The 70,711-nt window shown below is 42.2% G+C and overlaps 5 protein-coding genes across 9 annotated transcripts in view; 2 read left to right on the top strand and 3 right to left on the bottom strand.

The window, feature by feature from the left end:
• The window catches only part of LOC115176010 (negative elongation factor E), a 3,181-nt gene extending 187 nt beyond the window's left edge, over nt 1-2,994 (top strand). The window contains exons 2-11 of the mRNA XM_029735726.1: nt 294-379; nt 638-710; nt 818-963; nt 1,178-1,255; nt 1,451-1,488; nt 1,592-1,869; nt 1,999-2,143; nt 2,298-2,352; nt 2,431-2,533; nt 2,622-2,994. Coding sequence (XP_029591586.1) covers nt 305-379; nt 638-710; nt 818-963; nt 1,178-1,255; nt 1,451-1,488; nt 1,592-1,869; nt 1,999-2,143; nt 2,298-2,352; nt 2,431-2,533; nt 2,622-2,695 — 1,065 coding nt within the window. The 5' untranslated portion in view covers nt 294-304 and the 3' untranslated portion in view covers nt 2,696-2,994. The remainder of the gene's footprint in view (nt 1-293; nt 380-637; nt 711-817; nt 964-1,177; nt 1,256-1,450; nt 1,489-1,591; nt 1,870-1,998; nt 2,144-2,297; nt 2,353-2,430; nt 2,534-2,621) is intronic.
• A 478-nt stretch (nt 2,995-3,472) lies between these two features.
• On the bottom strand, nt 3,473-8,233 carry LOC115176008 (zinc finger and BTB domain-containing protein 12). The gene is made up of 5 exons (XM_029735724.1): nt 7,820-8,233; nt 6,452-6,672; nt 5,926-6,120; nt 5,506-5,703; nt 3,473-5,020 (listed from the first exon to the last, which is right to left on the bottom strand). The coding sequence occupies exons 2-5, from the start codon at nt 6,653-6,655 to the stop codon at nt 3,926-3,928; spliced, it is 1,692 nt and encodes a 563-aa protein (XP_029591584.1). The 5' UTR covers nt 6,656-6,672; nt 7,820-8,233; the 3' UTR covers nt 3,473-3,925.
• Nucleotides 8,234-23,420: 15,187 nt separating this feature from the next.
• On the top strand, nt 23,421-30,181 carry LOC115176007 (E3 ubiquitin-protein ligase RNF5). Its single transcript, XM_029735722.1, has 6 exons — nt 23,421-23,735; nt 28,231-28,249; nt 28,906-29,018; nt 29,108-29,162; nt 29,287-29,398; nt 29,503-30,181. Exons 1-6 carry the CDS (start codon nt 23,527-23,529, stop codon nt 29,610-29,612), a joined length of 618 nt encoding a protein of 205 aa, XP_029591582.1. The 5' UTR covers nt 23,421-23,526; the 3' UTR covers nt 29,613-30,181.
• Nucleotides 30,182-34,967: 4,786 nt separating this feature from the next.
• LOC115176006 (choline transporter-like protein 4) lies at nt 34,968-59,513 on the bottom strand. 2 transcript variants are annotated; one of them, XM_029735720.1, is made up of 22 exons: nt 59,037-59,513; nt 49,564-49,612; nt 49,290-49,363; nt 46,721-46,799; nt 46,337-46,436; nt 45,745-45,876; nt 45,488-45,548; nt 45,266-45,386; nt 44,148-44,231; nt 43,693-43,805; nt 41,845-41,967; nt 41,618-41,717; nt 41,357-41,449; nt 41,099-41,201; nt 40,636-40,898; nt 39,616-39,710; nt 38,952-39,055; nt 38,744-38,817; nt 38,509-38,579; nt 38,256-38,350; nt 36,535-36,619; nt 34,968-36,398 (listed from the first exon to the last, which is right to left on the bottom strand). In XM_029735720.1, the coding sequence occupies exons 1-22, from the start codon at nt 59,215-59,217 to the stop codon at nt 36,280-36,282; spliced, it is 2,319 nt and encodes a 772-aa protein (XP_029591580.1). In that variant the 5' UTR covers nt 59,218-59,513; the 3' UTR covers nt 34,968-36,279. The 2 variants fall into 2 exon arrangements, with proteins under 2 accessions (XP_029591580.1, XP_029591581.1); XM_029735721.1 differs by lacking the exon at nt 59,037-59,513 and adding an exon at nt 58,174-58,463.
• Nucleotides 59,514-63,551: 4,038 nt separating this feature from the next.
• Nucleotides 63,552-70,711, bottom strand: part of LOC115176004 (histone-lysine N-methyltransferase EHMT2) — a 20,813-nt gene continuing 13,653 nt past the window's right edge. For all 4 annotated transcript variants that reach the window (XM_029735716.1, XM_029735719.1, XM_029735718.1 and 1 more), the window contains exons 23-27: nt 68,946-69,061; nt 65,507-65,593; nt 64,772-64,850; nt 64,410-64,585; nt 63,552-64,137 (exon numbers count right to left, since the gene is read on the bottom strand). In XM_029735716.1, the coding sequence (XP_029591576.1) occupies nt 63,957-64,137; nt 64,410-64,585; nt 64,772-64,850; nt 65,507-65,593; nt 68,946-69,061 (639 nt within the window). In that variant the 3' untranslated portion in view covers nt 63,552-63,956. The remainder of the gene's footprint in view (nt 64,138-64,409; nt 64,586-64,771; nt 64,851-65,506; nt 65,594-68,945; nt 69,062-70,711) is intronic.

The raw sequence follows: 70,711 nt of genomic DNA, 5'->3' as shown, positions 1-70,711 counted from the left end.
ATTACCGTATTGTTGATAAGCAATGTAATACTTTCCACTGCCCTGTGTAACACATAATGTAACTAGCTAGAAGTAGCTAACTAGCCTTAGCTAACAATCTAACGTAACGCTTAAAATGTGGTCAGATGCATGCGGAATGTAGAAAGAGAAACCCCTGTGGTCGTGAACAACGTGTATATGGTCGTTTTTGAGTTCATACTATAGAGTTGAATTCAACCACACTTGTGTATTTACGTGCATTTTGTTGTGCAAATGTGTCCACTATTCTGGTCCTTTTTCACAATGCTTTCCAGCTGGGTTCAACATGGTGGTGTTCCCAAGCTCCTTGACAGAGGAAGAGGAGTCTCTGCAGAAGAAATATGCCAAACTCAAGAAAAAGGTGAGAAACTCAAATAATCTCCTCACTCCACTTGATTAGAGAGAACTCTATCCATGTAACTGTATCCTGCTGCTGACAATGAGATGTGCCACTGCACCCACATTTGCAGATGTGATTAGGGGTAGGCCTTTATTAAATCAGTATTCACCTGTCAGCCATCATCATCACACTCATAATGTTGAAAGTTAGATATCATCATTATTATGTTATCAAACTCTGATTGTTCACCTCTTACTCTCGCTCTCTCCTCACCTATAGAAAAAGGCCCTGCTGGCTTTGAAGAAGCAGCAGAGTTCAACCAGCCAGACCAATCAGAGTGGATTGAAGCGCAGTATGGGCTTTGTCTTCACTTTAAGAAGTTAACTCTTTAAAACTGTATTACTAAGCAGATATTTGGTCTAAGTTGATTAAGTTGCATCTACTTTCTCTGTCCTCTAGCTTTGTCAGACCAGCCTGTGCTAGATACAGCGACAGCTACAGAGCAGGCGAAGATGCTGATCAAGTCTGGGGCCATCAGCGCTATCAAGTCAGAGAACAAGAACTCTGGCTTCAAGCGCTCTAGAACGCTAGAGATCAAGCTCAAGGTAAGATACAACATGCAATATGTAAGGATGTGTAATGTAGTAGTAGGAATTGATCATAGAATAAATTATTTATATAATGAATATACATTAATATGTATAAAGCTGAAAGGTGCAAATGCCTCTTAAATATGACACATACACTAGTCTGATGGAACTCAAACTTATAAATGTATGGTCTAGTAATGATTTGTTATATTTTCTTTCTGTTTACCAGGATCCAGAGAAAGTCCCAGGCCCTGTGGCTTTCCAACCATTCCAAAGGAGCATGTCCACAGATGATGAGCTTTCTGAGGTAAAGTGAGAATGACATGACATCCCATTTTAAAATCATCCAATGAATTGATGTACTTTACCTACAAAATGGCATGATTTTACAGTATTTTACCAATGCTGTCTGCCTGTATTGTGGCCACAGAACCAGTGACTTTGAAAAAAGATGTTCTTGAGAACTGATGCTGCTACTTTACATTTGACATTTCTACTTCAGGCTGGCAAAAGAGCCCACAGAAAATCTCTGTACGAGAGGTAAGCCTAAAAGCTCTGATGAATAATAGAGTAGGTCATGTTTTCTACACTGGTTCTCTGTATAAGGCGGTTTAAAATCTTTTCCTCTGTGGCTCTCCAACAGCTTCATCACTCCAGGCGACCGGGCAGCTCGTGATGAGGAGGAGGGAGGTGGCCTGTCCACTAGCAAAGACATAGAGCGAGAGAGAGACAGAGGAGACCGAGAGATGGACAGAGAGAGAGAGCGTGACAGGGAGAGAGACAGAGGCAGCGGCGACCGGGGCAGGGACAGAGAGCTGCGAGACCGCGAGAGGAGCGAGAGAGACAGGAGCCGGGACGGAGAGCGTGACCGGGAAAGGGGAGGAGACAGAGAGTCACGTGAGCGAGACGGACCATTCAGACGTGAATATTCTTTTACTGAACTTCTGTCTTTCATGTCTTTAATCACTGGCATTCTTAAAAGGATGTTCCAATCAAAATACAAGTTCAAAGTTTTTCTTCCCCCTTATCTTCTCTCTCTCTCCCTCTCAGGATCAGACTCATACCCGGAGCGGAGGGGGGTGAGGAAGGGGAACACGGTGTATGTGTATGGAACTGGCCTTGTGGAGGACAGCCTGCGCTTAGCCTTCTCCCAACATGGCACCATCATTGACCTGTCCATGGACTCCCAACGCAAGTAGGGCTACATAACTACAATGTTGAGATTGTACATCCATGTGGCAGTGTGATTGTGTTTTTAAATGTTTTGTAATTGAAAACTAGTCCAGTAAGACCCTTACTGTTTTGTTGTTTGATGGCTAATGAACACAACCCTGTTTTTCTCTTTCTAGCTGTGCATTCATCACCTTTGAAAAGATGGAGTCTGCAGACCAGGCTGTAGCAGAGGTAAGTATAGCTCTAGCTCCCTCTCCCAACTTAATTCATTATAGTGTAAAACCTATAATCTATCCACTCTTCTCCCAGTTGAATGGAAGCACAGTGGGAGATGTCCCCATAAAAGTCAGCATCGCTAGGAAGCAGCCCATGCTGGAGGCAGCCACCGGCAAATCTGTCTGGGCCACTCTGGGTAAATATCAGAGTCAAACACAGATCGGAATAACAAGCAGTGTGACAGTGTCAACTCTGGATTCATGTATTCTTTCTTTCTCTCCCAGCTGTGCAGAACAGTGCCAAAGGCTCCTACCGAGACAAGAGGAACCAAGTTGTGTACAGTGAGGATTTCCTATGAGCTGGGGGGCGTGCTGCATTGGAGATCTGTAAGGAGTAGTAATCAATGATTTAGTGTTAGCTTTGTTTGTATGCTTTTTTCTATATTGCATTTTGAGTTTGTTGTTGATTGCCTGTTAGCCCGATACGGCACCACGTGTCAGTTGTTCTGAGTAGGTGCTACATTTCTATTCATGGCCAGGATGTGTAATGGCAATGACCACGTGAAAAGAGATGTGGTGGTTGGCATGGTGGCCTGGTCTTGCTCTTGTAACCAGGGGATTCATTGTTTTGGGGAGCTCAATAAATCACTTCAATACATTTGTTCATCTGGTTGTCTTGCTTTGAATCAAAGGGGCCAATTAGATTTGGCACTGTATCAATGTAATAGTGTAGACACAGTATTATTGTGTTATCAGTCTCATAGTTGTAGGCCTCACATGTATCCATTATATGGTTCCTTTGGAATAGCACATGATACAGTGCAGAGATATACTTACATTAGCATGTCTGCTGAGCACACCAAGTCACATGTAATTTCATGCACAACAGTACACAAGTGTCTCACGAGTCATGTGTAAGCGTGCATTGCACAAAGTGTATGGCAAATTACTATTTGTCCTTTGTGATGAACATGACTATGGAATAACTGAGCCTACTGTATTTTGGATCCCTCTTTAAATGAAGTGTCTTAGTAGTAAGTACACGTTGTTACAAATAAATGTGTGTAGCTGTAATTACACATTACGAATCAAATTGTATGTACCAACATCCAGTGTTTAATAAGAAGCTCACCCTCTCAAATACACAAAAATATTTTATTGTTCAGCCAGTGAGTTACAAATGAGACAGATCTAAAACTGAGGTTTACACAACTCCAGTCCTCCAGAACCACGGTCGTGTAGGTCATCGTTCCCCCCTTCAATTAAATAAGATAAAAGATAAATAATCAATCCATGTCATTGACTGGCCAGATAAAACCAGCATACACTTCGGCCCATTAGGAGGACCAGAGTTGTGCACCCCAGGTCTAAAAGGAGGGGTTTTCCCTTTCAAGTTCTTAGTTGGTCCCTCCAGCACACACTTACCTCTTTTCCAACCCTCAAATCTGAAGGCACACTCCAAACCACTCTTGGCCATTAGGGCAAAAGGCACACAGGCACATATCTGCTTGCTTGAATAACCCCTCTTTACCTCCAACCGCAACCTGTAATGCTTAGTCAATGAGAGTACACGTTGGCCAGTGTTCTTGTCAAAAGTCAAATCTGTCCTGAGTGTCTCCCTCTCCTTCCCCTGGCCCTGCCACTCTCTCCATCTCGACCTGTGCCTCCAGGCTGTTCTGAGCGGTTGTCTTCCCGTGCTGCTCTTTGAGGTGGCGCCGCAACGCCGGCTTGTGGGCAAAGCGTGAGTGGCAGTAGGCACAGCAGTGGGGCCGCTCGCCGCTGTGCAAGTTCATGTGATCGCACAGCGTGGACTTCTGCGTGAATGTCTTGTCGCAGAGCTGGCAGCGGTGGACTTTGGCACCGCGGTGCACGGTCATGTGGCGGTTGAGGTTGCTGGAGTGGTTGAAGTGCTTGCCACAGCAGGGGCACACGTACAGCAAGTGGGTGGCGCGCGAGTGGACGGCCAGGGAGTGGGCAGAGGGGAAGGTCAGGCTGCATTGCTCGCAAGCCACCGGCCCCGCTGTGCTGGAGGTGGAGCCTACCTCTGCGACAGACTCATCCCCCACCTCGTCACCACCTGTTGGCACAGCCGACATCCCCATATTATCCTCCCCTCCATCACCAGTGGGGTCGTCCAGGCTGTAGTGGATCGGCCCATTCCCATCCCGGGGCACCAGCTCCTCTCCCTGAGAGTCCCCCATCCCGTAGTCTAGTCGTGGGAGCTCGCTCCCCGAGAGGAACGCTGACCTCGTGGCTTCCTGGCTGAAGTCCAGGCCGAAGCTCTGCATCATCTCTGCCCCGGTGGGCAGACGCCATGCCTCCTGGTACTGCATACCTAGAGGCCTCCTCTCCCTCTCACGGTACGAGCCACGCTTCCTCTTGAAGCCCCTCCCCCGGCCTACTTTCGGTGAGTCGGCGGTGAGTCGCCGCCTCCAGGCGCGGAGCCCTTCCCTCTCGAAGCTGCTGATGCGGATAGCCATTTCGGCTGGGGTCACGTCGTCCCCCTCGCCCCCTCCCACTATGACACTGTCTGTATCTGGGTACTGGCCCCCCTGATGGCCCTCTGTGGCTTCCTCACCGCCCTCCTCTACCTCTCGCCTCTCTTCCGGCTCCTGCTCATCCTCGATGCAGACCCGGAACACGTCATAATCGTCCCTGCCCTCGTCCTCCTCTGTTACCCTCACCTGGAACACAATTGAGACCGATTTGAGTGTGCTAGTAATTAATGTCCTTGGTAGCTACCAGACCTGGGTTCAAAAACTATTTAAAATATCTCAATTACTTTCACATACATTCTAAGTATTTATTTGTATTTGAAAGGACAGTTGAATATTTTAATGCATTTGGAAATACTAAAATACACCGACTCAAATACACTCCCATGCATTTAACCCAGGGATTTAAAAATAGTATTTCAAAATACTCTCAAATACAATTTGAAAGACTATTTGGTTTTTACAAATAACCATTAAAATACTAAACCATGTATCTTTTTTTGGGCAGTGTATTTGAAAATACAATATTTTAAATACCAAATACTCAAATACATATACTACTATTATGTTGATACAATACAGTAACTCTGCTGTTGTAGAGAGTACATGATTCTCACCCATTTATAGATCCAGAGATGGATGCACTGGTAAGTTTTGTTCCTGACTCTACTTACCTTGATCTCATCCAGAGTGTTATGTTCGTCATCGTGTCGTATATCTGTCTTAGTGTTTGAGTCTGTATGGTCATCAGCCTGAGACTGTATAGGGCTGTGAGGCTGCAGTGAGGGGGAATGATCAGTAGAGGTCGACATAAGGGATTGACTGCTGCCACTGACTGTCACTGGCATTGAGTGACTCTCTTCTGACTTGATCTGAAAATGAGCGGTGGAGAGAAAAAGAATGACGACGAGCCGATTGAATGTCGTCACAGGTAGAACAATCTGACAGTCAACACTGCAAATCCAGCCTTTGTTGAATCACATAGTAGACTAGTATTTGCTTTCTACAACAAATGTATGTTAACGTTTTATGTTGTGATTTCCAACCAATGCTTCAAACACCAATAAACACACTAACCAAAATAAGTAACTAACCTTTGGTGAGCTGGGGTTCCTTGGCTGCATGTACTTGCCCAGGGCTCCCCGGCACTTCTCCACAACATGCTCCATCTGCAGGTAGCTAGCGGCCGTCAGGTAATTCACTATCTCCTTGGGGCTGAACTGCAGCACACCGGTGTAACAGGACTGGAGCAGCTCACATACCACCGAGGAGCTGTGAAGGACTGACACCTAGAGGGCAAAATAGGACAAAAACATACCAGTTATTTTGCTGTTACGTCTCAAGAGATGTTTCCGATGATCAATCGTGTAAGCCATAAGTGTCATATCCTGCAAGACTTGTGATAGTATCTACTCGACTGAACCATAATGAGGACTGGAACCACAGCTGGCGCGATACATCTGCGAGCTTCCCAGGACAAACATATGCCTATTAAAACAGATCATTGAAAGGGCATGTGACAAGAAGTGTCAGGGGCTAGTATATCAGCTGAAGCTGACACAACATTTATCAGACATAACCCAAATAGTGTGTATCAAGGTGGCTTTCACTGGCATCCACCTGCAGTTCAGAGGAAGGGTTAAGCAGGAACTGGTCCCTGAGGAAGGGGGAGCAGGCAGCCAGGACCACTTTGTGTCCCCGGAACGTCTGCCTGCCGCTGGCCACGATGGTGATGTCACAGAACTGCTGCCTGGACCTCAGAGAGTTCATGCTCTTTAGGGTGGCGTCACCGTGACTTGGCAACCGGAAACACAGCACCTCCATCTTAGCTACTGTGGTGCCTATATGAGACACGAAGAGGACATTCTTGACATTATGCAATTATCATGTAAAATATGTAGTACCAGTCAGGTTTGGACACACCTACTCATTCAAGGGTTTTTCATAATTTTTTTTATATTTTCTACATTGTAGAATAATAGTGAAGACATCAATACTATAAAATAACACATATGGAATCATGTAATAACCAAAAAAGTGTTAAACAAATCAAAATGTATTTTATATTTGAGATTCTTCAAAGTAGCCACCCTTTGCTCTTTTACACTCTTGGCATTCTCTCAACCAACTTTATGAGGTAGTCACCTGGAATGCATTTCAATTAACAAGCGTGCCTTGTTAATTCATCATGAAGCTGGTTGAGAGAATGCCAAGAGTGTGCAAAGCTGTCATCAAGGACCACTTTTTGTCCCCTTTGAAGAATCTGTTTAACACTTTTTTTGGTTACAACATATGTGTTATTTCATAGTTTCACTATTATTATACAATGTAGAAAATAGTAAAAAATGTATAAAAACCCTTGTATGAGTAGGTGTGCCGTCTGGACATTTCTCCAGCTTGTCATACTGGCCAAATTCAGACCAGAAAGAGAGCGAGAGAGACGCAAAGTTGTACAAGAGGCATGGTGTTGTCTACTATTCTTTAAAGAGTACAAGCACAACAGCTTCCATATCTCGGGTTGACAATCAACATTCCCTGTGATTCTGAGCTGATGGTCATGTTAGACAGAGAAGGTCAAGTCATTGTTCACTTGTTTTGTTTTCAAGTCAAGCAGGTCACAACGAGTAACTGAAATCAGGCATATGATATGGCTCTCTATAACAAAGTAAACAATCAAGCTACTACTAGCCTAGGTTGAAGATAACCATTAATGTTATATATTTTTCGACCTCGCTACATACTACTGCTAACGTTACTAGCTAGCTAGTTAGCACTAGCAGCATGTGCTTAGGTCAATTGTGCAGGTTGTAAATTTCGCCAACGGTAACGTTATTGTGTATCCAACCCCTCTCGTAGCTACCCAGCTAACTTAGTAGTACCAGGCTAGCTTGTTGCCCCCCTTGCCAGGCCAATGTCAACTAGCTAGCAACAAGACCCTTGCATTAAAAGCCAATAAATCCGACATTAGCTAGTTTAGTGTTTCCTTACCTGCTATTACTGTAGATATCTTTAATATCTCCTTAATATATGTTTTGTTGTGGAGTAACTAGACACTCATTCGTTGTATGTTAGCCAACACGCTAGAGAGCCAGCTAGTATGTTTACTTTGTTTAACTAGCTAACGGTCGACACTAGTTACCAAAGCCACTATGTCATAAACCTTGCCTCTACTCTATTTCTACAAAGTATCTTCTTAATTTTCTTAAAATGGTATTTTAAACCTAACCTTAACCACACTGCGAACTTTATGCATAACATACAATTAAGCCCACCCCTCATTTTAAAATTATTTTTTAAAATTATTTTTTAAATGAATTTTATGATTTAGCTAGCGATTTCTTTACGTGAGTGGACCATCACTTCCCCTCACTCCAGCTCGCCAGGCATTTTTTTTAAAGGGAAAGACACAAAAAGGAAGTTGAAGTCCGAAGTTTACATACACCTTAGCCAAAAACACTGCTCAAAAAAATAAAGGGAACACTAAAATAACACATCCTAGATCTGAATGAATGAAATAATCTTATTAAATACTTTTTTCTTTACCTAGTTGAATGTGCTGACAACAAAATCACACAAAAATAATTAATGGAAATCCAATTTATCAACCCATGGAGGTCTGGATTTGGAGTCACACTCAAAATTAAAGTGGAAAACCACACTACGGGCTGATCCAACTTTGATGTAATGTCCTTAAAACAAGTGAAAATGAGGCTCAGTAGTGTGTGTGGCCTGTATGTGCCTGTATGACCTCCCTACAACGCCTGGGCATGCTCCTGATGAGGTGGGGGATGGTCTCCTGAGGGATCTCCTCCCAGACCTGGACTAAAGCATCCGCCAACTCCTGGACAGTCTGTGGTGCAACGTGGCGTTGGTGGATGGAGCGAGACATGATGTCCCAGATGTGCTCAATTGGATTTAGGTCTGGGGAACGGGCGGGCCAGTCCATAGCATCAATGCCTTCCTCTTGCAGGAACTGCTGACACACTCCAGCCACATGAGGTCTAGCATTGTCTTGCATTATGAGGAACCCAGGGCCAACCGCACCATCATATGGTCTCACAAGGGGTCTGAGGATCTCATCTCGGTACCTAATGGCAGTTAGGATCACCACTTTATTTTAAGAATGTGAAATGTCAGAATAATAGTAGAGATAATTATTTATTCCAGCTTTTATTTATTTCATAGCATTCCCAGTGGGTTAGAAGTTTACATACACTCAATTAGTATTTGGTAGCATTGCCATTAAATTGTTTAACTTGGGTCAAACGTTTCAGGTTCCACAAGCTTCCCACAATAAGTTGGGTGAATTTTGGCCCATTCCTCCTGACAGAGCTGGTGTAACTGAGTCAGGTTTGTAGGCCTCCTTGCTCATACATGCTTTTTCAGTTCTGTCCACAAATGTTCTATAGGATTGAGGTCAGGGCTTTGTGATGGCCATTCCAATACCTTGACTTTGTTGTCCTTAAGCCATTTTGCCACAACTTTGGAAGTATGCTTGTGGTCATTGTCCATTAGGAAGACCCATTTGCGACCAAGCTTTAACTTCCTGACTGATGTCTTGAGATGTTGCTTCAATATATCCTCATCATTTTTCTTCCTCATTAAGCCATTTATTTTTGTGAAGTGCATCAGTCCCTTCTGCAGCACAGCACCCCCACAACATGATGCTGCCACCCCCGTGCTTCACTGTTGGGATGGTGTTCTTTGGCTGGCAAGCCTCCCCCCTTTTCCTCCAAACATAACGATGGTTATTTTGGCCAAACAGTTCTATTTTTGTTTCATCAGACCAGAGGACATTTCTCCAAAAAGTACGATCTTTGTCCCCATGTGCATTTGCAAACCGTAGTCTGGCTTTTTCATGGCAGTTTTGGTGCAGTGGCTTCTTCCTTGCTGAGCGGTCTTTCAGGGTATGACGATATAGGACTTGTTTTACTCTGGATATAGATACTTTTGTACCTGTTTCCTCCAGCATTTTTACAAGGTCCTTTGCTGTTGTTCTGGGATTGATTTGCACTTTTCGCACCAAAGTACATTCATCTCTAGGAGACAGAACACGTCTCCTTCCTGAGCGGTATGACAGCTGCGTGGTTCCATGGTTTTTATACGTGCGTACTATTGTTTGTACAGATGAACATGGTACCTGCAGGCATTTGGAAATTGCTCCCAAGCATGAACCAGACTTGTGGAGGTAATCAAACATTTTTTCTGAGGTTATGGCTGATTTCTTTTGATTTTCCCATGATGTCAAGCAAAGAGGCACTGAGTTTGAAGGTTGGCCTTGAAATACATCCACAGGTACACCGCAAATTGACTCAAATTATGTCAATTAGCCTATCAGAAGCTTCGAAAGCCATGACATCATTTTCTGGAATTTTCCAAGCTGTTTAAAGGCACAGTCAAGTTAGTGTATGTTAACTTCTGACCCACTGGAATTCTGATACAGTGAATTATAAGTGAAATAATCTGCCTGTAAACAATTGTTGGAAAAATGACTTGTGTAATGCACAAAGTAGATGTCCTAACCGACTTTCCAAAACTATAGTTTGTTAACAAGAAATTTGTGGAGTGGTTGAAAAATGAGTTTAAATGACTCCAACATAAGTGTATGTAAACTTCTGACTTCAGCTGTAGCTGTTTTGGAGTTAACAACCTAAAGTCATTCATGGCTAGTGACCCACATCTTTATCCTCATTATACACAGATATCTTCATGTACATTGATCTGGTACTGGAAATCCCTGTATATAGTTCAATTCTTGTGTATTTTATTCCTCTTTCTTTTGTTCGGGACAGTTCAAAACTTACTGGGGTGTGGAGGCTGGTCCAAAATAGGGGAAGGTTGTCAAACTTATTTTTTGCTTTGGGGAGGGTTGTGTGTTTTTTTATTGGGTAGAGGAGGGTAGTGCATTTTTTCTCTGATTTACATTCGCCATTTTACAGGTTTTACTATATAATGTTTTCCATATAGCCAAATTTCCTCATCTGCTTGCAAGCGCCTGTCCTGTCCATAGCCACAGGAAGTACAGGTGCTGAGGTTGCTGCAGCACTAGCCCTGTATTAGTGGGCCGATATATCCAGGTGATTCTGCAACTTCGGGCACTTTGGCCCTGCAAGCTTTCAGAAATTAAAATGTATTGGAACACCATTTTACCAGAATAATAATTGTCTTTGATTTGTCTAGAAACAATATCTGATAATGGCTGCGATCGTACTATTCAGGAATGTATATATTTTTGTCATTTTTCTCAGACAGCCATTAGACAAATGTAATTTACAGCATGTCATTAAACATACATTTTAGTTGAAAATTAAATATCATACAATTAATTTGTAACACATTTCTTATACATTTGTACATGAACTTGCATTGAATATTATTTTCAGTGCTTTTTAAGGTTTTCCTAAAATACAAATTCTCTGTTCACGGCTTTGACCAGGCCATACTTTCTCAGGATGTTGCCTCTGAGCATTTTTGAAGCAACTTGTTTGTCCTTGGCACTGCACATTTTTTGATACTGCAATAAAATCCTCTCAAGTTCTTCAGAGTTCCTTTGGGGGAATCTTGTCTCTCCATTTTCTTCATCAGTTGATCATACCTTTTTTTGTATTTCTCAGTTTTCCGTTAAGCTTTATCAAGTTTGACATTTGTCATGTAAAGATCTCTTTGAGCGACCTCTTCCAACCTTTTTCCTTCCAGCAAGTATTAGACTTCTCATTCCTGTTGCAGACGATGAGGAAAGGGTATCAGGGCGTGCATCAGGGGCAGGTAAGTTAGGGGCAGGTATGATGGCCTCATGTTCTGGCTGCAAGTCATCTGGTGACTAAAGTGTTGTGTTGCCTGATAGGTAGGTCTCCATCTGGTGACTAAGGTGTTGTGTTGCCTGATAGGTAGGTCTCCATCTGGTGACTGAGGTGGTGTGTTGCCTGATAGGTAGGTCTCCATCTGGTGACTGAGGTGGTGTGTTGCCTGATAGGTAGGTCTCCATCTGGTGACTGAGGTGGTGTGTTGCCTGATAGGTAGGTCTCCATCTGGTGACTGAGGTGGTGTGTTGCCTGATAGGTAGGTCTCCATCTGGTGACTGAGGTGTTGTGTTGCCTGATAGGTAGGTCTCCATCTGGTGACTGAGGTGGTGTGTTGCCTGATAGGTAGGTCTCCATCTGGTGACTGAGGTGTTGTGTTGCCTGATAGGTAGGTCTCCATCTGGTGACTGAGGTGGTGTGTTGCCTGATAGGTAAGTCTCCATTGCAACTGTTCTCTTTAAAGTCTGTCTTCTATTCCGTTGGTTGCATTTCCATTGCCATCTCTTGCTTCTTTGGTCTCGCTTTGTAAGCTCAGAGATAGATTTTACTTCTCTTTTTTCTTCCAGTATCTCTCCCTGTATTTTTTCAGATGTTCCTGGTATGGTATAGGATAATTTTTTATATTTTGTTTCTGTCTGTGACCTCTGTGCTGTTTTATGTGGTATCTTCTAGTATAGAAAAATACTACTTAAGTTTTCCAATTGTGCACGACTTGGAGCATTTTCTATATTAAAGGAATTCAAAACATGATTAAATAAGTCTAAAGATTCTTTTTTTAAAAGTAATAACATAATGGATTTTTGTCATTTCCACCACTGTTAAGTTCGTGATGGAAATGACACTTCTACTGTTTTTGGAGAAAGATGACAGACTGCTTAGCATGCTTTGGCTCGTATTACAGCTAGCATATAGTTTACACAAAAAAAATCTAAATTCTACCACAAATTAAAGAAATTATAGCCTGTTTGGAAATGACTGACAATAAAAATATTCTCTACACAAGCAATATTTTCCTAGATTTTTCTTCAACTTCTGGACATCACTTCTGGAACAACTGTCTGCTGAAGCCACGTGCTTCAGTGTCGCAATACGTTTCCATGGTAACTAAATGAACATTCTCTTGATTAATGAGTAATTTGCCCTCAGTGGTGGAAATGACACCACTACCAAAGGACAGGTATATTTTGTGTAAATAACAATACAAAGGGCATACTCACAATAAATATTGATATATATTTAATTGACTCTTTCTCTAGAAGATAACATTACATAATGTGAAATTATTTATGTTTTCTCATAGAAAAACATACTAGAAGCTCAAAAGTCTGGGCAGGGACAAGGGCAAAACAGTGAAACTGAGGTATAAAATGCATCTGAAAAGTTGCTAAAATACTTAGAGAGGTGAGTGGTGTTAAAAAAAATCTGGGGTGATTGTAGTGTGAACTTAACATGTAAAGATTAAAAATATAGATTTTAAAATAAAATCCCCCAAATTTACCCCGAGGACATAGCAGTTCCTGTAGTTGCACAATCACCCATCCATCTGTAGTGCGGGCCCCCCCAAAAAATCTGCCCCCCCCCCACAACAAAAAATTCTCAGCACCCTGATTAGGTTACTTCAAAAGTCTCCAGTAGGCTATCTGCACATGTTCATCCACTCCACTCTAATATAATTCCAGCATCCAAAATCCTCAACGGCCATTAGATTAATGGAAAGAGACTTCTGTTACAAAACACAAAAAAGTGGAATGACATTCTGAGTTTTTCTAACCAAGTCTTTGATACTGAGTAGGGAAGTAGGTATTTTATTTTTATCGAGATTGAAAACTCAAACCATGATGATAAGTGCTAAATAGATTATTCAAACCATTTCCTATGCACATTTTGAGTTTTGTGGATATGCACCATACCCTGACAAATTCTGAATCCAGATGTGTCTTTTAGACATTGATGATATTGGGATTATTCCAAATATTACACATGGACATTTCCTTTGGCCGGAAATGCACTAATTCAATATCCTGCTATATGTGACATCCTTTTCCTCTGTTCTTGTTGACAAATACTGACTGTATACAGCCATATGTGTTTTTTCAGCACATTCAAGATAGGAAGCTTTATTGATTCCAGATATGCTAATCTTGGTCCATATGCAGATCTTGATATGCTGAAAACAAGGACAATTTCTGATGCATTTCTGAGTATTCAGCGCGTGCTCAATAATTTGACAGATATGACATCCATATTTTTCTTTCATGCACAAATTATTTTGGGATTCCCTCCGGATATCATACATGGTATGGCCGGATATTGACTCATTAGATATACTGAGATAGGCCTATGTGACCATCTTAATTTCACTATAGATGACAAATACGGACAGTAGGCTAACATAGTATATTTTCTCAGGACATACAATGCATATGCTCATGACTGTGGTCCATATCAGGATCTTGATATGCTAAATTAGGAACATTTCAGATGTGGATTTGAATTGAGGACATGCTCAAATTCAAAAACAGATATTAAATCCATATAATTCTTTCAGACTTTAGCAATCATTTGTGAATTCCCTCTGGATAAAGGCATGCGCAAACCACAACAAATCCAAATAAATGCGCTGTAGCCTAGCAACAAGAATTACACTGCACTGTCATTTTTTTAATTTGGGGCGATAAATGGTGTGGTCAAACTGACAACAGCAGGAACAAAGAAGTGAGAAGCTGTTCAGAAAATAACTCAATAAAGTAAACGCTAAAGTGAGTAGCTAAATTGGTAACTACAATGAAGAACGTTAGCTAATTTAGCCAGCAGCCTGCAGAGCTAGCTAGCTAGACTTGATAGAGGGGTAATGTTAAAAGCTAACTGGTAGCCTAGATAGCTAGCTAACAAATAACAAAATTGCCTTCCCTTCAGGGAAAACATTGTTACCCCTCATAAAGCCTCAAGGTGTCAGCTAACGTTTTAAAACGTTTCGGCGTATTTTGTATTACTGGTTAATATCGGATCTCCGCAGCCGATGTAAGTAAGACCTTTAAACAGGTCAACATTCACAAGGCCGCAGGGCCAGACAGATTACCAGGACATGTACTCCAAGCATGCGCTGACCAACTGGCATGTGTCTTCTCTGACATTTTTAACCTCTCCCTGTTTAAGTCTCTAATACCAACATGTTTCAAGCAGACCACCAAGTCCCTGTGCCCAAGAACACTAAGGTAAGCTGCCTAAATTACTACCGACCCGCAGCACTCACATCTGTAGCCATGAAGTGCTTTGAAAGGCTGGTCATGGCTCACATCAACTCCATTATCCCAGAAACCCTAGACCCACTCCAATTTGCATACGGCCCCAACAGATCCACAGATGATGCAATCTCTATTGCACTGCCCTTTCACACCTGGACAAAAGGAACACCTATGTGAAAATGCTATTCATTGACTACAGCTCAGCGTTCAACACCATAGTGCCCTCAAAGCTCATCACTAAGCTAAGGACCCTGGGACTAAACACCTCCCTCTGCAACTGGATCCTGGACTTCCTGACGGGCCGCCCCCAGGTGGTAAGGTTAGGTAACAGCACATCCGCCACGCTGATCCTCAACACGGGGGCCCCTCGGGGGTGCGTGCTCAGTCCCCTCCTGTACTCCCTGTTCACTCATGACTGCACGGCCAGGCACAACTCCAACACCATCATTAAGTTTGCAGACGACACAACAGTGGTAGGCCTGATCACCGACAATGACGAGACAGCCTATAGGGAGGAGGTCAGAGACCTGGCCGTGTGGTGCCAGGACAACAACCTCTCCCTCAACATGATCAAGACAAAGGAGATAATTGTGGACTACAGGAAAAGGAGGAGAGCACGCCCCCATTCTCATCGACGGGGCTGTAGTGGAGCAGGTTGAGAGCTTCAAGTTCCTTGGTGTCCACATCACCAACAAACTAACATGGTCCAAGCACACCAAGACAGTCATGAAGAGAGCACAACAAAACCTATTCCGCCTCAGGAGACTGAAAAGATTTGGCATGGGTCCTCAGATCCTCAAAAGGTTCTACAGCTGCACCATTGAGAGCATCCTGACAGGTTGCATCACTGCCTGGTATGGCAACTGCTCGTCCACTGACCGCAAGGCACTACAGAGGGTAGTGTGTACGGCCCAGTACATCACTGGAGCCAAACTTCCTGCCATCCAGGACCTCTATACCAGGGGTGTCAGAGGAAGGCCCTAAAAATTGTCAAAGACTCCACCCACCCTAGTCATAGACTGTTCCCTCTGCTATTGCACGGCAAGTGGTAGCGGAGCGCCAAGTCTAGGTCCAAGAGGCTTCTAAACCACTTCTACCCCCAAGCCATAAGACTACTGAACATCTTATCAAATGGCTACCCAGACTATTTTATTTGCATTCCCCCCCCCCCTTTACGCTTATGCTACTCTCTGTTATTATCTATGCATATGTAACAGTGTAGGTTCCGTCCCTCTCTTCGCCCCAACCCGGGCTCGAACCAGGGACACACATCAACAACTGACACCCCACGAAGCATCGTGCCACAAAAGCCGCGGCCCTTGCAACACAAGGGGAAACCCTACTTCAAGTCTCAGAGCGAGTGACGTCACTGATTGAAACGCTATTAGCACACACCACCGCTAACTAACCATTTCACATCCGTTACACTCACCCCCCTTTTCCGCAGTAACCAATGATCCGGGTCAACAGCATCAATGTAACAGTGTAGGTTCCGTCCCTCTCTTCACCCCAACCCGGGCTTGAACCAGGGACCCTTGCACCCATCAACAACTGACACCCACCGAAGCATCGTTACCCATCGCGCCACAAGAGCCACGGCCCTTGCAACGCAAGGGGAAACCCTACTTCAAGTCTCAGAGCGAGTGACGTCACTGATTGAAACCCCCACACATTGACTCTGTATCGGTATCCTCAGTACATAGCCTTGCTATTGTTATTTTACTGCTGCTCTTTAATTATTTGTTACTTTTATTTCTTATTTGTGTTGGTTAACAGCTTGTAAGTAAGCATTTCACTGTAAGGTCTACACCTGTTGTATTCAGCGCATGTGACAAATACAATTTGATTTAATTTTATCAGAATCAAGTCAGTTTGGTAGAAACACACCACTGGTGGGAAAATTAGCAGATTTTAGAATATTCGCATGAAAATCTGTCGCCAATTGGATGGAAACCTAGCTTCTGATTACCATCTAGATGTCACCTTGAAACAAGCATGAACTGCAACAATACCGGGACACAGTAAGTGCATTCGAGCGGATCACTTTTGTCAAGAAGTTACATTTCAAAGTGTGTTGCATTATGGGTATAAGAATTGCCTGACTTGCGACTACATGTTGAATGCATGACCTTTACAACAACCATGTGATCAAAGGTCATGAACTTTCGACTGCAGTCGACTGAACATTTCTGCAGTTGCTCACCAACTGCAACTTGAAGTCGGAACCAAAGCTTGTGGGAGAGACAACCTTCTTCTGTTTTTTGGAAGCAAAAGGCACTACATGCACATTAAATGGTTGATGTCGCCACCTATCATTGGTTATTATGTTTACTGTTTTGGGTGGATGACTATTTAGAGCCTAAATACATCTTTATCCTTACAATCTAATTACATAGGCCTACATTTGATCCACATTTCTAACATAGATAACAGGTGGGATAACCACATATCACAGTCATAGTAAGTGCATTTTTCCTCAATAAAGTAACTATCAGCAAAGTCAGAGCTAGTAAAGGTGAAATTATTTAAGGTACTCTTTGAAGAAGTAGGGTTTCAGATGTTTTTGGAAGATGGGCAGGGACTCTGCTGTCTTAGCTTCAGGGTGAAGCTATTTCCACCATTTGGGTGCCAGGGCAAAGAGCTTGGACTAGGCTGAGCGGGAGCTGCCCTCCTGTAGGGTGAGGGAGAGCCAAGAGACCAGGGGTGGCAGAATGAAGATGCTTGGGTTGGAGTGTAGGCTTTGAGCATAGCCTGAAGGTACTAGGGAGGGCAATTCCTCTTGCTGCTCTGTAGGCAAGTACCATGGTCTTGTAGTGGATGTGAGCTTCGACTGGAAGCCAGTGAAGTGTGTGGAGGAGCGGGGTGACAAACAAAAACTTTGGAAGGTTGAACACCAGGCAGGCTGCAGCATTCTGGATAAGTTTCAGGGTCTTGATGGCACAAGCGAGGAACCCAGCCAACAGTGAGTTGCAGTAGTCCAGACGGGAGATGATAAGTCCCTGGATTAGGACCTGCGCCGCTTCCTGTGTGAGGTAGGGTCGTACTCTACAAATGCTGTAGACAGAACATGAACTTACAAGAGCGAGTCACTGGTTTGACGTTTGCAGAGAGCGACAGGGTGTTGTCCAGGGTCACACCAAGGTTCTTTGCATTCTAGGAGGAGGACACCTTGGAGTTGTCAAACGTGATGGAGAGATCTTGGAGCGGGCAGGTCTTCCCCAGGAGGAAGAGCAGCTCTCTCTTGTCTACCCTGCTGTTTTCTTGTACTTTAATTATGAATAGCTCACCTGAAGCAGTAAGCCCTGTCATCCATGAGGGCTTAATGTTTGATACCAGCTTTATTATATGTCCAGTCTGAAAATAGATTGAATCTGTTAAGCACTTTGTCTGTTCTCAAAGGAAGAATTTAACATTGCATGTGTCATGTTCCTTTTTGCAATGCAGTGTTCCCACTTGTATTTGCTGGGTGACATACAAGGATGCGAGGATATGTTGGCAACTCAACTCAATAAAGGTAAGCTGTCACCCAGCATATACAAGTGGGAACACTGCATTGCAAAAAGGAACATGAAACATGCAATGTTCATTTCTTCCTTTGAGAACAGACAAAGTGCTTAACGGATTCAAAATATCAGATACAAGAATCCAGTCCTAACTTACCTTATCAACCTATCCATGCATAGAGGTTAGCCCTCAGATAAGTCCAGTCTACTCTGAAGCATGAGGTTGGCATCCCTGATCAATAAAACAAAACCAAAAAAATGTGTTATCTTCAGTAGAATTTATTTAGAGAATATACAGTGCATTCGGAAAGTATTCAGACCCCTTCCCTTTTTCCATATTTTGTTACGTTACAGCATTATTCTCAAATGGATTAAATAAAAAAATCCTCATCAATCTACAAACAATACCCCATAATGACAAAGCAAAAACAGGTTTTTAGAATCTTGTGAACATTTATTTTAAAAAAGCAGAAATACCTTATTTACATAAGTAAACCACCTGTGGTAAAATCAATTGATTGGACATGATTTGGAAAGGCACACACCTGTCTATATAAGGTCCCACAGTTGACAATGCATGTCAGAGCAAAAACCAAGCCATGAGGTCAAAGGAATTGTCCGTAGAGCTCTGAAACAGGATTGTGTTGAGGCACAAGTTTTGGAAGAAGTTTGGAACCACCAAGACTTCCTAGAGCTGGCCGCCCAGCCAAACTGAGCAATTGGGGGAGAAGGGCCTTAGTCAGGGAGGTGCCCTAGAACCTGATGGTAACTCTGACAGAGCTCCAGAGTTTCTCTGTGGAGATGGGAGAACCTTCCAGATGGACAACCATCTCTGCAGCACTCCACCAACCAGGCCTTTAGGGTACAGTGGCCAGACGGAAGCCACTCCTCAGTAAAAGGCACATGACAGCCCGCTTGGAGTTTGCCAAAAGGCACCTAAAGGACTCTCAGACCATAATAAACAAGATGCTCTGGTCTGAAGAAAGCAAGATTGAACACTTTGGCCTGCAAGTATCATGTCTGGAGGAAACCAGGCACTGCTCATCACCTGGCCAATACCATCCCTGTGAAGCATTGTGGTGGCAGCATCATGCTGTGGGGATGTTTTTCAGTGGCAGGGACTGAGAGACTAGTCAGGATCGAGGGAAAGATGAATGGAGCAAAGTACAGAGAGATGCTTGATTAAAAACCTGCTCCAGAGCGCTCAGGACCTGGGGTGAAGGTTCAGTAACTGAAAGGATGCTGGATCGAATCACAGAGCTGACAAGGTAAAAATCTGTTGTTCTGCCCTTGAGCAAGGCAGTTAACCCACTGTTTCCTGGGTGCCTATGGTAGCAAAATTACAAGATTATGTTTATGCACCGAATGGTTGTCTTATGCAATAGAGTATGGTTCTTAGAACTCTCTCTTTTACTTCTGATTGAACTGAGAGGAGTTGTTGAAGCTTGGTCTGGCAACTGTTTAAGAGATGGCTTGGTGATAAAAACCAAACAGACACATTCCATTCTATGATTAGTGGTGCATGTGAGACATATGTCTCCGGTTTGATTGGGGTGGCATTGTGTGTGTGACTCGAGATAGAGATAGTAGCCTGAAGGAATAGAACAAATATTTCATTGTTTGTTCTCATCCTTGCATCTGGGAAATAACACCAGAGGCAGATGACCACAGGATAAACCCAAAGTGGCTTCTGGAGCGCCCCAATCTAAATGGGAGGTGTTTGAACCAGCTATGACTGAGCAGTCTTGGCATCAGCTATATAAGGAACAGCATGGTCTGTAAAGGGTAGGCTGCTGGTCTTAATTCTTGCAATAATTAATCGATATTGAATAAAGATGATTGTTTGAAGAAATGACAAAGTCTCATTCACTTCAATAGAATATTTCACCACACACCGATGACGTGGATGTCGATCAAGGCAGCCCCCCGCACCTCTCTGGTTCAGAGGGGTTGGGTTAAATGTGGAAGACACATTTCAGTTGAATGCATTCAGTTGTACAACTGACTAGGTATCCCCCTTTCACCTTCCAACAGGACAACGACCCTAAGCACACAGCCAAGTCAACGTAGGAGTGGCTTCGGGACAAGTCTCTGAATGTCCTTGAGTGGTCCAGTCAGAGCCTGGATGATCATCTCTGGAGTGACTTGAGGTTGAGAGGTCTAACTTAACAAAATGTGGAAAAAGTGAAGGGGTCTGAATACTTTCCAAATGCACTGTATCTCACATTCTCCCACATTTCAGGTTGGCAACACAGGGAACCCAAACATGAGCAAAAAACTGTACTATCAATGCAGAAAGTATTAACCCTTTTTCACAGCAACTATTTCCTTTGATGTTACAGACAAACTAGGACAAAAAGAGTAGCCTGCCTCTGACATTATCAGAAACTTGCCCATACTGGTATATACATTTATCAATATAATACCAATCAACCTCTTGACCTTGGGGGGTTTATTTATTTAATGCATTATAGTGCTATTGTACTATGGTAACGCACAATTAATAAAGATGGTACCATATAATAATTTTTGGTACTATTTAGCATAATTGTGCGTTACTGTGGTAGAATGTATAATGCAGGTTAAAACCATGGTATTTCCATGATCCACATTTATACCATTTTAAAAATGAGGCAATATCATGGTATTATTTAGGTACATGGCAGTACCATCATACTTCAAAGTTAAAACCATGGTTCATGTCCATGATTCAGACTATACCATGGTATAAGTGAAAGTACCATAGTAGTACCATGGTATGAATGAAAGTACCAAAGTAGTCATTTCCATTGGGGGTTTAGGCTGGGTTTCTGTAGGCCTTTAATCACTTTGTGACAACTGCTGATGTAAAAAGGGCTTTATAAATATATTTGATTGATCATCAGGACATTCATTTTTTGGACCAGTGCTTGACTTGGACATGAGCTCACCGGAGCTGAGTACCGGTGTTGTGCCGAAAAGCTCCCCCCTGCCAGATTTCATTATATTTTTTATGTTGGTTTGATTGTGGGGGAGGCACTAGTAATGTCTACAGTTTTCAGTTTGGCTATTTGTTTCAAGTGTATTAGTCTATAAATAAATCTCTTTGACAAAATTCGTCATCTCTCCCATGTCTTATTTGACTAGTAGTTGTTCTGAAAATAATAATAATAATAATAATTTAGGCAGTTAGCCTAGTGGTTAGAGCGTTGGACTAGTAACCAAAAGGTTGCAAGATCAAATCCCCGAGCTGACAAGGTAAAAATCTGTCGTTCTGCCCCTGAACAAGGCATTTAACCCACTGTTCCTAGGCCGTCATTGAAAATAAGAATTTGTTCTTAACTGACTTGCCTAGTTAAATAAAGGTAAAAATAAACATCAGCTGATGTCACAAAGTGCTGTACAGAAACCCAGCCTAAAACCCCAAACAGCAAGCAATGCAGGTGTAGAAGCACGGTGGCTAGGAAAAACTCCCTAGAAAGGACAAAACCTAGGAAGAAACCTAGAGAGGAACCAGGCTATGAGGGGTGGCCAGTCCTCTTCTGGCTGTGCCGGGTGGAGATTATAACAGAACCAAGATGTTCAAATGTTCATAGATGACCAGCAGGGTCAAATAATAATAATCACAGTGGTTGTAACAGGTCAGCACCTCAGGAGTAAATGTCAGTTGGCTTTTCATAGCTGATCATTCAGAGTATCTCTACCGCTCCTGCTGTCTCTAGAGAGTTGAAAACAGCAGGTCTGGGACAGGTAGCACGTCCTGTGAACAGGTCAGGATTCCATAGCCGCAGGCAGAACAGTTGAAACCGGAACAGCAGCACAGCCAGGTGGACTGGGGACAGCAAGGAGTCATCAGGCCAGGTAGTCCTGAGGCATGGTCCTAGGGTTCAGGTCCTCCGAGAGAAAGAGAGCATACTTAAATTCACACAGGACACCGGATAAGACAGGAGAAATACTCCAGATATAACAGACTGACCCTAGCCACCCGACACAAACTACTGCAACATAAATACTGGAGGCTGAGACAGGAGGGCCCTGGAGACACTGTAGCCCCATCCGACGATACCCCCGGACATGGCCAAACAGGCAGGATATAACCCCATCCACTTTCCCAAACACCCCACACCACTATAATGTGTATTGCTTGCCTACATTTTACTCCCTCTTTATGTCCTCCCCCTTCTAATTTCCTTAATTTTGTGGCTAGAGTCAAATACTTTCTGACACACATCAGAGTCAAATACTTTCTATAGAACAAACAAGATAGGCAACCGAAATGAATAATTAATGTACGTGTTATATTAAGAGGGAGTAAAATGCAGGCAAGCAAACATTTCAGAACAACTACTAGTCGAATAAGACATGGGGGCGATGACGAATTTTGGCAAAGAGATTTATTTATAGACTTCTACACATGAAACAAATAGCCAAACTGAAAACTGCAGACATTACTAGTGCCTCCCCGCCATCAAACCGACATGTAAGTCAAATGAAACGCAGCCGAACGTGAACAGAAATCTCAACGAGCAAACAAGTCGCAACAATGAAGAATGGAGTGCGTGCGCGACCAAGCAAGTCGCAGTAATGAAGATTTGAGGGCGTGCGCGTTCACGCGAAAGGGGGGGATTCTGGCAGGGTGAGCTTTTCGACATCTCAAATGTTCTACTGTTTGATCTCCTGTTCCTCTTTTAGAATATTAGTATAGTGCTTAAACTTCATACAGTATGCAGCTAGACAGAAACGGCTTCTCCAATAGAAAATCCCCGATCACACTTGTAGGAGATGTCATTGCGACGTCTGTTAGCTAAACTCGTGCAGAACAGGAAAGAAAATGAAAACGTGTCAGTTTGTCACTTTCACGAGTTCTGAGTAATAACAGGTCAACGTCTTAAGACATTGGCTCGAACCCAAGCTGTGCCTTTAGATTTCGAGAAAATTAACAACTAAGGAATATTTTTTCACTTCGCTCACTGACTTCTCAAACCCCAGCATGGTTTGTTTCGCAAGTGTTCCCGGAAGTCTCGCGGGTTAGAAACGCGGTGCTTTTTAAACTCCTCCCAGTTGTTTCTTCTTTTTTTTACGGAAACGGAAGGGGTGGTACACATGTAAAGTGAAATCTCGAAGCTAGCTCTCGTCTGCCCGAGTTATTACTTTTTCAGTAAACAATTATGGCGGCCGCGGATCCCTGGTCCTCGAGTCATAGCAGGCCCGCTAGCAGAGGAGAGTTCCCGGCTGGTGAGAACAGCAACGAGCGCGATGGCCCGGGAGGAAGTGGCGGAGAGGGAGAATCCGAGCCAGATCGGTCAACATTCGAATGCAACATTTGTTTGGACACAGCAAGGGACGCTGTCATCAGCTTGTGCGGGCACTTGTTCTGGTACGAGCCGTGGTATACTTTCGACCAATCGCGAGTACTAGGGAATGTTGTAGCATTCTAACAGCTTAATAACATACATAGCCAGCGGGCATTGCCTTGTTTACCTGTAGCACATTTCCGTTAGCTAACTTCTATGCAATAACAAGCGGGTTGTTTTGTCGGATCACACCCATCGTCGATGACAAAGGCATGCACAATGTTTGTGTATATGGTTAACAAGCAAGATGGCTAACTTGAAGTCTAGCTAGTAGATGATCTACTAGATAACGTTAATCATGGATGAGTGTTGGTTGGCTGAGTTTCATACATTAGCCAACCTAACCCATCGAAATAAAGTGCATTTGACTGATATGTTCCTCAACTCAACTTTACAACATTGATTCGCACATTTTATTAACATTAACTCAATTTAGCTAGGTAAGTTAGATGGTTGTACGATCTCGCTACCTGGCTTTCGTTGGCTACGTTGCGTTGGTCGTAGCCCTTGAACATGACTTTCAGTTCCATTACACAGTTCAATCGTGCTTCTGCATTTCTTGCTGTTTGGGGTTTTAGACTGGGATTCTGGATAGCACTTTGACATAGGCTGACGTAAGAAAGGCTTTATAAATAAATGCGATTGATTGAAGAGTCATTGGACGAAGGCGTATTCTGTATGGGTTTGTTTTAAGAGCCCAGACGCTCGGTCTGAACATTAACACGAATCGCTTGCCTTACGGTTTTGGAAGCTAAGGACCTTATCATTCATATCAGCGACAAATAATAATAAAAAGGTTTAATTGATACACCTTTTTATAGGGTTCCCACGCGGCCATATTTTCATGTTACAGCGCTTGTTTATGGAAGACAGTGGACTGACTACCTGTGCTAATTAGCGATCTGCGTCTCTGAACACCGTGTTAATTCAAAAAATGGAAGCCAGAAACATGTTGTCACTGAAAACTGTCAGCTGCAACTGTGTGTTTTGCATTTGTGAAATCTTTTTGATGTCATATGAAAGTAAATGGATTTATGTTTCTAGAACTGTACCGCAATTTAGAATCGATAGTCTCAATACCAATATTTGTAGGTAACGTGCCACTCCTTGTCATTGTCACATGACATGGAGTACAGTGAGTGGATTAGCTAAAGAGACTGGTACCCATCCTACCAATTCGCCTTTAAACAGAACATGTAAGGTCCTTGGACTAAGGCTGTTTTACGCAATTATTGGGCTATTCTGGACGTAACCTAGTTGGCTAGCTATCAGCATCTTGCCAAACTCATTATTTTGGAGCTTCATTCATGTCCCCTTTCAGTTGCACCTGTGTGCAAGCTACAGCAACGATGTATCGATCTGACGTTTGCAATGTGACAGTGAATGCCTCGCTTGCGCACACCTGCTTGCTGCATGGAGCTCAGTCAGTGGTTGAGTTTGAGCCTCTGCGTTGGGTTAATAACTATTACACACTCTGCTATAAGCAATGGATAACTTTGGTGACCATCACTCATTCACAAAACAATAATTGAACAGCTTAGATACTAGCCAACATTGACACGTGAGTCATGTATTACAAAAAGCAGACATTGACCTTCAAGGTTCTGCAAAGTTGTTGGCTACAGTTGCATTGTTTGTATTGTAAACATGTATGTAGTTGGTCTCACTGACTCATTCATGTCTTGTTCAGTCACTTCTACGGGTTTCATTTCAGATTAGGGGAGAGTGTGTGGAATTGGTGTCAGAGGTGCTGTCACTATAAAGGAGTAAGAATAGACCCACAGTGTCCACGACAGAAAAGACTCTCTCCAGTACAGTGTGTAATTTACAAAATAGCCTCCAACATTCTACTCAACAAATTGGATGCAGTCTATCACAGTGCCATCTGTTTTGTCACCTAAGCCCATACACTACCCACCACTGCGACCTGTACGCTCTCGTTGGCTGGCCCTCGCTTCATACTCGTCGCTAAACCCACTGGTTCCAGGTCATCTACAAGTCTCTGCTAGGTAAAGCCCCGCCTTATCTCAGCTCACTGGTCACCATAGCAGCACCTACCGGTAGCACACGCTCCAGCAGGTATATCTCACTGGTCACCCCCAAAGCCAATTCTTCCTTTGGCCGCCTCTCCTTCCAGTTCTCTGCTACCATTGACTGGAACAAACTGCAAAAGTCACTAAAGCTGGAGACTCTTACCTCCCTCACTAGCTTTAGCTTTAAGCACCAGCTATCAGAGCAGCTCATAGATCACTGCACCTGTACATAGCTCATCTGTAAATAGCCCATCCAATCTACCTCATCCCCATACTGTATTTATTTATTTTTCTTGCTCCTTTGCACCCTAGTATCTCTAATTGCACATTCATCTTCTGCACATTCTACAATTCCAGTGTTTAATTGCTATATTGTAATTACTTTGCCACCATGGCCTATTTATTGCCTTACCTCCCTTCTCCTACCTCATTTGCACACACTGTATATAGACTTTTTCTACTGTATTATTGATTGTATGTTTGTTTATTCCATGTGTAACTCTGTGTTGTTGTATGTGTCGAACTGCTTTGCTTTATCTTGGCCAGGTCGCAGTTGCAAATGAGAACTTGTTCTCAACTAGCCTACCTGGTGAAATAAAAATAAAATATATATTTTTAAATGAGACTTGATGGAACACACATTCCTGAACTATTCTCAATGAAAAATAGAAATATTTTTTTAAATAAAAAATTGAACTAGCTATTTAATGTACATTAACATTATTCCTCTTTGCATGAATAATCTCGATTTCCTTTAGAAAATGGTGTCCTTTAGTGAGAAATTATTTGGAGATTCATGTCTCACTTATACTAAAGCCCACTTGAATACCCCTATCCCCGTTGAGGGTGAAAGGCTTAAGCTTCCAATAGCTGATATTGAGCCCCCACGTGGGAGATAAGGAGGAAGTCTCCTTCCCTAGAGCCAAAGCCTATATTTGAATGTAACAATATAGCTGGAGAGACCTGTGGAGAGGTAGAGTGGTCACATATTCTGCAGAGCAGACACTCATTTGACGACAGGAGCATCTCAGTAGTCTGAAGAGGCACCTTTCCTCTTCTTCGTCAGCGTTGGCCTAGTTGGAAACAAGCATGTATGGTGGATGCTTACAGAGATTCGTTTTCGCTGACCATATCCACATTTCAAATGTGTAGGAGATGGGAATGCCACTACTTTTGAGATTTATTCTCTATTGTCCTTTATTATGGGAAGGAAAGTCCTCTCTTCCTGGTATAAACATTCTGTTGGTTAATACTAAGCTCCTCTAGACTCTGTGTACATGTTCAGAATTTGACCAGGACAGCGGTTTTCTAAAATTGGAGGATAGAATAAAATGTTACACAGCCCTAAAACTTGAAATCCTGACAGGCTGGTGTTTGAACCAGTTAGCCTGTACTGAACAATGGAAATATATATTTTGATGTTTGACACTTCTCAATAGAGGGCTCATTTCATTGTCGAACCTCCAGTCTTGTCCATGCGCTAAAACATTGCAATGGACTGACGGTGAATAATCATTTGATGTAAAACATCAGTGGGTATCTGAGACTGCATTAGGCTAGATTTCCCTGACAAATAATGTCTAATTTCCATCTATTTTAGCCTACTTAGCGCAGGTAGCTAGACTAGAGTTACACACTTCACCTGTCTCCCACAGATCTAATGTGCAGTCACTGCTTTCTTTCCACTGGTGCCTAAATAAGCTCTTCACCTGACAAAACTCTTAAAACCCTCCCAGAACCATGGTCACTGCCCAGCTCTACAAATGCTGTTTATGCTCCATAGAGCGACAAACCAGTTTCAGAATGCAAACGTATGACACTCTTTTAGCCCATGTGTTGTCACCATAGAAAACGAGTAGAGGCAGCTCCATTTCACCATTGTCTTAGGGGCATTGGATGTTCTCGTCCTTCTATTTCTATGGTTGTCACATTCACGATAGTCCTCTTTGTAACCATGGTTTTTGGAACCAACAATGCCGCGCTGTTACATCTACCATCCTGCTGTCCCACAATGCAGCAATCTGGCCAGCAACGAGGCGCGATGGTGCTAACGAGCGATGACAGGTGGAGCTAATTAAAACTAACGATGGGGAGCCGGGATAATTTGAATCACTCGCATCGTTAAGGTCAGAACAGAGTAACCAGATAGGGGCCTACTGGGAAAACAAGGCAAATATGAATTCCAAAATCTAGCCCACTAACTAGGCCTATGGGAGAATCTCAATTGCATACTCCCTGTGTCCTCTCTTCTTGCCTCAAAGCCAATTGGAGGACAAGGTCAGAGAGGGACCTCTGACTTTCTCATCCATTTTGTTTTGAAAAGGAGACAAGGAGAGAGGAAGCGAGGAGTATGCAATTGAAAATCACCCTGTGTGTCAATTCAGACTCAATTAAGTAGGTCGTTAGGAGGTTCCTCCAAATGTCACCAGGTTTCTAGGTGATGCCATAATACCCTCTTTAACCTTTTTCCTTCTCTCTTTCACAGCTGGCCCTGCCTTCATCAAGTAAGTATTCCATTTTAAAGGTGTTATCTTTAGTTTCACAGTACTGGTAAATATTAGCTACACTTTTCCTACTGGTTGAAACCAGCCCTCAATCCCTGTCCCATGACATGACCTGAGACCAACCTTGGTCAGTCAGCTGATTTAGTGCAGCTTGTTGATAATGTTCTTAATGTCACATTCATTACACCAGTGTTTACTGTGAACCCCCTTTTTTCCTCAAGGTGCTTTAGATTATAGCACAATCTGTACATGCATCGCAACATGATTAGTATTGCATGTCCTTCTCCTTTATTGTCTGAGAATAGGTCAATGTTTTTCTTTCATTAGTTACTGAGCTAACTCTGTTGATAGAAGAGTGTCAACGCTAGTGCCTTGTGTACCCAGCTGTCGTACTTGCTCTATTGCTCAAAACTCTTATATTGCTGACACATAGAAAGTGCAAAGTATAATTTTGAATAATTTTGCCCCTTTATTTGAATAAATCATTCTACTACAGTATATTGATTAGTCCTTTTACATAACACACTACATCCCATAGATCTACCCTGTGTGTTGCACATTGTAGTAAGCCAGTGCATGCCAATAGACTGACAGTATTGAACAGACAGTAAAGTATGGCTTCTGTCTCTCTTTCCCTCCCCTTCTCTGCCGTGCAGTGGTTGGAGACACGGCCCAGCCAACAGCAGTGTCCTGTGTGTAAAGCAGGCATCAGCAGAGAGAAAGTCATCCCCCTCTACGGCAGAGGGAGCTCCAGCCAAGAGGACCCCAGGTACACTGCGTGTGTGTGTGTGAGCGTGCATAGTTGTACACATGTGACACTGAGAAACTGCATTGGTCAACTGGTGTTTCGTCCTGCAGGTTGAAAACCCCGCCTCGACCTCAGGGACAGAGAACGGAGCCAGAGAGCAGAGGGGTGAGGCCTTTCCTTCATCACTTACATTTGAATAGGTTTAATTGGACATTTATTACATGGTTCTTTGTGTGTTCACTCTATTTGTAATGAGTGACCACTATTCTGTTCTTTCCTCTTCTTGCAGCCCTTCCAGGGGTTTGGGGACACTGGCTTCCACATGTCCTTTGGGATCGGTGCATTCCCATTCGGCTTCTTCACCACAGTCTTCAACACCAATGACCCCTACCACAGAGCAGGTACGCGCGTGCGCACGCACACACAAACAAGACACCCACACAACCATAATGTATCCCTTGACAGCTATTGGCTGATCATTGCAATGTTATTACTGTTCCCCCAGACGCATACGCAGCCGATCACCAAGGCAACCCCGACAACGGCAACAACTGGCAGGACTCTCTCTTCCTGTTCGTGGCCATCTTCTTGTTCTTCTGGCTGTTGACTGTGTGAGGGAGAAGATGGATAGAAGGTGGAAAAGGAGAGGTGTAGGGATGGGGAGTTATTTATATATATATATATATAAATAAAAATAAGCTCACACACACATCAAAGCATCAGGAACGACCGACTTTCTTGCTCAGTAGTGACTGGGAGAATTTAGACTAGATGGGTGGTGGTGGGATGACTGTCAGTTTACTCTTAGCAAGCGATATCTAACTCGGCAAACAAACGAGTCAAATATTTGTGTATTCCCCCCCCCAAATGATTTACGAGATTCATTTCGATAGGAAGAGTACACTAAGGCACCACTCTGGTGGTGGATGATACACAAACGTGAGGGTGAGTGAAGCGAAGTCAATCTATCGACCTTTCTCTGCATTTGTACATAAATGCACCACACACACAGTGGATACCCGGGTTGAGGCGTGGGGGCTGACTTTTTAGGGATTAGACTGGTGTATAGACTGGAATCAGTGTTGCGAGAAATGGTTGGATTGAGTTAATTGTAAATTAGGGGAGTATGACAATGATAACTTTAAGTAACTTTACCACAAGACCTATGTAATGTGGTTAACATAGAGATACAGTTGAAGTCGGAAGTTTACATAAACCTTAGCCAAATACATTTAAACTCAGTTTTTCACCATTCCTGATATTTAATCCTAGTAAAAATTCCCTGTCTTAGGTCAGTTAGGATCACCACTTCAAGAGTGTGAAATGTCAGAATAATAGTAGAGAGAAGGATTTATTTCAGCTTTTATTTCTTTCATCACATTCCCAGTGGGTCAGACATTTACATGCACTCAATTAGTATTTGGTAGCATTGCCTTTAAATTGTTTAACTTGGGTCAAACGTTTCAGGTAGCCTTCCACATGCTTCCCACAATAAGTTGGGTGAAATTTGGCCCATTCCTCCTGGCAGAACTGGAGTAACTGAGTCAGGTTTGTAGGCCTCCTTGCTTGCACACACTTTTTCAGTTCTGCCCACAAATTTTCTATGGGATTGAGGTCAGGGCTTTGTGATGGCCTCTCCAATACCTTGACTTTGTTGTCCTTGAGCCATTTCGACCACAACTTTGGAAGTATGCTTGCGGTCATTGTTCATTAGGAAGACCCATTTGCGACCAAGCTTTAACTTCCTGACTGATGTCTTGAGATGTTGCTTCAATATATCCACATAATTTTCCTGCCTCATAATGCCATCTATTTTGTGAAGTGCACCAGTCCCTCCTGCAGCAAAGCACCCCCACAACATGATGCTGCCACCCCCGTGCTTCACGGTTGGGATGGTGTTCTTCAGCTTGCAAGCCTCCCCCTTTTTCCACTAAACATAATGGTCATTATGGCCAAACAGTTACATTTTTTGTTTCATCAGACCAGAGGACATTTCTCTAAAAAGTACGATCTTTGTCCCCATGTGCAGTTGTAAACCGTAGTCTGGCTTTTTTATGGCGGTTTTGGAGCAGTGGCTTCTTCCTTGCTGAGCGGCCTTTCAGGTTATGTCGCTATAGGACTCGTTTTATTGTTTATATAGATACTTCTGTACCGGTTTCCTCCAGCAAGATCCTTTGCTGTAGTTCTGGGATTGATTTGCGCTTCTCGCACCAAAGTACATTCATCTCTAGGAGACAGAACGCCTCTCCTTCCTGAGCGGTATGACGGCTGCGTGGTCCCATGGTGTTTATACTTGCGTACTATTGTTTGTACAGATGAACGTGGTACCTGCAGGCATTTGGAAATTGCTCCCAAGGATGAACCAGACTTGTGGAGGTCATCACATTTTTTTCTGAGGTTATGGCTGATTTGTTTTGATTTTCCCATCATGTCAAGCAAAGAGGCACTGAGTTTGAAGGTCGGCCTTGAAATACATCCATAGGTACACCTCCAATTGACTCAAATGATGTCAATTAGCCTATCAGAAGCTTCTAAAGCCAGAACATCCTTTTCTGGAATTTTCCGAGCTGTTTAAAGGCACAGTCAACTTAGTGTATGTAAACTTCTGACCCACTGGAATTGTGATGCAATGAGTTAAGTGAAATAATCTGTCTGTAAACAATTGTTGGAAAAATTACTTGTCATGCACAAAGTAGATGTCCTAACCAACTTGCCAAAACTGTAGTTTGTTAACAAGTTAACAAATTTGTGGAGTGGATGAAAAACAAGTTTTAATGACTCCAACCTAAGTGCATGTAAACTTTCGACTTCAACTGTACTTAGACAAAATGGAATACAAAAATTGCCCTTTGAAGGAATTTCAGGTTTAGGCTATTCCCCAAATATTAGAGCTTGTTTGAGTTTTAAGGGAGGGTGAGAATGGGATTATAACCTGATACAATTGAAAGAAATTGCTATAGACACTTTTTTCCAGGCCAAAGAGCAGTGTATCACCGTCAAGTACGATTTTGGGAAAATGTATTTGAATATTCCGGATTACAATTTAACTGATTCAATTTGTCTGTAGATTTTAAGAACATAATTTATGAATATTCTTTAGGATGGTCTACAGACGGGTACAATAACAACTTTGTATATTCTCTTAACAAACTGCCATTGCACTGTGAAGTCATAGAGAAGACAGACCTAATAATGTGGACACGTTATGAGAGTTCTTTGTCATATATGTTAACAGACTAACACTATTGTAAAGAGTCATGAGGATAGTGTACGGGAAGGCTGGATTGAGCAGTATTGTGTACAGTTGTGCTCTGGCGAATTCGCCATAAAGGAGTAAATACTGTATGACGTCACAGTGTTCTCTGGGGACAGTTAATGGAACATTTTAAATCTACAAATCAAAATGATCTGGAACACAACACAGGATCCTTTTGATCTGGATGAAATGTACTAAAAACCTGTCCTTGGGGGCTTGTAGCTGGGCACAGTGCTACAAAGGAAAAGATGGCAGCAGAGTCACGTTCATTAAGGCACAACATAGCAAAACTTTTGCAAAAGAAAACAAGTGTTTATTGGACAAATTCAGATTGTACAGTTTACTTCCGTTTTGTGCCTACTGAACATGACCCAGGTGCAGAAGTCAATACAGTGTTTGTCAGATCCTTTTTGACTTAAGTCAGAATGAGTATTTGATGTTATCTGCAGATAAAAAAAATTATATGCGTTGATCAACATGAACTTTGCCCAATGTGACGACATGGACTATTATAATTGTAAGATTTCAATGAGTTTCTCCTGATTGTAAGTGTTTGTGTGTCTGTTTGTGGGTCTGTATATACATTTGTATATATGAATATTGTAAATGCTGTTTTTACGTGTTTCTGAATGACCAGCCATGGCAATGAGACAAGATGTGAGATTGCTCGAGTTTAACCTGGCCAGCATGTCATGATGTAGCAGAGCCCCCCTCTTCCACTCAGTGAAAGACAAGTTACATTTCTGTACTCGTACAATGCACTCTAACCTAGCTGACTGGTATATGAGCCAACCAGAAGCGAGTGAGCAGTGTATGAAAAAAGGAAACAGTAACTCCCATTTCACCCTACCCATTTCATTTTGATACAACTCCTGTGAAGTATATGAAATGGGTTGGAGAACAAGAGTGTCCAGGAACTCTGTAGCACCTTACTAAACAGCACCAGCCCAATAACACCCATGCAAGGGGTTGAGTAAAGGAAAGGCTATGGGGGCACGAAATGATGGATGAGGGTGGTCTTTCTTGTGATGTACAGTTGAAGGGGCTAAGTCACTTGTTACATATCACTGTCTGATCAAGCTAGGTAAGTCTATCGCAAGTCCTTTGCTGGACACAGTGAGACATTGTGCAAAACCGAATGGTCACGGAGCTGTGGAAATGTTTTCCTGCACTCTGAATAAATAGTTGTTTAATACATTTAATGTAGCCTGTGTTGTCTAAGTTCTTTGTGCACACTTATGAAGTTGAAATGTGTATTAACTGTCCAAATATGCTGAATTTTGAAAGGCAAATCGGTGAGACTTTGAGATCCATTCAACCACAAAGAACCACAAAGCATAAAATTATTTTGAACAAAAATATAAATGCAACATGGAACAATTTCAAAGATATTACTGAGTTACAGTTCATATAAGGAAATCAGTCAATTGAAATAAGTTAAGGTCCTAATCTATGGATTTCATATGACTCGGAATACAGATATGCATTTGTTGTTTTTTTAAAATCTGAAACCCCACTGTTCCCATGACTGGTTAACTGCCTTGCTCAGGGGTAGAACAACGTATTTTTTACCTTGTCAGCTTGGGGATTCGATCCAGCAACCTTTCGGCCCAACACTCCTACCTGCCAGGCTACCATTTCCCTCATGCAGCGCGGCATCTCATTCGCATAGAGTTGATCAGGCTGTTCATTGTGGAATGTTGTCCCACTCCTCTTCAAAGGCTTTGCGAAGTTGCTGGATATTGGTGGGAACTGGAACATGGTGTCGATCCAGAGCATCCCAAACATGTTCAATGGGTGACATGTTTGGTGAGTATGCAGGCCATGGAAAAACTGTTGACATTTTCAGCTTCCAGGAATTGTGTACAGATCCTTGCGACATGGGGCCATGCATTTTCATGCTGAAACATGAGGTGATGGTGGCAGATGAATGGCTCGACAATGGGCCTCAGGATCTCGTCACTGTATCTCTGTGCATTAAAATTGCATTTTATCATTCGCAATTGTGTTCGTTGTCCATAGCTTATGCCCGCCCATACCATAACCGCACCGCCACGATGGGGCACTCTGTTCACAACGTTGACATCAGTAAAACCCACACAACACCAATACACGTGGTCTGCGATTGTAAGGCCGGCTGGATGTACTGCCAAATTCTATAAAATGACATTGGATGTGGCTTATGGTAGAGAAATTAACATTCCATTTTCTGGCAACAGCTCTGGTGGACATTCCTGCAATCAGCATGCCAATTGTACACTCCCTCAAAACTTGAGACATCTGTGGCTTTGTGTTGTGTGACAAAACTGCACATTTTAGAGTGGCCTTTTATTGTCCCCAGGTGCACCTGTGTAATGATCATGCTGTTTAACCAGTTTGTTGATATGCCACACCTGTCAGGTGGATGGATTATCTTGGAAAAGGAGAACTGCTCATTAACAGGGATGTAAACAAATTTGTGCACCAAATCTTTTGTGCGTCTGCAACATTTATCTTTTATTTCAGCTTATAAAACATGGGACCAACACTTTACATGTTGCGTTTATATTTTTGTTCAGGCAGCTTATACTCAGCTTCACAGTAAATTAAAATAGCTGGATCAGGTGTATGCCATCTATTGCTATGCTTGTAATATGATTATAGTCGAGCTCATCATGACTAAGAGAACAAAAGCCAGAAACCTGCAATGTAATACTATTTACCAGGGCCGTGTGTTTTGGTTGATCATGACCTGGATTTAACCTTTATTTTAAGCCATTTCCAGAAAATAGAATTACAACAAAAATTTAAGCAATTGTCTGAGGATGGTGCTGGACCATCTGACATAAAAGGAGAAAGTTTAAGTTTGAAAAAGCTTAAAATCCAGTTAATGTGACTTTATTACAAATGGTTTAACAATAAAGGCACGCGCTCTCATGTAGTGGACTATTGACCGATCATGTGATGAGTCTATCCTGTAGTAGATCCCGATACAACACGAAGACTGCAGACTCCCAAGTGACTTTTCTCTCTGGGTCTCCGCAGACAAGAGGTTGAGGAATGTAGTGAGATTTTGACATGCTATATTGGGTAGTAGTATGCGAGGTAAATTAACATTAATCTTTGACAACTAAAATTAATTGTGTTTAGTGCAGCCAAATGGATGGACACACTCACTCTAGACTGAATTTGATTTGTTTCAGGGTCCAGTACTTAATAAGAATAGAAATATGGCCCCAGTTCAGACACCTCATACCTCTGACTTGCAATAAGTTCTGCTAAAGAGATCTTCGTCTTCAGCGCCCATGTACAAGTGCCTGCAAGTGTCATGATTTTCAAAAGAGCATTTCAGAAGATCACATGCACCACTGCTTTAAGCAGATGTGTGAAATAAACCAGATCTATTTTCCTATAGAGGAATCCATCATTACGCAAGGCAACATACAGGTGATGTCAGCATGGATTAAAAAAATAGCAATACCGTTATAAAAGTCTTTAATAAATTGTCAAAATTATTAATAAATATCTACATTATATAAAAACAAAAAAATAAAATCAGAAAACTGTTAGTGTTACTTTAACAAATAAGAAAAAAAGACCTTGACGTGAAATCATATACAGAGTACTGAGGATCATAAAAAAGTATTTAAAACTGTAATTGTGATGATCTGTCTCAAAAGTTTTTGTTCTATCTGATAAATCATTTGTTGACTTGTCTCTTTTCTGAAAACAAATAAGCACTGCAAGAGAATAAACATTTGGTTTTGGTCAGAGACTAATAAACAGCTCTAGCTTTGGTAACTTCAAACTGTTAGAAAAAATAGCTGGAACGTAAGAAAACCTCTCATATCACACGTGTGGTCACATGTAATCTCAAATTGAAAGTGCAAAAAAAGTGATTAGATTTGTGTAAACGGAAGGCGTGATAAGGCTGAAACATAAAGCAAACAAAAAAAAAATTATATTTCTAGGATGATGTTTTTGGGTCTTTCTAGGTTGTTGAAAGTGACTGTGCTATACACTGATTGATCTCAAGGCAATATTTCATCAATCCTTTCCTTTGCCCTTTTTAGGTCCCTTGTTCTTTTTATTGAGGATTTTCATCAAGTTCTTGGACATGTAGTATGGCTTCTGCATCGTTCCGTCATGTCGCTCCAAGTCCTCCACTGTGAGAAAGGGAGCAAGAAGGAAGCGAGAAAATCATTTTCATTTTGTGCAATGAAGCAAGAAATTTAGCAATGTAATGCGTGACTGCTCAGTATATGATACACTGATGTGTGTTGCTGAAGGTGCTCTACTCACAGAAGCAGAGGAAGAGTGTGTCCACACACATGTTGTACACACTGAAGAATCCATGAGCAATGAGGTACGCTCCCACCACAACCACCTGTTACCACAAAGACATACACACCACTGTCAATTACTTTCTCTAACACACATTTCATTGATCGTGAACTGCTTCTTTCACTTCCACTATGGAATACCTGTAAATACAGTGCATTCAGAAAGTATTCAGTCACCTTCACTTTTCTTTTTTATATTACAGCCTTATTAAAAAAAATGGATAAAAAATATCAATCTACACACAATAACCCTTAATGACAAAGCAAAAAACAGTTTTTTATAAATGTTTGTACATTTATAAAAAAATGTTAAAAAAAAACTGGGCCACTCAAGGACATTCAGAGACTTGTCCCGAAGCCGCTCCTGCGTTGTCTTGGCTGTGTGCTTAGGGTCGTTGGCCTGTTGGAAGGTCAACCTTCACCCCAGTCTGATGTCCTGAGCGCTCTGAAGCAGGTTTTCATCAAGGAGCTCTCTGTACTTTGCTCCGTTCATCTTTCCCTTAATCCTGACTAGTCTCACAGTCCCTGCCACTGAAAAACATCCCTACAGCATGATGCTGCCACCACCATGCTTCACCATAGGGATGGTATTGGCCAGGTGATGAGCGGAGCCTGGTTTCCTCAAGACGTGACGCTTGGTATAGGGGGCCAAATAGTTCAAACTTGGTTTCAAAATGTATTTTATCTTTATGTAACTAGGCAAGTCAGTCAAGAACAAATTCTGATTTACAATGACGGCCTACCAAAAGGCAAAAGGCCCCCTGCGGGGATGGGGGTGGGATTAAAACATAAAAATACATTAAATAAAAATATTGGACAAAACACATCCCAGAGAATCTTGTTTCTCATGGTCTGAGAGTCCTTTAGGTGCCTTTTGGTAAACTCCAAGCGGGATGACATGTGCCTTTTACTGAGGAGTGTCTTGCGTCTGGCCACTCTACCATGAAGGCCTGATTGGTGGAGTGCTGCAGAGATGGTTGTCCTTCTGGAAAGTTCTCCATCTACACAGAGGAACTCAAACTCTGTCAGGGTGACCATCGGGTTTTTGGTCATCTCACTGACCAAGGCCCTTCTCCCCCAATTGCTCAGTTGTGCTGGGCGGCCAGCTCTAGGAAGAGTCTTGGTGGTTCCAAACTTCTTCTATTTAAGAATGATGGAGGCCATTGTGTTCTTGGGAACCTTCAATGCTGCAGACATTTGTTGGTACCCTACCCCAGATCTGTGTCTCGACACAATCCTGTCTCGGAACTCTACGGACAATTCCTTCAACCTCATGGCTTGGTTTTTGCTCTGACATGCACTGTCAACTGTGGGACCTTATATAGACAGGTGTGTGCCTTTCCAAATCATGTCCAATCAATTGATTTTACCACAGGTGGACTCAAATCAAGATGTAGAAACATCTCAAGGATGCTCAATGGAAACAGGATGCACCTGAGCTTAATTTTGAGTCTCATAGCAAAGGGTCTGAATACTTACGTAAATAAGGTATTTCAGTTTTTTATTTTTTGTAAATAAAAAAATAAAAAACTGTTTTCGCTTTGTCATTATGTGGTATTGTGTGTAGATTGATGAGGAACTATTTTAATTGAACCCAGAATAAGGCTGTAACGTAACAAAATGTGGAAAAAGTGAAGGGATCTGAATACTTTTCCAATGCACTGTATGACTGTCACTTACAATAATGGGCATCCAGTAGTAGTTGAGCATTTCAGTACGGAAATTGCTGCCTGGTAGTCTTATTCTGCCAGAGAAGAAAAAGAAAGCCAGGACACCTTCGAAGAGGAGAGGAGGATTGTTTAAAGATTCGATTAATTTAGATTAGATTATCTAATCACACTTCTGGCCTGTAAAATGCACAAAAGGAGCTCCTATTCAGAAATATGACCAATGATAAATGCCATAATAATTATGTTGGCGTTTGTCATCTTACCTACTCCTCCCACCACTAGCAGCTTCCCAAAGAAGAGCAGCAGGTCCGTCACTTTATCTAGCACCACCACCCTGAGGAGAGAGGCACAGTCAGCACGTCAGGGAAACGCATCCCTAGCATTCAGCTATGGCTTCACAGCAGTCAATCAAATCCATGCAAATGTTCTTATGTAAGAGAGGGAAAAAACAAGTCTACACATTCCCACAGGCATACCAACCAACACTAGAACACACACCTGACAATGTTCCTCATTAGAAGCATGAATGCGTTTTTCGCGGAGACACAGAAGTTTTTTCCATATACGGCAATCTTTGGGAAAAAGAGGACTGTGTATTAGATACATAGCCTACCAGAAATACTCTACACTGGGGGAACTGAGGGAGAGATTGACAGACACGTAGTTGGAGTTAACAGGTACATGTGAGGATGTAGTAGAGACTGACCATGATGTAGGCATTTCTATTGAGGAACTTGATGAACTTCTCCAGACACCAGAAGCAACACTTCAGACAGCACATAAGGAACCGAGCACAGGGGTTTTGAGCCGCTAGAGAGAAAGAGACAGAGAGAAATAGTAATGGCGGCTTTTTGTAGGCACGAACTCCGCCATTGTTTTTCCAAAAAGCCTATGGGAAAACACTATTCATTTTTTGTAAGGTTTTTGGATAAAAGGCAAAAAATTTAAAAAAAAAAAAAAAAAAAGTATGTGGTCAACACAGGCGTAGGATATCTCACACGTTATGTCATGAAAAACAACACATAACGGCTTCATAATTCAAAAGGTAATGTTGACTGCTATTATCTCAGAACAAAAAGTATAAGATCTCCTAAGCCTATGTTAACCTCAGACCTTTTTTCAGCATTTGTTCAAAAACCCTATTCTTTCCCCATACGGATGGCTGAACGAACCAGAGGTAACTACTTTCTGGGTTTTACGACTTCAAGCTGGGGAGCTCCATTACCCTTACATTACAACATGCATTATGTGAGAGCTTGGCATAATTGACTAGTTCCATATTAGGCCAATTCGATTTCCGTAGATGCGCAGATAGACTCTAAGAGGTTAATCGGATAATAACAGGTTTCCAAGGGAAAATCCAGCCTTACCTCTGGTCTTGTGGTCCAGGTACTCTAGGATGATTCGAACTACCTGGATGAGGGTGAGGATCAAAGCACCAAACGCCAGGGAGCCAACATGGTATCTAAGAGAAGCAACATCAGCTGTGTACGAATACCCATTCTAACATACTGTATACTTAATGAGTATATACTATTAGTTCATTTTAGTATACTATAAACAAACGGTATCGTTTCAGTTGCGCGTACTAGAGCTTCGCCTGTCTACCGGAAGTTGATGCTGTTGCTATGCAACATCTTGCTATGCAACATCTTGCTAGCATAACAAATGACTAGCTAAACATTTTACAATTTCAGGTGTGTTCTTAAATTCAAAGTTAGTTAATACACTTCCTGGCAAGTTCAATGTATTAGTAGGCAACTAACGTTAGGTAACTAGCTTACATACCAGTACATACTGCTGTAATGCTATGCGGATCGTAAGGAGAGAGTAGTTAACAAGTCGTCGGCCAACATAACGTGTAACGTAACTTATTTGAAGTCATTACTTTATTACATTGCTCAACATTTTCTTAACATTTGTCTTAATTAGTTAAAGCAATGAATTTGTATCTGCTTTCGACTGACTTCGGCTGCATCTTTTCTGCCCTTTTCTTCAACTCTGAAAAGTTATGAAGCCACGCCCATTCTCTGAAGAATTGCACTATGGGCCCTAAAAGTATGGAAATAGTGTCCACTGAATGTATACTTCGTATTTTGGCAAATTTAGTACGACATTCTGGGAACTTTTGTCATACTAACTATATCCATACTATAACCAATAAGCATACTATATACTCAATTCACGTAACAAATAGTACGGTTAGTTTGAGTAATTGAACACAGCTATAGACATATGGGGAGAAAGGGAGTGAGTTGAATGGATAGCTAACAAAATACAAATTGGATTCTGGCTGAAATTATAACTGTACAAGTATATGGTCTGTGGACACTCAGGCGAAGAAAAGGCACCACCACAGACCGACTGCTGAAACGTGTCTACACCCTTACCGTAGCGTGCGGATGAAGGCCTGGGACAAGGGAAAGGTGGGGATGTCCGAGGGCTTGCTGAAGGCCCAGTAGTAGGAGGCGAAGGCCCCGGCCAGGGTGCACTGGCCCAGGGCGATGACAAAGTTGATGCACCACAGGAAGGCCACCACGTTGTAGATCTGCAGGTTGAACAGGTTCCTCTGCAGCAGGCCCTCGTTGTTGTACTTGATGAAGATGCAGCGCGCCGACGGGCACCACGAGTAGTCTGTAGAGTTGTAGAATGTCTGAGGGAAAGACAGGAGGGGGGAGAGATGAAAGAGGAAGGGATGAAATATGAATGGAGACACGGAAAGGGGTCAAACAGATATAAAAAAAATGTAACGTCTGGCTGAAGCAAGTACACACATTTTGTGTGTGTTTCTGATTTCTGAGTTGGGCTTTTCTGCATCTCTCTATGGGGTCAAAGTTTGTCAGGGACACTAACCTGTGGGTCACAGGTCACATTGCCGCCGATTTGGCCACAGTTACCCTGAGTAGAGTTGAGAGTCACCACTTTGTACACTGGAATGCCTGAAGTGGCCAGATACCTAAACATCTTCTGTTAAGTGGGTTAACGATACTGTGGAGTTTGTAGACTGCTCAGTGGAACAAAAGATACAAAACAGACCTTATGATTATTTGTCATAAAATTAGAATAGGCAGTGTAAAATACTCAAATATTTACACGACTGTGAGAGGATACAGAGCAGTGATGCCCCAGTAGGCCACACACACCACCAGGAGAACAAAGGTGACGAGAGGGTAGAACAGTGTAGACATCATGTGACTGACAGCCCTGTAAAACATTACAGTACGCGTGCTTAAAAGTTAGGTTGTATCACAATATTTGTCACAATACATGGGTGTGTGTGTGTGTGTGTGTGTGTGTGTGTGTGTGTGTGTGTGTGTGTGTGTGTGTGTGTGCCAGTATGTGTAATCCTGGCTCATATCTAACTTGACTCACTTGCTGGACTCCTGGATGAGAGCGATGGCGATGAGGATTCTGGTCCGTAGAAAGATCAAGGTCAGGAGAAGAATACCCTCTACCACAGATATGATTATCACTGAGCGAGAAAGAAAGCAGATAGGTCAACACAACGGTACAAAGTTGTCATCAGAAAGGCATGTCTGTCAGTCTGTAAACAGAGAAAAACAGAGACATAAAACGAGCATGTGTAATATCAGACTCACAGAAGGCCAGCCAGGTCTCCTTGACCTGAAGGTAGACCTTGAAGTCGGTGGTGAAGCCTATGTCAGTGATGGAGACAGTCGACTTTCTGTAGTTGTCGTATTCCCACCAGCAGTGATATATACCTACAGACAGACAGAGACAGACAGAGAGCGAGAGAGTGAGAGAAATAAGATGCTTTAACCACCCTGAAAAGTCAATGTTCTTAAACCACTGTGACCTACATACAGTGGGGGGAAAAAGTATGATCCCCTGCTGATTTTGTACGTTTGCCCACTTACAAAGAAATGATCATCTATAATTTTAATAGTACGTTTATTTGAACAGTGAGACAGAATAACAACCAAAAAATCCAGAAAAACGCATGTCAAAAATGTTATAAAATAATTTGCATTTTAATGAGGGAAATAAGTATTTGACCCCTCTGCAAAACATGACTTAGTACTTGGTGGCAAACCCGTGTTGGCAATCACAGAGGTCAGACGTTTCTTGTAGTTGGCCACCAGGTTTGCACACATCTCAGGAGGGATTTTGTCCCACTCCTCTTTGCAGATCTTCTCCAAGTCATTAAGGTTTCGAGGCTGACGTTTGGCAACTCGAAACTAGCTAGGCCACTCCAGGACCTTAATGTGCTTCTTCTTGAGCCACTCCTTTGTTGCCTTGGCCGTGTGTTTTGGGTCATTGTCATGCTGGAATACCCATCCACAACCCATTTTCAATGCCCTGGCTGAGGGAAGGAGGTTCTCACCCAAGATTTGACGGTACATGGCCCCCGTCCATCGTCCCTTTGATGCGGTGAAGTTGTCCTGTCCCCTTAGCAGAAAAACACCCCCAAAGCATAATGTTTCCACCTCCATGTTTGACGGTGGAGATGGTGTTCTTGGGGTCATAGGCAGCATTCCTCCTCCTCCAAACACGGTGAGTCGAGTTGATGTCAAAGAGCTCCATTTTGGTCTCATCTGACCACAACACTTTCACCCAGTTGTCCTCTGAATCATTCAGATGTTCATTGGCAAACTTCAGATGGGCATGTATATGTATTCTTGAGCAGGGGCATCTTGCGGGCGCTGCAGGATTTCAGTCCTTCGTGGCGTAGTGTGTTACCAATTGTTTTCTTGGTGACTATGGTCCCAGCTGCCTTGAGATCATTGACAAGATCCTCCCGTGTAGTTCTGGGCTGATTCCTCACCGTTCTCATGATCATTGCAACTCCATGAGGTGAGATCTTGCATGGAGCCCCAGGCCGAGGGATATTGACAGTTCTTTTGTGTTTCTTCCATTTGCAAATAATCGCACCAACTGTTGTCACCTTCTCACCAAGCTGCTTGGCGATGGTCTTGTAGCCCATTCCAGCATTGTGTAGGTCTACAATCTTGTCCTTGACATCCTTGGAGAGCTCTTTGGTCTTGGCCATGGTGGAGAGTTTGGAATCTGATTGATTGATTGATTGCTTCTGTGGACAGGTGTCTTTTTTACAGGTAACAAGCTGCGGTTAGGAGCATTCCCTTTAAGAGTGTGCTCCTATTCTCAGCTCGTTACCTGTATAAAAGACACCTGGGAGCCAGAAATCTTTCTGATTGAGAGGGGGTCAAATACTTATTTCCCTCATTAAAATGCAAATCAATTTATAACATTTTTGACATGCGTTTTTCTGGATTTTTTTGTTGTTATTCTGTCTCTCACTGTTCAAATAAACCTACTATTAAAATTATAGCCTGATCCTTTCTTTGTTGGTGGGCAAACGTACAAAATCAGCAGGGGATCAAATACTTTTTCCCCCCACTGTATAAACCTACTAGAGATACACTACAAACATGTTAGTAGACATATTATTATCCTCAATGACTTACCATAGGCACCTACTGCCAAAACTCCAAATATAAGGACCCAGACCATAACAGGGGCGATGAACCGCAACAGGAGGAGGAACAGAAAACTGACAACCATGGCTATGACAAGAGCACTGAGGGAGGAGAGGTACACAGCAGAGTAAGAGAGGATTGGAAGAGCGGATAGGGTCAAGTTAAATGGAGGTAGAGGAGAATAGAAAAGATACATTTCAGGTCATATGTATCGTTCCGGTCCTAATAAGCATGCCATCTCTAATAAATGTTAGCTTCTTAGTAGAGCATATCTTATATTTAATGAGTTAAATTTGTGTAACTGAAAGATCAGCTGAGAAGATGAACAACAATGCAACATTTTCTGGTTTATCCTATTCTAATACAACAGTACAGGACAATGGAAATTGTGAATTGACAAGTAACTGGCAGTAGTTGAAAATGAGCCCATGAGAGAGACTCACGCGATGATCCACTGCCATGATGACGCAAAGTCCTCAAAGATTCTCACTCCGATCTCCTTGGCGTTGAAGCCGTTTACTATGTCACTACAAGACAAACCAGGAAAAGACCTGTTAATGCTAGTAATTACTGACAATGTCTCTGACACAAAACAGCATGATGCAGAGTTCTACACGATAAATAAAGATAAAAGCACAGAAGATTTAGAAGTAGAGGAGATGAGAGGAACAAAGAAAAAGAAATATAAAAAGAGGTTTCTTTGTAATAGTACATTCATGCATCTAGGCGGCAGGTAGCCTAGTGGTTAGAGCGTTGGGCCAGTAACCGAAAGGTTGCTAGATCGAATCCCCGAGCTGACAAGGTACAATTCTGTCGTTCTGCCACTGTTCCTAGGCCGTCATTGTAAATAAGAATTTGTTCTTAACTGACTTGCCTAGTTAAATTAAAGGTCAAATAAAAATGTATTGGTGGTATTTATAGAGCTCAATACAAAGAGATGGTAACATTAAAAGCTTTCTTTGACTGCTGGTATTCAGTACCAGTAAGTGTATTGATTAATACTGCACATTGAGGGTAATTTGGGAGGTTGTACAACTACAGCCAACTGACAGATCCTTGGGTTGTTTCTGTATCAAATACTAACAAGTGCCCACTATTACACATGCTCATGTGTTTTATGTGTCAAAGGATAAACATAAAAGTCTAATAGCCTACTTATCTTAAGTCTTATTCTTAGTTAATGACATTCTAAAATGACCACTCAGGTCTGGACATCATGGTCAGACTCAGTGTTAATATTATCCTCAGAATCAACCCAAGGCGCTGTGGATCGATTCTGTACTAAAAGCTACTGGAGCTAAATGACAGGGCAGATGACTACGTGGGTATGGCAAAGGGCTACCACTATCATAAAGCAAGACACTAACTCACAAACATGCTAAAACAGGTCTAAGTCTACACAAAGGAACTAGTCTTACGATATTGATGTGAGATCAATTTAACTCACTCAATCAAGGACCTTTCACTGGCAGTGAGAGAGAGAGAGATTATGGGTTATTAATGGGTATTTACAGTGTGTGTGTGTGTGTGTGTGTGTGTGTGTGTGTGTGTCATCCCCTACCCTGTGGCGTTCCTGATGCCATTGACTGTATCATTGATGCTTGATGGCAAGCCTGGCGTATTGACAAAGTCATTAGGAATATTTTTCAGAGCGGTAACATCAGGTATGCATCTTCCCAGCACTAGACAGAGGAAAACATTAGAAATGTTTACATTTAATGACTTAAAAGCATCTAGATCTGTAATTATGAAAGTAAATATGAAAAAAGAAAGGCACACTCACCAGAGATTGTAGGAGTGTAGAAGAACGGGCACAGCTCTTGATCCACAATTTCTTTAACATTCTGAGGCAAAGGGGGAAAAAAAGGATAAACTACTATCTTTAGCTACATAGAGTAAAAAAACTAGGAAACCCCTCCTGTTAAATCTATTTCCAAAAGATAGTCCAAGGCTTTGAGGAGTCAGTGACAACAATGATCAATGAAAGCCTATCTGAAGAAGTGAATTTACAAACCTCCGTAAGAATAGGATGGGACTTACCAGTTTAGTTGATGCTAGGTCAAAGGATGGCACGCAGAGTGATTGGTTGAAGTAGTCTTGTGGCTTGGCTTCCGGTAAGTAGGCCAAAGGATTCAGAGCCCAGAATACATCTGGGCACTTTTCCACACACACCTGCAGGGTGAGGAAAGAAGAGGTCTTCACTTTGTGACATAAACCTGATGCCTGTGTCAGATATGCAGATACACATGACATTGTTTTATTGCTATGTAACTTTTATGAAAGTTGTATTGTCAATTTTGTTTTGTATTTAAATGCCACTTTAAACGTGTACATGACACTGCAACAAAATTTCCCCATGGGGACAATAAAGTCAGTAAGTCATTTTGGGATGTAGAGACAATGAAAGAAAGACCTCACACAAATGAAAATGAAATAGAAGACAACTTGTATGATTCCCAGCGGCTTGATGAAGACATTACATATACATACAAATTGGACCCAGGTATTAACAAGAGTATAAACACACACTCACACACAATGGGAAATTGGAGATGTGCACAGAGTTCCTTATTACTCCTGACATCAGCCTTTAGAGAAACTAAGATATTATATAGGTGTGATGTTACTGTACTTGTGTGGTGGGGCACTGTAACCCATTAAGGACGGCGGCCATGACGTTGATTGATGTGGCACATTTCAGTATGTCAAAGTAGAACACGCTGGGTTGAGCTCTGCGAAAGGAAAAGTTACCAAACTATGCATTCTGAACGAAATATATAACATGACAGTTCAGTACGTAGTGAGGCATGCCAAGCTTGAATTATTATGTAATGATGAAATGTCTGACTCGATCGGCCACATTTTCCGCTTTTATCTGTTGCATTCATGGCAAAAATGCATGATTAGTAAATTCACATTACATAGCATCAAGTGTTCTGAACTTCTGAATAAAATAATACTTGATGGTTCATAAAGGACTTCTAGTTCAAACATCAAACACCAGAGAGGTCCTTACACATTGAGCCCGATGCCACAGAACATTCCAGTAGAGTTCCGTGGGTAGAGGACGTGCCGGGGATCACCATAAAGCCAGGCTGGTGGAAACATAAAAACAAAAACACATCAACATCTAATAGAGACGTGGGGACAAATATATTTACAACAGTCAAAGAACACATGAGCAAATTACTAATGAATGGGTCAAAAAGGAAACCAAATGAACATACAAAGCTCATTTACATCATTTACCTGGTTTTGGTCATTTTATATACTAAACCACCACCCTTTTCAGTAAAGGGCCTACTGTACAGTTGTGGCCAAAAGTTTTGAGAATGACAAATATTAATTTTCACAAAGTTTGCTGCGTCAGTGTCTTTAGATATTTTTGTCAGGTGTTACTATGGAATACTGAAGTATAATTACAAGCATTTCATAAGTGTCAAAGGCTTTTATTGACAATTACATGAAGTTGATGCAAAGTGTCAATATTTGCAGTGTTGACCCTTCTTTTTCAAGACCTCTGCAATCCACCCTGGCATGCTGTCAATTAACTTCTGGGCCACATCCTGACTGATAGCAGCCCATTCTTGCATAATCAATGCTTGGAGTTTGTCAGAATTTGTGGGTTTTTGTTTGTCCACCCGCCTCTTGAGGATTGACCACAAGTTCTCAATGGGATTAAGGTCTGGGGAGTTTCCTGACCATGGACCCAAAATATCGATGTTTTGTTCCCCGAGCCACTTAGTTATCACTTTTGCCTTATGGCAAGGTGCTCCATCATGCTGGAAAAGGCATTATTCGTCACCAAACTGTTCCTGGATGGTTGGGAGAAGTTGCTCTCGGAGGATGTGTTGGTACCATTCTTTATTCATGGCTGTGTTCTTAGGCAAAATTGTGAGTGAGCCCACTCCCTTGGCTGAGAAGCAACCCCACCCATGAATGGTCTCAGGATGCTTTACTGTTGGCATGACACAGGACTGATGGTAGGGCTCACCTTTTCTTCTCCGGACAAGCTTTTTTCCAGATGCCCCAAACAATTGGAAAGGGGATTCATCAGAGAAAATGACTTTACCCCAGTCCTCAGCAGTCCAATCCCTGTACCTTTTACAGAATATCAGTCTGTCCCTGATGTTTTTCCAGGAGAGAAGTGGCTTCTTTGCTGCCCTTCTTGACACCAGGCCATCCTCCAAAAGTCTTCGCCTCACTGTGCGTGCAGATGCACTCACACCTGCCTGCTGCCATTCCTGAGCAAGCTCTGTACTGGTGGTGCCCCGATCCCGCAGCTGAATCAACTTTAGGCGACGGTCCTGGCGCTTGCTGGACTTTCTTGGGCGCCCTGAAGTCTTCTTCACAACAATTGAACCGCTCTCCTTGAAGTTCTTGATGATCCGATAAATGGTTGATTTAGGTGCAATCTTACTGCAGCAATATCCTTGCCCGTGAAGCCCTTTTTGTGCAAAGCAAAGATGACGGCATGTGTTTCCTTGAGGTAACCATGGTTGACAGAGGAAGAACAATGATTCCAAGCACCACCCTCCTTTTGAAGCTTCCAGTCTGTTATTCGAACTCAATCAGCATGACAGAGTGATCTCCAGCCTTGTCCGCGTCAACACTCACACCTGTGTTAACAACAGAATCACTGACATAATGTCAGCTGGTCCTTTTGTGGCAGGGCTGAAATGTAGTGGAAATGTTTTTGGGGGATTCAGTTAATTTGCATGGCAAAGAGGGACTTTGCAATTAATCTGATCACTCTTCATAACATTCTGGAGTATATGCAAATTGCCATCATACAAACTGAGGCAGCAGACTGTGAAAATGTATATTTGTGTCATTCTCAAAACTTTTGGCCACAACTGTATATGCACAATATCCTATCACATTAATCACATACTAAGCTATTGATATTGGCCATATATTCAGATGACCTCCTTTCTTATCAGGCAGCTCTATTGACTCTAGATAAGGCAGAGTGAGTGGCTGCTGGAATGTTTGATGACAGGTCATGGATGTCATGGGTGAGGATGAGCTTCTGCTTTGGAACTGCTCTTTGGAACCACTGTGGGCGGGAGTCAGAGGTAAGGGAGGCCTTTCGACCAAAAGACAGAAAAAGTAGGAGAATATCAAGGCCATAGAGATACCTTATACTAGAGAAGGGTGAGGGTTGAGACCTTGAAGAGGGGAAAAGTCAGGAAATCATAGAATCAATGACAAACTTATGTTTTCAGTGCACTCTCAATAATGGAGTTCTGTTCTCACTTGTGAGTGGTGTTTTGACAAGCTGTTGGAATTGAGGAAGTGACCAAGTTGATTATGTCACTGTTGTTTTGTTTAGCCAGACTGTGCATTCCGCCTGCTAATACGACATTTACATAGGGTGTTATGGCGAGGACACCTGAGTTTCAAAAGGGACGTAAGAGTCATAAAGAGGTTGACAGCCAGAGAGAGATAACGTACAGGAATCAGATGTTATCTAATGGGGCGAGAGAGAGAAAATAATTATCATACAGAATAAGTATGTTTGTGTGAGTGAGAGAGAGAGGGGGTCTGAGAGAGGTGGGAGGTGCGTAGAAGGCCCATCTTACCCAAAATTCCCACCGCCATGTAGCCAAGGATCACAACCATGAAGAGAACACAGCAGATGATATCAGTGCAGCCTCTGGGGGATAATGGAGAGACAATAACACACAAAGTGATTTTGAGCATTGCTGTGTCATTCATGCTCCCGGGCAGAATTGTTTAACAGAAAGTATGCCTAGCAAAGGCACTTTAGACAGAGTGATAGTTACGGCTAGGCTTGTAGGCTTTGTAGAGAGCAAGAGACAAAATAAGGGAGAGATACTTAGTGGAAGAGGCTACCTTTTCCGAATGGGTCCATTGAAGGTGGGGTCATACTGAGCAGGTTCCCCTGAAAAGAAAACAGAGAGATAATGGGTCAATAACAGAATTTAACTATTTTCTGAAGGTCTGTTCTTCAAAATAAATGTCAAGCTATTTATGCACATACTGTGACCGCACATTAACACACAAAAAAAACTTTATCAAAATGCTGATAGTAGTCAGATTAGATAGAATACATGGGGAAAACATCTCAGTAATGGCATTTTTCATTGATATTCAAAAGAGCTCCACTGTGTGTGAGATTCTATGGAGAGAATTGCGTGCCTGTGAGTTGGAGGGTTTATTGAGCGGGGGTTGTTGCTAAGCAACACGAGTAGCCTTTGTTAGTATGCACCTCATTGAGTTAATGAGTGACAGTCTTCAGCTTGAGAAGGAGGAAATAGAGCAAAAAGAATAAGACCTTGACACTCCTTTACAGGTTGTACAATCTGTACAGTACACTGGAGAGCTGTGGTGGTGATGACTGGGTTATAATGACTAGGTTACGGGAATTACATTGCTTAGTGTCACTTCCTAGAACATTTCTTAAGAGTTGTCCAATGGAGAAAAAGAGAGCTATTAAGAAATACAGTATCAGTCTAAAGTTTGCACACACCTACTCTTTCGAGGGTTTCTCTTTATTATTACTATTTTCTAAATTGTAAAATAATAGTGAAGACATCAAAACTATGAAATAACACATATGGAATCATGTAACCAAAAAAAGTCTCAAATCAAAATATATTTTATATTTGAGATTCTTCAAATTAACCACCCTTTGCCTTGACAGCTTTGCACACTCTTGGCATTCTCTCAACCAGCTTAATCTGGAATGCTTTTCCAACAGTCTTGAAGGAGTTCGCACATATGCTGAGCACTTGTTGGCTGCTTTTCCTTCACTCTGTGGTCCAACTCATACCAAACCATCTCAATTGGGTTGAGGTCGGGTGATTGTGGAGGTCAGGTCATCTGATGCAGCACTCCATCACTCTCCTTCTTGGTCAAATAGCCCTTACACCGCATGGAAGTGTGTTGGGTCATTTTCCTGTTAAAAAAATAAATGAGTCCCACTAAGCCCAAACCAGATGGGATGGCGTATCGTGGCAGAATGCTGTGGTAGCCATGCTGGTTAAGTGTGCCTTGAATCTAAATGTCACAGACTGTGTCACCAGCAAAGCCCCCCCACAACACCTCCTCCTCCATGCTTCACGTGGGAACCACACATGCGGAGATCCTCCGTTTACCTACTCTGTGTCTCACAAAGACACAGCGGTTGGAAACAAAAATCTCTAATTTGGACTCAGACCAAAAGGTCAGATTTCCACCGGTCTAATGTCCATTGCTCGTGTTTTTTGGCCCAAGCAAGTCTCTTCTTCTTATTGGTGTCCTTTAGTAGTGGTTTCTTTTCAACAATACGACCATGAAGGCCTCATTCACACAGTCTCCTCTGAACAGTTGATATGTGTCTGTTTTTTTATTTAACGAGCAAGTCAGTTAAGAACAAATTCTTATTTACAATGACGGCCTACCACGGCCGAACTCTCCCCTAACCCGGACGATGCTGGGCCAATTGTGCGCCGCCCTATGGGACTCCCGATCACAGCTGGTTGTGATACAGCCCGGGATCGAACCAGGGTCTGTAATGACGCCTCTAGCGCTGAGACGCAATGCCTTAGACCGCTGCGCCACTCGGCTGTTACTTGAACTTTGGGCTGCAATTTGAGGCTGGCAACTCTAATGAACTTATCCTCTGCAGCAGAGGTAACTCTGGGTCTTCCTTTCCTGTGGCGGTCCCCATGAGAGCCAGTTTCATCTTAGCGCTTGATGGTTTTTGCAACTGCACTTGAAGAAATTTTCAAAGTTCTTGACATTTTCCGGATTGACTGAAGTAATGGACTGTCATTTCTCTTTATTTGAACTGCTCTTGCCATCAAATGCATTAAGAAATTCCACAAATTACTTTTAAGAAGGCTCACTTGTTAATTAAAATGCATTCCAAGTGACTACCTCATGAAGCTGGTTGAGAGAATGCCAAGAGTGTGCAAAGCTGTCATCAAGGCAAAGGGTGGCTACTTTGAAGAATCTCAAATATATTTTGATTTGTTAAACACTTTTTTGGTTGCTACATGATTCCGTGTGTGTTATTTCATAGTTTTGATGTCTTCACTATTATTCTACAATGTAGAATAATAGTAAAAATAAACAAAAACCCTGGAATGAGTAGGTGTCCAAACTTTTGACTGGTACTGTATGCCTCATCCTCCCTCCCTTTTTATCTCTACATTGCATAAGTCAATGTATTTATGACAAATTTCATGATTTATGCAACCTTAAAAGGTAGCCTAAAACGAAAGAGAAGGGGCAGTATGTGATGGGGGAGATTTTAATTTAATTTGAATTCAAAGATGGGAGGAAGAAGGCTCAAAGCAGAGCAGTGCATTTTTAAAGGGATGCTCAGATCCCCAAAAAATATTCAAGACATTTTCCACTGAAACCCTGCATTTCATCGTCACTCACAACTAGGGCCGGGACGACTCCAGCATCACGTTACTCGTTAGTATCAAGGCAAGGAACCAAAACAAAGCAGATTTAACTTTTTCAGGAAAACAGCCCTAATGTTGGAAACAAAGATCATTATGTTGTCATTCAGAGTCACATTTATTTTTTTCCAAGCTATAGCACACTATTTTACATACAAACGCTTTTTAATTAACCAAAGAGTTTGGTCTGCTTCGTGTTTTCCTTTTTGCCATGGAAAAAACATTGCAATACTGGTACCGTCACAGCCCTACTCACTCCCATTCCCCTTATCACAGTAAGCAATTACCTTTGTTTGGTCTGTATCCTGTTTGGCAAGCCAAACATTTCTAAGAGATGTTATTGGTCGCATGGACACTTATCTCTTCACAATAAACCAAATTGAAATCCCAGAATAAAATGGCTTTATAAAATTACAAATGAAAGATACAGCACCTGTTGAACATTGCACCTGTCCGAGGAATATGCAGTTGAGCATGAGGTTTACTTTGTTCATTTCAATTAGGCTGCTATGGGGTAGAATAACAGGCTAGGTCTCGTTGGCCATTATACACCAATTACTGATTGGAAGCACGTAAAACACTCATGTCTACAATGAAGTCAGCAACTATGACTTCGAGTTAGTGCATTTAAATATACAATGTAGGCCTGTTCATTAGGTCCATGGCCTACAATGTCTCACTCAGAGGTATAATTTAAGAAGCTCTAAATATTCAATAAATGAATCTTGTCGAATTGACTTTTAGTATATTCTCTATTATCTGACGAGACCATTACATCCTATATACCTACTTATCTTGGTTTATGAGAGCTCAATGTTTTAGTAATGTAAGAATATTTTAAGAATACTCAGAGTACTAAAGGTCAATAGGAAATTAACAATCAATAGAAATTGTTGTTCAGTTCAACATCTGTTTAGAATCTGTGTAGGAATTTCAGTCCGGGACTCATAGCAACATGTGTCAAGTTCTCATTGGTCCAAATCGGCAATACACTTAGCCTGAAACAGGATACTTGTTATTTGGCCATTGGCCCAATTTTACTGCAAGGAATTATAATTGGTCAACCACAGGCTAGGGTTGGGGGTTATATATTACATTCTGTCACTTTGTTCTGTGGAGAGAAACACTGAGGACGTGGAAGAATGAACATCAACCATCTACTTCCCAGCATGATTTGCTCTCTTTGAATTAACCTATTTGCTTTAGGGTCTGTGTTATTGAAGAATAACATCAACTGCTAACAGTAACAACTTCATGAAGATAGCCTACTGCATGTGGAAAGAAAATTTGTGAAAATGTAAGCTTTGTAGTGAGTACACAATAAATGTATAGGATGTTGACAATCATACTGTTTGTTTTGCAGCTACTAACTACAAGGCCTACTGTATGAACGATTTAGAATGAGGCACGCTGTTGGCTTCCAACTGACAGAATACACATAACCTTAGTGAAAGTCCGGGAGAAGGAATGTAGATATCCTGAACAAAGAAACCGGTTCCTCTGCCTCATTGCCGGCTGTAAATTAATATCAGATTACAGCAGAATACAAAGCTGTCTTTTTGGGGCAAATCACTACCTGGAAACGGACTGACAGTGACCCTTTCCTGATGTACTATTTATTCTTTCTGGTTTTTAACCAGCATCTGCTCCACTAGAATATGGCATAAAGCATTTTGGATTCTACAAAACCTCAGACGTCAGGACATTTTTACTTCAGTACTTTGGCCCAAACAATGAATCTCTGTGTTCAAGTGATTTGGCTTGACCTTGGATAGAGTGGTGACGTAAAAGGATCAACAATTTTTCGTCCAATTAGAGGTATACACGGGGAGGTATTACTGTTTGGGTTGTGATGTGGTGTTGTGATAACTTTTTAGGAGGGTATGTTAATCACTGTGCACATAGTGAGGTAGGCTCTATGACTGTATATATGAATGGACAAAGCCATCGATCACGTGACGCCATTAATTCATAGTGCATTAAAGCCAAATTAAGCCTGTTAAGATGGTGTCTCTTGGAGACATAACATGCAGTTTGAGCTACTCCAGGAAGTGGCATTGCAGGCTAACTCAGTGCTGCCCCTTCTCATTTAGTAACTCAAGTTGAAGGCCGCCCGGGGTACTGCAGGCTGCCATTGGCAACTACAGTGCATTCAGACCCCTTCCCTTTTCGTTTCAGCCTTATTCTAAAATTGATTAAATAAAACATTCCTCTATCTACACACAATACCCCATAATGACAAAGTGAAAACAGGTTTTTAGAAATGTTTGCAAATTTACAAAACCTAAAATAAATTACCTAATTTACATAAGAGTTCAGACCCTTTGCTATGAGACTCAAAATTGAGCTCAAGTGCATCCTGTTTCCATTGATCATCCTTGAGATGTTTCTACAACTTGATTGGTGTCCACCTGTGGTAAATTCAATTGATTGGACATGATTTGGAAAGGCACACACCTGTCTATATAAGATCCCACAGTTGACAGTGGATGTCAGAGCAAAAACCAAGCCATGAGGTCAAAGGAATTGTATGTAGAGCTCTGAGACAGGATTGTGTCGAGGCACAAATCTGGGGAAGGGTACCAATAAATGTCTGCAGCATTGATGGTCCCCAAGAACACAGTGGCCTCCATCATTCTTAAGTGGAAGAAGTTTGGAAACCACCAAGACTCTTCCTAGAGCTGGCCGCCCAGCCAAACTGAGCGATCATGGGAGAAGTGCCTTGGTCAGGGAAGTGACTAAGAACACGATGGTCACTCTGACAGAGCTCCAGAGTTCCTCTGTGAAGATGGTTGTCCTTCTGGAAGTTTCTTCCATTTCAGCAGCATCCAGACAGATGCCACTCCTCAGTAAAAAGCACAACAGCCTGCTTGGAATTTGCCAAAAGGCACCTAAAGGACTCTCAAACCATGAGAAACAAGATTCTCTGGTCTGATGAAACCAAGATTGAACTCTTTGGCCTGAATGCCAAGCGTCAAATCTGGAGGAAACCAGGCACTGCTCATCACCTGGCCAATACCATCCCTACAGTGAAGCATGGTGGTGGCAGCATCATGCTGTGGGGATGTTTTTCAGCGGCAGGGACTGGGAGACTAGTCAGGATTGAGGGAAAGATAAAACAGAGCAAAGTACAGAGATATCCTTGATGAAAACCTGATCCAGAGCGCTCAGGACCTCAGACTGGGGCGAAGGTTCACCTTCCAACAGGACAACGACACTAAGCACACTTCCAAGACAATACACGAGTGGCTTTGGGACAAGTCTCTGAATGTCCTTGAGTGGCCCAGCCAGAGCCTGGTCTTGAACCATATCGAACATCTCTGGAGAGACCTGAAAATAGCTGTGCAGTGACGCTCCCCATCCAACCTGACAGAACTTGAGAGGATCTGCAGAGAAGAATGGAAGAAACTCCAAATGCAGGTGTGCCAAGCTTGTAACATCATACCCAAGAAGACAAGGTTGTAATTGCTGCCAAAAGTACTTCAAAGTACTGAGTAAAGGTTCTGAATACTTACCTAAATGTCATATTTCCGTAACACAAATTGCAAAAATGTCTAAAAACCTGTTTTGCTTTGTCATTAAGGGGTATTGTGTGTAGATTGGTGAGGGGAAAAAGCAATTAAATCAAATTTTAGAATAAGGCTGTATCGTAACAAAATGTGGAAAAAGTCAAGGGGTCTGAATACTTTCCGAATGCACTGAACAAAAATATAAATGCAACAATTTCAAAGACTTTACTTAGTTACAGTTCATAAGGAAATCAGTCAATTTAAATAAATTCATTAGGCCCAAATCAATGGATTTCACATGACTGTGCAGGAGTGCAGCCTTGGGTGGGCCAGGCCCAGACAATCAGAATGAGTTTTTCCCCACAAAAGAGCTTTATTACAGACAGAAATAGGTTCAAGGACATACATCTGGTGTATTAGAAGCAATTATCGGTACCATGATTTTCCACAAAAAAATATTTATTTACACAAAGATTGCCATTTTTCCATTCACTATAGTGGGGGGGGGGGGGGTTCTGTTTTCCACTAACAATACCTGCAGTACAACTTTCACTGCTTCAATGAGAAGGGCCAGCCATTCTCCCCTGGATAGGCTGCATAGTGTGTGTCTCCTATACCGAATCTGCCTATGAGGAAACATGCATTGGGTTGTCAAGGCCAGCGTCAGTCAACTAATTAAGTGATAAACTTTTGACTGTGCGACTATGGGTACACACACCCCACCCTCTTCTTACACAGAAAGGGAGCGCTTAAGCAAAGGATTTAGCTACTAGTTAGCCCAGTATTTAATTCACCCATTCCCTCGCTCAGCCGACTATTTTGTGGAGCTTGCTAACACAACCTCATGGTGCCTCTAGAGAACAGAGAGTGCAGGTGACCTGTTCTAACAGCATCTGAAATTAAAAGCCAGGCCAGGATCAGCACCAATTAATAGTGACAGAATTTGTATCAATATTAGTATAAGCAGCTGAGGTGAAAGATTTGTCTGGTGTCTGTCTAGTTTAATCATTGTCTTTCAAACGTGGTTTTCCAATGTTCTGTAGTGCTTGCCTAGCTCACCTCACAAATAACTGGCCAATGATTAGCAGGCCATCATTGTAGACTTTTCAGTATTAACCACACCACAATTATTTCTAAATAGTCAAATTGACATCAGAACACAAAACACCGCTGACGTCAAGGGCTTTTGACCAGGATGAAAAAACACGTAAAGTTTGACCTCCCAATCAAATGAAACTTTTCCCCAAAAAATCTAACAGAATTAAAGAAGCAGACGGTGAAATCTCTCTGTCAATAGCAATACATGTTTGATTCCTCATAAGATTTCAAAGGAACAAAGTTGCCTAGTCTACGTGGTAGGGAGAAACCCTGTGAATCCACTTCCTTCTTAGGAAACAGGATGGACAGACTGGACACCTTTACCTGTCCAAGAGGCAGCTGAATTAACATGGAATGGCTATTTGAATAGCAGTGCCAGAATATCAATAGACTATTAATCTCATGCAAACTGGGTTTAAGGACCAAATGGCACCCTATTCCCAATATAGTGCACTACCTTTGAGAGCTCTATGGGCCCTGTTCAAAAGTAGTGGACTATATGGGGAATATGGTGCAATTTTGGACACAACCCTTGAGTAAAATGGACATGTAATAGGTCACACTAAGGCAGTGAGCCTTTATACACACTACATAGGCACACCCAGAGATGGAGTTATGCAAAACAAGACCACCACCACAACACACAGCAGACTGAAAGAGAATGAATGCCTCACAACAAAATTTGTTTTTCATACAATAAATATCAAACTTCCTCCTCTATATTTTACCATCTAATCCAAAAACCTACATAAAAGCATTGACATGCCATTGAACAGGGATGGGCAACAGACAGTGGAGAACTCGGAGTCTCAACTTATTGTTGAGAGTTAGAATAGTATAATACATGAACTGCAATCTCGAAATGTGGTTGTGCATCAGCAGTTTCTCTCTTGTTATGTCAGTCACGGATAGTCAGTCAATTAGCCCGTTTCAGCTAAAAACATGTAGATTGTTAAACTGTAATGCTTACTGAATATTGATTTTATATCACTGATTGCATTTATATATTAATAATACATACAGTTTGAAAGATACAATAACCAAATAAATTATTGACGTAGTATTTTTGTAAAATACATCAATAATATATTTGCTTCATGAAAACAATTAATGTCAACTTTGCCTATAACTACATATGTATCTAAATCTCGAATACTAAGCAATTGACAATGTCACAAATTGCTTTAGGCTATTCAAATCTGCAGTCATCTGTTATAGGCTCAAATGTGACACCTCTAGTAAAGAGGTAACGTTAAAGTTAGGCCTAATCGGGTTCACCACTCATAAGGAACTGTCTGTTTTTATCACTGGAAAACGCAAATAGGCTAGACTAGAGACAAATAAAAATGTTTTATTGAAGAAGACAGAATGTGACTACTCTGAGAGGTTAGACAAATACTAGCCAGCCAGGTAACATAACCAGCGATGTGAAATTAACTCACCATATTCCGACGAATCTACTGAATCCAAGCTCTCTTCCTTCAGTTTTTTCCCCATTTCCTAAGCTTTACCTTTACCTACCTACACCACCTCTACTAGTTTATATACGTTCCAATGACCAGGTAAATCAAGTCGAAGTTAAATAATCAAAAAGTCTAAAACAACGTTTCAAAGGGTGTTACCACACCTGTGTGCACAATAAAAAAAATTACTTGCTTAGAAGAAATCTTTCTCTCTCGCGCTACAGTAACTAGGGCTGTGACATCACGAACGCACCTGTGGGATGCGCACTTCCATGCACTCACGTGCGGGCAGCATTCCCGCCCCTTGGCCTCCCTTTACTAAAATGTCCCCTGCTGTTTGATAGGCGGGCCTACATGTGGTAAATGAAATAAAATTATTTGTCTGATTATTTGGCTGTATGCCTATGTCATACCTTTTACTTAAAATGCCCAAACATATCTGATGACATTTCAGTTAAATGATCAAATTGTGTATGATAAAGGTTTGAGGCATACATAACCAAATACAAACATTTTACACTGAACAAAAATATTAACGCAACAATTTCAAAGATTTCACTGAGTTACAGTTGTTACGTTCCCCAGCAAGAAAACCACAATGTCTGGAAGGATTTCCTCCACCCCCCCCCAAAAAAAAGTAGACAAAGTGCCAACTATGCTTGATTTGTAAATGTGATCGGAGGCGCGGTGTGGATATAACCGCCCCTCTGGAAGCAACTTCAACTCTGTTCGCATCGCCGTCCGCCTCGCACATCTTGTAACTAACAATGTGGAGAGCTCCGCGCTGACATGGTTGGTTGGTGGTAGGTGAGGGCGGGAGGTCCTGTAAAACACAAACTCACCTTCACAAAAGCGCTGCTCGGCGAAGCGCAAGAAGTATGAATGTCCTGACTTCTGCAGAGTCCATATCACCGTAAATGCTGCACAGCCAATGCAGACGTCGGATTGACCATGCAGCGCCTTCAACAACTGCTTTTTAATAGGCATGTGCAACTTTGTCATACTGCTATGCAATGAGAACATTCTCCTTCGTACGATTATCTAGCATCTCCCACGTAGGGTTTTCCACAAACGCTTCCAATTTAGTCCATCCCTTACGAAAAAAGATTGCAGTCAGAGTGCAGTATAACAGCAGAATGCTGCAACAACTGCGTCCAAAATACCAAAGTCAACTGCAGTTAATGCACTTTCACTGCAATCTTTTTTGTAAGGTACAGCTTAAAAATATGCACACACAGGCCTGTGTGTTTATGCAACTTTCAATTATTCCACCACGATGTCAGTGATGGAAAATCTACCACAAAAGTGTATTTTGAACTCTGAAATATCCGAGGTGACTAGAGCCACTGCCATACTCATAGGAAACAAGATCCCAGAAGAGTCCCCAATTTGTTACATTTCCCAGCAAGAAATCCAAATAATGTTGCAGAAACAGAAGGGGTAACTAACAGAGTCACTAACAACCAAAACAAGTGGGGTTTAGGAGGGGTTCTGAAAGATACTCATAAGGGTGTCCACTGAAAGTTCACTAGAAACAACTGGAGCCTAAAAGACACCATGAGTGCCCACTAAACTTGGCAAACAAAAGAAAAACCCCACACCAAACTTATGGACAGGAAGAAAACCAAAAACAGGGAAGCTCAGATAAAGGACTGTTTGTCTAGAAATCAAAATAGGGCGCACCAACTGAATGTCTTAACCATCCACATCGCTCTAGACAACTGGAGCACTGGGCCAACCAGTCTTAAATATCACCTTGGCCAGCACAGATGAAACACCTCCCAACTAATGAGATAGACAAGCCAGCACAGGTGTAACACATACTGACTAACGAAGTGACACCAATCAGTGTGTCCTACATGTTAACGTGCTAAAACTCCAATCTCAAAATATAACTGGAAAAAACTAAACCTGTACACAGTTCATATAATGAAACCAGTCAATTGAAATAAATTAATTAGGCCCTAATCTATGGATTTCACACGACTGGGAATACAGATATGCATCTGTTAGTCACAGATACTTAAAAAAAAGGTAGGGGCATGGATCAGAAAACCAGTCAGTATTTGGTGTGACCACCATTTCAAATCAAATCAAATCAAATGTATTTAAATAGCCCTTCTTACATCAGCTGATATCTCAAAGTGCTGTACAGAAACCCAGCCTAAAACCCCAAACAGCAAGCAATGCAGGTGTAGAAGCACGGTGGCTAGGAAAAACTCCCTAGAAAGGCCAAAACCTAGGAAGAAACCTAGAGAGGAACCAGGCTATGAGGGGTGGCCAGTCCTCTTCTGGCTGTGCCGGGTGGAGATTATAACAGCACATGGCTTAGATGTTCAAATGTTCATAAATGACCAGCATTGTCAAATAATAATAATCATAGTAGTTGTCGAGGGTGCAACAAGTCAGTAACACAAGAGTAAGTGTCAGTTGGCTTTTCCATAGCCGATCTTTGAGAGTATCTCTACCGCTCCTGCTGTCTCTAGAGAGTTGAAAACAGCAGGTCTGGGACAGGTAGCACATCCGGTGAATAGGTCAGGGTTCCAGTAGGTCTGGGACAACAGGTCTGGGACAGGTAGCACGTCCGGTGAACAGGTCAGGGTTCCATAGCTGCAGGCAGAACAGTTGGAACTGGAGCAGCAGCACGGCCAGGTGAACTGGGGACAGCAAGGAGTCATCAAGCCAGGTAATCCTGAGGCATGGTCCTAGGGCTCAGGTCCTCCGAGAGAGAGAAAGAAAGAAAGAGAAAGAGAGAATTAGAGACAGCATATTTAAATTCACACAGGACACCGGAAAGACAAGAGAAATACTCCAGATGTGACAGACTGACCTCAGCACCCCGACACATAAACTACTGCAGCATAAATACTGGAGGCTGAGACGGGAGAGGTCAGGAGACACTGTGGCCCCATCCGATGAAACCCCCGGACAGGGCCAAACAAGTAGGATATAACCCCACCCACTTTGCCAAAGCACAGCCTCCACACCACTGGAGGGATATCTCCAACCACCAACATACCATCCCGGGACAAGGCCGAGTATAGCCCACAAAGATCTCCGCAACGGCACAGCCCAAGAGGGGGCACCAACCCAGACAGGAAGACCACGTCAGTGACTCAACCCACTCAAGTGACGCACCCCTCCCAGGGACGGCATGGAAGAACACCAGTAAGCCAGTGACTCAGCCCCCGTAATAGGGGTAGAGGCAGAGAATCCCAGTGTAAAGAGGGGAAACCGGCCAGGCAGAGACAGCAAGGGCGGTTCGTTGCTCCAGCCTTTCCGTTCACCTTCACACCCCTGGGCCAGACTACACTTTATCATAGGACCTACTGAAGAGATGTGTCTTCAGTAAAGACTTAAAGGTTGAGACTGAGTCTGCGTCTCTCACATGGGTAGGCAGACTATTCCATAAAAATGGAGCTCTATAGGAGACAGCCCTGCCTCCAGCTGTTTGCTTAGAAATTCTAGGAACAATTAGGAGGCCCGCGTCTTGTGACCGTAGCGTACGTGTAGGTATGTACGGCAGGACCAAATCGGAAAGATAGGTAGGAGCAAGCCCATGTAATGCTTTGTAGGTTAGCAGTAAAACCTTGAAATCAGCCCTTGCCTTAACAGGAAGCCAGTTGCCTCATGCTGTGTGACACACCTTCACATAGAGTTGATCTGGCTGTTGATTGTGGCCTGTGGAATGTTGTCCCACTCCTCTTCAATGGCTCTGTGAAGTTGCTGGATATTGGCAGGAACTGGAACACACTGTCGTACATGTCATTCCAGAGCATCCCAAACATGCTCAGCAGGTAACATGTCTGGTGAATATGCAGGCCATGGAAGAACTGAGACATTTTCAGCTTCCAGGGCTTGTGTACAAAAGATCCTTGCTACATGCATTATAATTCTGAAACATGAGGTGATGGTGGTGGATGAATGGCACGACAATGGGCCTCAGGATCTCGTCACGCTATATCTGTGCATTCAAATTGCCATTGATAAAATGCAATTGTGTTTGTTGTCGGTAGCTTATGTCTGCCCATACCACTGCCAGCAATGGGGCACTCTATTCACACTGCTCGCCCACACGACACCATACACGCGGTCTCTCATCTGCCCAATACAGTTGAAACCGGGATTCATCCGTAAAGAGCACACTTCTCCAGCGTTCCAGTGGCCATCGAAGGTAAGCATTTGCCCAGTGAAGTCAGTTACACCACCGAACTGCAGTCAGGTCAGACCCTGGTGAGTACGACGAGCACACAGATGAGCTTCCCTGAAACGGTTTCTGACAGTTTGTGCAGAAATTATTTGGTTGTGCAAACCCACAGTTTCATCAGCTGTCCGGGTGAGTGGTCTCAGACGATCCCGCAGGTGAAGAAGCCGGATGTGGAGGTCCTGGGCTGGTGTGGTTAGACATGGTCTGCGGTTCTGAGGCCGGTTGGACGTACAGCCAAATTCTCTAAAATGACATTGGAGGCGGCTTATGGTAGAGAAATGAACATTAAATTCTCGGGCAACAGCTCTGGTGGACATTCCTACAGTCAGCATGTCAATTACACGCTCTTCCTCAACTTGAGACATCTGTGGCATTGTGTTGTGTGACAAAACTGCACATTTAGTGGCCTTTTATTGTTCCCAGCACAAAGTGCACCTGTGTAATGATCATGCTGTTTAATCAGCTTCTTGATATCCCACACCTGTCAGGTGGATGGATTATCTTGGCAATGCTCACTAACAGGGATGTAAACAAATGTGTGCTCCAAATGTGAGAGAAATAAGCTTTAGTCATATGGAACATTTCTGGGATCTTTTATTTGAAATCATGAAAAATGGGACCCAAAACATGTTGTGTTTATAATTTGGTTCAGTGTATTTAGGATGTTTGAGGGAGTGACTTACTACACGTCACACTAAAAGCCCTTATTGCTTTGGAAAGGTTTCATTCTGTCTCCCCATGATCTTCAGTGATTAACATGAACAAGCTTGTTAGATGGACTTTGCTATCAGTATTACTGGAGAAATAAAAGCAAAGAGTTCATACTCCCTTTCCCATCATGAGCTGTAGAAGACTTTGCAATAACCATGAATTGGGGCAGAGGAAGGAAAGCATGGTTGAGTTGACTCGCAGATAGTGTCACCTATTCAACACATCCCAAAAACTTTGTTCAAGACCAGATTAAGGTGCTGTTCAGAGCAAAGGTTCAAACAAACAAAAATAAGATACAGATGGAATGTTACATTATCTCAACTGTTTCTGCAAACTATGTAGAAATTAGAACAACCAATTCTCTGGATTGTCTCGGCTGCTTGATATTCAGTGAGTTGTATGAAATGCAACACTGCCGAAACAAATGTAGATCCATTAGTCGATTTGTAATCACATTTATTAAATGACAGAACATAAAACAAAAAAGGGACTTTGTTTTTAAAAAAACAAAACAGACAAATGCAATATGACTTCATTACTACACAAGTCAGCTGTTGGTAACTTCAATTGCTTCACAGCAGTAGACTGTATCATGGTGGAGTACTGTGAAATTAATTATTCAGTATGTATTTGGCACAGCAAGTGGTGAGCATAACTTGATCTCTCATGGCAATACTGTACTGTATGAAAGGATCTTACACAGAAGACACCTTTTTTCCAGTCACTTATACCCCATACATCGAAGTTAAGATTTGTCTACCACACTGAAACAATAAATGCACAAATTCATACAAAATGAACAGTGACAGTGTAAAAAAATACACGCAACAGGCCCCAGGGAAGCCTAGGAGTTTCCTAACATGGCAAGCCCAGGGTCAGTCTCCGATTCTGGGCAGGCCTCCAGTCGAGCGAGCCTGCTCTGCTCCAAGGCGATGGCCTCCGCTGAGTGTTTGCATTTCTCTGATCCACACTGGCAGGTGAAGTATTTACTCTTTATGTCCCAGAAGCGGTCTCCATAATCAAACCTGTGTACACAGAAAGAACATTGATACAATTCTCAGCCTGAAATTAAAATGTATGTTAATATCATAATCCTAGTGGAATAAACAATATACTCTCAGGCCATTTTATTTCTGGTGCAAGAGAAGTGATACATGGAATAGATGCTACTGTTACTGAAAAAGTGGTGCCAAATCATGTTTCAACTGTCCTAAGGCAGTATCAAAGTCACTCCACTGGGCTTCCATTTTGTGTCTGGCGCTCAGATCCACAGTGTGTGTGCAGTGCAGCCTCTCACCCTAGCTCCTGTCCCGTGAGGATGTCTCTGGAACTGAAGAAAGCGATGCGGGGGAAGCGCAGGTCCTGGTGTAGCATGAATACACGCACAGGGATGATGTTAGGGTCGCACAGGTGGTTGATGAAGCGGCTGATGTTACCGTAGTAACGGGCATCGATGCAGTACACCTCCCCATCCTTAAGAGGGAAGGAGAGAGAGATGTATTAAGGTGCATAGGAATATCTGTAGTCTGTTTTTAAAAACTTCTGTGTCTAAATGACGGTAAAGTCTACACCGGTTGTATTTGGCGCATGTGACAAATCACATTTGATGTATTTTATCATTTATGTGTAATCCTATGAGAGGAATAACAGATGAGGTACCTTGTTGTCCAGGTCAAAGAGGTAGGAGTCATCTTCTCTTACATCTGCCTCTGCATCAGAGATCAGTTCTCCAACATATCTGTGTGGACAGAAATGTTACTTACATTCATCAACAAGCCAATGAATGAATTGACAAACTGTCAAAACATTAAATTAGCCAATCATACTGTTGAAGCCAAATTCCCATTTTCTTTATATGTGCTTTATTTATTGTTTTGCTCCATTTAGAAAAATATTATTATTGAATATATGTACCGGTATACATATTGCATTATGAATTAATGAGTATGGTTGATGAACATGTTTTTTGGCTTTCATGGGTATTTAAAAGCATTATGAAGCCTTTCCTGGGCACACCTTTTTTCCCCTCCATGTTCCCCTTCCCTTTACCTATTTAGGTTGTTGGCAGTAGGAGTCAATTTGGCCTCAGATATGGCAGTACCTTACAGTTTTTGACAGCTACACAAATACTTGGAACTATGAAAGCTGTTATTAGTCTATACTTTGTGTTTACCATGTAAATCTGATCACTTTGACTATCGATGGAATATAGCCTATGAAATTACCTTCGTATGGAAAATAAAATGTATGCTTGTTTTTACACTATCGGAGCATACCTGTGGCCTCAAGGCAAGTTTGGAATTGGATTCCGAATTGCCTTTATACACACTAATTTTCTTTTTAAATAACCAAACGCACGCACGCACGCACGCACGCACGCACACACACACTTACTCGCAGATGAAGCTGCCTTGGGGAATGTCCTGTAGAGCCCGTACTCCCCATCCCATCTTCTCTGTCCGGTACAACTGTAGACGCACCCTGAGAGAGATAACGTATACAAGTGAATTTGTACCAGGACACAGACCAGAGAGTAAGATTAGCATTTTAGTCATTTAACAGACACTCTTACCAGAGTGACTTACAGTAGTGAGTGCAAACATTTTTCATACCCCCGTGGGAATCAAACCCACAACCCTAGCATTGCAAGCACCATGCTCTACCAACTGAGGCACACGGGACAATTTAAGACATTGAAAACAACGTCATAAAGACTGACGTGACAAATCAAAGTGTGTGTTTGAGTAAGAGATGAGGGTACAGTCATACAGTGCCTTCAGTATTCATACCCCTGGACTTATTCCACATTTTGCGGTGCTACAGACTGAATTAAAATTGATTAAATTGATTTCTCACCCATCGTCATACAACACCCCATAATGACAGTGAAAATATGGTTTTAGAAATTGTAGCAAATTCATTGAAAATGAAATACAGAAATCTCATTTATATAAAGTACCAGTCAAAAGATTGGACACCAACTCATTAAAGGGTTTCTCTTTTTGTACCATTTTCTACATTGTAGAATAATAGTGAAGACAACACATATGGAATCATGTAACCAAAAATGTTATTCAAATATATAAAATATTTTTGAGATTCTTCAAAGTAGCCACCCTTTGCCTTGATGACAGCTTTGCACACGCTTGGCATTCTCTCAACCAGCTTCATGAGGTAGTCACCTGGAATGCATTTCAATTAACATGTGTGCCTTAAAAGTACATTTGTGGAATTTCTTTCCTTAATGCGTTTGAGCAAATCAGTTGTGTTGTGACAAGGTAAGGGAGGTATACAGAAGATAGCCCAACTTGGTGAAAGACCAAGTCCATATTATGGCAAGAACAGCTCAAATAACCAAAGAGAAACGACAGCATCATTACTTTAAGGCATGAAGGTCAGTCAATGCGGAACATTAAGAACTTTGAACATTTCTTCAAGTGCAGTCGCAAAAACCATCAAGCGCTATGATGAAACTGGCTCTCATGAGGACCACCACAGGAAAGAAAGACCCAGAGTTACCTCTGCTGCAGAGGAAAAGTTCACTGCACCTCAGATTGCAGCCCAAATAAATGCTTCACAGAGTTCAAGTAACAGACACATCTCAACAACTGTTCAGAGGAGACTGCATTAATCAGGCCTTCATGGTCGAATTGCTGAAAAGAAACCACTACCAAAGGACACCAATAAGAAAGAGAGACTTGCTTGGGCCAAGAAACACGAGCAATGGACATTAGACCGGTGGAAATCTGTCCTTTGGTCTGACGAGTCCAAATTAGATTTTTGGTTCCAACCCCCGTGTCTTTGTGAGACGCAAAGTAGGTGAACGGATGATCTCCGCATGTGTGGTTCCTACCCTGAAGCATGGAGGTGGTGGTGTGATGGAGTGGAGGTGCTTTGCCTGTGACACTAAGTTATTTATTTAGAGTACAAGGCACACTTAACCAGCATGGCTAACACAGCATTCTGCCGCAATACAGTATCCCATCTGGTTTGCGCTTAGTGGGACTATCATTTGTTTTTCAACAGGACAATGACCCCAACACACCTCCAGACTGTGTAATGGCTATTTGACCAAAAAGGAGAGTGATGGAGTGCTGCATCAGATGACCAGGCAAAGGATGGCTACTTTGAAGAATCAAAATTCAAAAATATTTTTCATTTGTTTAACACTTTTTTTGGTTACTAAATGCGTATTATTTCATAGTTTTGATGTCTTCACTATTATTCTACGATGTAGAAAAAAGTAAAAATAAAGAAAAACCATTGAATGAGTAGGTGTATCCAAATTTGACTGGTACTGTAAGTATTCACTCCCCTTTTGCTATGACAATCCAAATTGAGATCAGGTGCATCCAATTTCCTTTGAACATCCTTGAGATGTCACTATAACTTGGAGCACACCTGTGGCCAATTCAATTGTTTGGACGTGATTTAGAAAGAAACACATCTGTCTATATAAGGTTCCATAGTTGACCGTGCATGTCAGAGCAGAAACTAAGTTATAACATTTTGACAGTTTCCAAGAGCATCATTGGAAAAAAAAATTAAAAAAAATGGAACAACCCAGACTCTGCCTAGAACTGGCCGTCTGACCAAACTAAGCAACCGGGCAAGGATCTTGGTCAAGGAGGTGACCAAGAACCCAATGACCACTGACAAAACTACAGAGTTCCTTGGCTGAGATGGGAGAACCTGCCAGAAGGACAATGGTCTCTACAGCACTTCACCAATCTGGGCTTTATGGAAGAGTGGCCAGACGGAAGCCACTCCTGAGAAAACAGCCACATGATAGCACACCTGGAGTTTGCAAAAAGGCATGTGAAAGACTGAGATCATAAGGCAAAGAAGTCTGTGGTCTGATGAGATGAATGAAAAGCGTTTTGTCTGGAGAAAACCAGGCACAGCTCATCACCCATCTTAACACAATCCCTACCGTGAAGCACGGTGGTGGCAGCATTATGTTATGAGAATGCTTTTCAGCAGCAGGGACTGGGAGATTGTTAAGGATAGAGGGAATGAATGGAGCCAAATATAGGCAAATCCTTAATGAGAACATGCTTCAGAGTGCAAATGACCTTAGACTGGGGTGAAGATTTACGTTCCAACAGGACAATGATCCCAAGCAACACTGGAATGCCTTCAGAACAAGAAAGTGAAAGTCCCTGAGTGGCCCAGCCAAAGCCCAGTCTTGAATTCCATTGAAAATCTGTGGAAAGACTTGAATATTGGTCTTCACCACCACTCCCCATTTAACTTAACATAGCTTGAGAAAATCTGCAAGGAACACTAGCCTCCCTGTGGCTCAGTTGGTAGAGCATGGTGTTTGCAACGCCAGGGTTGTGGGTTCGATTCCCACAGGGGGCCAGTACCAAAAAAGAAATTGCATGAAATGAATGCATTCACTACTGTAAGTCGCTCTGGATAAGAGCGTCTGCTAAATGACTAAAATGTCAAATGTAAACACTGGGAGAAAAACCCCAAATCCAGATGTGTAAAGCTGATAGACATACCCAAGGCGACTCTCAAAGCTGTAATCGCAGCCAAATGTGCTTCTACAATGTATTGACTCAGGGGTAGTAATACTTGTTAATGAGATTTGTGGATATAATTTTTTAATACATTTGCAAAACTTTCTAAAAACATGTTTTCACCTTGTCATTATGGGTATAGTGTGTAGATGGGTGAGAATAAGAAAAAGCTTTATCCACTTCGAATTCAGACTGTAAAAACAATGTGGAATAAGTCATGGGGTAGGAATACTTTCGGGAAGGCATTGTATATACAATAGTGTTCTAATTCAATATGTACAGTCGTGTAGTAACACAGCTCTTACTTGATCCCCGCCTGCACCACTCTGTTCTTGCAGGTCCGGTAGCAGGAGCACGCCAGGTTACACTCAAATATGAGAGGCGGTTCGATCTTATTGAACTCCTGGAGCAACCGGTGGTCCTGGTAAACACAGAAAACACATGTAGTCCCCCACGAATGATGTTGCGCCCCCCTTGGGTCAATCTGTGTACATTTGTAAATACCGGCTCTCTTACGCCAGACGCATCATCTATCAAAACAGAACCATCTCCCTCTCAGAAGCTTGTCTGGTGTGTAAAACCAGCAAATTCAGAAACAAAAAGGTGTAATGGGTTCGCGCTCAAATGTCGCATAAAGCTTACTTCATTATTCATTTTTTTAATTATTATTTTCTCTGCATCAGGGATAGGGTACACAGACGTTTCGGCTTTACAGCCTTCTTCAGTGTGTAGGTACAATTATCTTAATTTAAAACAGCATTTGTAAAGAACAACCAATGAGCAGCAGGTGCTTTAATCAGGGTTGCCACTCATCTGCCAATCAGAGAAGTGGCTTTTCTACCGGTATACAAATTAGTCAAAGAAATACATATTTATAGGGTATAGGAGCGGGCACAAGGACAACTCACGAATCAACTGCGCCAGGTGTCCGCTCCCCTGAATACATCATATCAATTCATGAGACAGGCCACCAAAGGACATCAGGCACAGCCGTTCATAAATATGTTGGGCCAACTCAAACGATACGCAAAATCTGATATACAAGAACACTGTCCATAAGTTTAAATGTAGCTTATAGGAAGGAGGTGAAATCTAATTCTTCGTTTAAACCGTGTGGAGATACAGAATATATATATCCACGTGGCTTCTCTTTGGAGTAATATGTTGTCATAAATCACCTCTATATGGTGGACGAACTTTTTCGATCACGACGCAACGCAATTATGTATCTCGCAACGGGCGAGGTGATATCTAGACGTCTAATAGTGGATTTATGTTCTCTGAGGTGTACTTTCAAGGCACGGGATGTTTTTCCAAAATAAATCTTATTGCAAGAACACTAACATATAAATAACTCCTTTAGTAGTTTCCTTATGGTGCTACAAGAGGGACATGATCTAACGGGGAAGCATCCTTTTAGTAATGCCTCTTTTCTCTCTGACCACATCCGATTTAACCAATGTTTGATCATTTCTTGATCGTTTGTAGGTGAATAAAGGTGGATTCTGGAAGTACGAATTTAAAGAGGAGTCTGATGATAATATGCCAATGTTTATTGACAATAGACTTGAAGCCATTACGGCTATCATTAAAAGTAAGTACATAGTTTACAGAAAACTGTTTATTCCGTTTTTGATGGGATTTATTAAGTAACTGGATTCTGTTCAAGCTTTTAACTTGTTTTGTTTTTTTAGCTTTATCAAGCCAGGTATCAGGGTATCCTCTCAAGTGAAAACACTCAAGGAGAGAATTTGTTTATCATATTCTTCCTGTGTCACAGACGCAACGCAGTCTATGAAGTTGGCTTACTGGTAAACCTCTTCTTAGGGGGAAGAGGCTGTAAACCCGAAACATTTGTGTACGTTATCCCGGATGCAGTGAAAATCTTTTATCGAATACAGTACCAGTCAAAAGTTTGGACACTTACTCATTCAAGGGTTTTCTTTATTTTTACTATGAAATAACACACATATGGAATCATGTAGTAACCAAAAAAAGTGTTAAATAAAAAAATACAAATATTTGAGATTCTTTCAAGTAGCCTGCCTTGAACACAGCTTTGCACACTCTT

This window comes from Salmo trutta, chromosome 36 (genome assembly GCF_901001165.1).
Source record: "Salmo trutta chromosome 36, fSalTru1.1, whole genome shotgun sequence".
NCBI lineage: Eukaryota > Metazoa > Chordata > Actinopteri > Salmoniformes > Salmonidae > Salmo > Salmo trutta.
This window is presented reverse-complemented; position numbering and strand designations above follow the sequence as displayed.

Excerpts from the sequence above, each read along its gene's own strand:
- LOC115176008 (XM_029735724.1), bottom strand. The coding sequence starts at position 6,655 with ATGGAGGTGCTGTGTTTCCGGTTGCCAAGTCACGGTGACGCCACCCTA. Across the intron at positions 6,121-6,451 it reads ACCCTTCCTCTGAACTGCAG|GTGTCAGTCCTTCACAGCTC; the intron begins GTGGATGCCAGT and ends TTTGCCCTCTAG. Across the intron at positions 5,704-5,925 it reads GGAACCCCAGCTCACCAAAG|ATCAAGTCAGAAGAGAGTCA; the intron begins GTTAGTTACTTA and ends GCTCATTTTCAG.
- LOC115176007 (XM_029735722.1), top strand. The coding sequence starts at position 23,527 with ATGGCGGCCGCGGATCCCTGGTCCTCGAGTCATAGCAGGCCCGCTAGC. Across the intron at positions 29,019-29,107 it reads TCCAGCCAAGAGGACCCCAG|GTTGAAAACCCCGCCTCGAC; the intron begins GTACACTGCGTG and ends TTCGTCCTGCAG. Across the intron at positions 29,163-29,286 it reads CGGAGCCAGAGAGCAGAGGG|CCCTTCCAGGGGTTTGGGGA; the intron begins GTGAGGCCTTTC and ends CTCTTCTTGCAG.
- LOC115176006 (XM_029735720.1), bottom strand. The coding sequence starts at position 59,217 with ATGTTCTCATTGCATAGCAGTATGACAAAGTTGCACATGCCTATTAAA. Across the intron at positions 46,800-49,289 it reads CATGGCGGTGGGAATTTTGG|CCTGGCTTTATGGTGATCCC; the intron begins GTAAGATGGGCC and ends TGTTTCCACCAG. Across the intron at positions 41,202-41,356 it reads TACTGGGGCATCACTGCTCT|GTATCTGGCCACTTCAGGCA; the intron begins GTATCCTCTCAC and ends GAAGATGTTTAG.